The 72,089-nt window shown below is 43.2% G+C and overlaps 1 protein-coding gene across 2 annotated transcripts; it reads left to right on the forward strand.

Moving 5' to 3' along the window:
- The first annotated feature begins 8,829 nt into the window (after window positions 1-8,829).
- On the forward strand, window positions 8,830-51,895 carry Kcns3 (potassium voltage-gated channel modifier subfamily S member 3). 2 transcript variants are annotated; one of them, XM_076833324.2, is made up of 5 exons: window positions 8,830-8,943; window positions 9,040-9,202; window positions 25,016-25,125; window positions 31,132-31,322; window positions 49,984-51,895. In XM_076833324.2, exon 5 carries the CDS (start codon window positions 50,043-50,045, stop codon window positions 51,516-51,518), a length of 1,476 nt encoding a protein of 491 aa, XP_076689439.1. In that variant the 5' UTR covers window positions 8,830-8,943; window positions 9,040-9,202; window positions 25,016-25,125; window positions 31,132-31,322; window positions 49,984-50,042; the 3' UTR covers window positions 51,519-51,895. The 2 variants fall into 2 exon arrangements, with proteins under 2 accessions (XP_076689439.1, XP_076689441.1); XM_076833326.2 differs by lacking the exons at window positions 8,830-8,943; window positions 9,040-9,202; window positions 25,016-25,125 and adding an exon at window positions 29,233-29,308.
- Window positions 51,896-72,089: the final 20,194 nt, after the last annotated feature.

Raw genomic sequence — 72,089 nt, forward strand, 5'->3', positions numbered from 1 at the left:
AAATCTACCTGCTATTTCCAAAGAAGATAGCATTTTCTAGACTTTTTGGTCATAAAGTGACCTGAGCCCATTCACTTGTTTGGGTCTCACAAAGATATTTTGGAAAATATCTGCAGTGCTCAGCAGTACCATAGCACTTGGCATTCCAGAAGTCAAAAGTCTGGTCTTTGAAAAAAAGTCTCAGTAGATCTTTAGGAGCTAAATAAAACAGTGACTTTGTGCAATAGTTATTAATGTCGACTGTTTATTATGTCAGATGAGGCTGGGATCAGCTGCATTAATGTACTCACAGATCACAAATAAGGTAGCTGTGTGTCCCTCAGGTAAAAAGCACAGCAGCTGAGGGCTGGGGTGGTGGCTCAGTGATAGAGCGCTTGCCTAGCACGGGTGAGGCTGAGGCACTGGGTTTGATCCTCAGCACCACTTAAAAAAGTAAATGAATAAAATAAAGTTATAAAAATATATATTTTTTATAAAAGAAGTGCAGCAGTTGAGAGTATACAGCCTTGATATCATAGCTTCCAGAAGGGGGAAGGGCCTGGATTCCAGTCAGCTCACCTTCTGCCATCTCTAGGGAGCACCCTTTGTTTTCATGACCCCAAATGACCGCTGGAATGCTAGTCACCATTTCTATATTCTAGTCAGGATGGTGGAAGAAGGAGGATGTGTGTATGTGCTCTTCTTAAAGAGACAGGCAGGAAGCGTCACAGATGCATGGCTTGTGTCTGACTCTACAGGTTGGTGTGGCCACACGGGGTGCAGGAGAGGCAGGAAGGTGTAATGTGCTTAGTTGGGTACCTGATTGTCTGGTAAACACTGGAGCTCTCCTACTAAGATAGATGGGAAGAATGGAACTTGAGGAACAAGCGACACATGACAGAGTGCTTGTATTTCCCCACTCTATAATCCTTAGGTCATCTTAGCACCCTGCCTGGTAGAGAAGGCAAATGGTGTCAGCCCAGTGAATCACAGACTCTTTCAGGGAAGAACTGTTGTCAGTCCTTTGGTCTCGTCTCCTCAGCTCCCTTCTTTAGCTTGGTATCTAGACTGTTAGTAAGTTCAAAACCCCCCATTTTACAGAAGAGAAAACTGAGACAAAGGGAGGGTAAGATGCAGATTAGTGATAGAATCAAGGGGAGAGTCAGCTAGGTATCACCCAACCCTCAGCTATTTATCAGTCCACTATTGCTATGAACTCCAGAGACCTGGTATCTCTCTTAACAGAGCACACCTGGGAGTTAGGGGAGGAAAGCAGGCATTTCACTACATCCCCATGTTTAAGATCCTGGGAATGGGGTAATATAGCCTGTCTGAACAGTCTCCATTTAAATTATGAAAATGAGAAATCGTTTTTTTCTCTTTTTCCCCTATGGCAAGAAAAATATAAAATTAGTTGGCCTGAGGTAGATCTCTTCAAAATGGCTTAAGAAAGCTCCTGGTTGGTTCCCAGCCAGGTTCCATCTGTGTTCACCTTTGGGTGTCACCAATATTCTGCTTGTGACTCAGTTTGCTTTTCTGTGTTACATGAGCTTCTGCAAGACCGAGGCACAGTGCCGTTGCTCTGTGTATGATTCCACACCTCCTTGAGATATACATCTGCCCTGTGCACCTCCTACTCTCCACTGGTAAAGGAGGGCTCCCTTCCATGAACAGTGGGGGACGGCTGAACACAGGTCACTGGACCTTGGACAGAAGATACAGCAGTTTGTTAGCAGTATGCACTCACAGCCTGGGAGAGAGGATGCTGTGTGCCATGCAGGGCACCTGTGGTGGCAATCAGTGGTAGAATGAGTTAATACACACTGTGGGAATCAGGATTGGTAAGTGCCAAGAGGGCAGAGCACTCCCTGGTTCCCTTGGGAAGATATGAGTGGTTTTTCGAGTAGTTTCATGGGCTGGCAGGGAAGCAAACCCATTAGTGTGAGCACTAGTTGAGTTGCAGCTGGTGCAGCTGATAGGGACACTGGCCAGGTGGGGAGAGTTTCCTGCTGGGGTTGGGGGTGTGGATTTCGCAAGAGCAGAGGAACTCACAGCTAATCCTTTGGGACTCAAAGGTGTTAACAGAGCACACACAGCTTCAGACCTTACAGTACACTATCATTGTCCCCATTTAACATGGAAACAGAGCCAAGGGAAAGGATACCCAGCTAATGTGATGCTGAGTTTGACGTCCCAGATGGTCTTCTTTCCTCTATATTGCTCTGGATCGCATCATATTTTATTAGAACCCCTTTTGCACCCTGTGAGTGAGCATCTTACAAATGAAGAAACAAAGTCTGAGAGGGAAGGTCATGTTCAAAGTCCCCAGCTAAGGAGGGAGAGAGCCAAGTTGGAACTCAGGGTGTTGAGTCCAGAGCTCCACACCTGCTGGGACACTTGTTTGCCCTGATATCAAAGGAGGGATCACAGTCTGATGGCCCCACATCTCTGGGTAGGATGAGGTAGGACAGGCTTTGTCTAACTGGAATACCAGTGGGGTTCTGTAGCTTTGAGATTTCTTAATGGTAAGACAGGAGAATGAACCAAACTTTATAGGCTAGTTTTTGGCTTTGGTGGCTTTTTGAAAAAATAAGGACTGGGACAATATTATAAATATCCAGTAGTGATATTAAAAATATTTAACAACTGTGCTGAAAAGCTTGTTACTTCTGGCTAGTATAAGCATTAACCCTTTAGTTGCTGGACGGTTCTGGGGAAGGAGTTGTGGAAGTTGGAAGGATATGCAGAGAGTTTGGGAGCATGGCTATTTACCCACCAATGCAGAAGCATTTCAATATTTTCACATCAGCCTTCTCTGTAGTCTATAACTAGCAATCCAGCTGCTGGGTATATATCCCCCTTCAAATTCTCCTCAGGCCTATTAGGTGACATGGACAAGGATGTTCAATCCAATGTTGCTTGTGGTGGTGGCAATGTGGGGCAATGTGGAACATTCAGGGGATCCATCACTGGGGAATGGAGGGGTAGCTTCAGGGCGATGCACACAGTAATAAAGAAAATAGACCAGATGCAAAGAACAATAGGAATGGAGGTAAAAACAACACATCATGTTAAGTAGAATGCAAGAGATGTTTGAGATTAAAGACAAATACCATTTATATACATTAAAAGCATATGCATTAAAAGTAGCATAGACATTTTGCAAGGACACATGGAAACCAAAGGCTATCTTATCAAGATACGATGATGAGATGGAATTAAAGAACTTTCTAGAAGGGAAAAGTGGGCAGCAAGAGCTTTGCTGTCTACAGGCAGCAGCTGGCAGCTGATGGGGACACTACTTGAGCATTTTGAGAAAATTTATAGTACTGGGCTCTCATATTTCCTCCCCTTCCTTGCCTCTGGGTCATACCAGGCCTTCATCTGAGAGTGAGTTGGGCTGCAGACAGTGCTGTAAGAAGACCCTTCCTTTTTTTAAAAAAAATATTTTGAACTTTAATGAATTTTCAAAATAGTGCTTTCTTTTTTTTTAAATTTTTTTTTATTTTTCAGGTATTGGCAGACACAACATCTTTGTTTGTATGTGGTGTTGAGGTGAGGATCGAACCCGGGCCACACGCATGCCAGGTGAGCGCGCTACTACTTGAGCCACATCCCCAGCCCCCGAAGACCCTTCCTTAGAAGCATGTATTCAGGGAACCCAGGGACGTTTCTGAATCCAAGAGACTGTGACCCTGAGAAGGAGGGAGCTTCTGAGGGTGATGTTGACAGTCCCACAAGATGGGGTTCTGTGAATGAAAGAAAACCTTGAATAACAGTGACTTAGATAATAAGTTTATCTCCCTCAGATAGATGAAAGAATCCCAGGGATGTTAGGGTGACCCAGGTGCCTTCTATCCACTTGCTCTGCTATCCTTGTCATGTGGCTTCTACTTGTGGGTCCAGATGTCTAGTCCAGATCCAGCTGTTTTCTCTGTACTCCAAAGAGCAAGAAGGAAAAAAGGAAGTAGGTGCTCCTCCTTTCCCCTGGTGACACTCCCCAGAAGCCCAGGGAATCACTTCCACTGATGTCCCATGGGAAAGAACTCAGCCATGAGCCCTCTCCTAGTTCATGGGAGGCAAGGTCATGTAGATTTTTATCCTGGGGAGCAACATGGCTAAAAGGAAGTCAACTGTCCCAGCTTGCTCTGAAATGAGGGTGTTCTTGGTACACTGAACTTTTAGTTTTGAAAGTGAAACAGTTCTAGACAAACTGGGAAGGGTTGGTCACTGTGTTACCCAGGTAATACTTGGAGACACTACTAATGAGAAAGTAGAAAAGGTCATGAGGTTGTGTCCAGTAGCCTACCATGAAGATATCCTTTATTCTTGTAGTTGGAAATAAAGGGTAGGTCTTAAGTTCCCCTTCTGAGGGAAAACCACAAAGATGACATCTCTGTCTTTGGTGTTTTGGGTTTGCTTTTCTGCATCCTCCCATGCAGTTTCAGGAACTTAATTATCAGTCCATCTGTTTGTCCATCCAGCTATTCACCCATCCATCCAATCATTTACTTTTTCATTCTTTAGGTATTTGCTGAATATCTATACTGGATTATAAAGATACACACAGTTCCTGCCCTCCAGGACTTCCCTCTCCATGCATGAAGACTCCATTCAAATACTAGTACAGAAGCATAACTGTAATTGGAGCTTTGTACAAAGTAAAATGGGAACTAGTAAAAGCAACCAAATTTGGTTTTTGAGTCAGAGAAAGCCTTACAGAAGGAGTGACACTTGGCATTTTCTAGGTGCAGAATGGACGCATTCATTAGGGAGCGGGACACAGAAAGGGTCAAGACTCAAATAGCATATTCTGGAAAGATTGGTTAGTGCTGTGAGGCTGGAATGTAAAGGGCTTGCAGAGGGGAGGGAAAAGATGGGGTGAAACAGAAAGAGAGAGTGTAAAGAGCTTGAAGAAGTCAAGCTGTGGCCAGATTTAGTCCTCTGGAAGGCCATTTCATAGACTGACTTCTCAGACAGAGCTTTTACTAGGCTAACATGTGACGAATATCCACCAGAATGCAGTATGTGTGCTCAAAGGCTTTGAACAGGCACAGGCCGTCAGTAGAACTCATGCTGGGAAATCCCAGAGCATCCTCAGAGGGCATCTCCAAGTCCTGGAGGTAAACATTCTTTTGTGCCTGGAGATGTAGGCCCTATTCTGTCACAGGGTGCTTCTTTCTTTAATAATTTATACACTATCTCCTTTAATCTATAGAAATATAAAGCTTTTAGAGCTGGCAAGGACCTTACAGATCACATCATCCAAAACCAAAGAGGGAGCCAAAGAGGAAATACCATTGAGCTCATCAGGGCAGAGGTGAGCCCAAATTTAAACCTTTGGACTCTAAGACTATGAAGATTTAAAGGACATTTAATTATGAAAATATGAGAGGGCAGTTAAGGTAAGCATATAGAATTTTATGAAAGAATCATGTTCCTTGTTGGAATAATCTGGAATAAGATCATTCTAGCTAATTAACAATATAATTTAATTTAATATGAGTTTAGTCCTGAGCTTCCTGATATCCAAGCAGAGACAGATATGATGGTTTATATATTTTCTTCTTCCTGATAAAAGGTAGCCTGGAAATAAAGGATTGAAGAGCCCACTATGAGAAGATAGAAACCAGCAGGCCCTACAACAGAGCCTTTGGTTAATCAGTTCATAAACGTGCAGACATCCTGGAAATACAGTCTTGCAGGAGATCTCCAGTACTTAAAGGCCACCACATCAGGTGCCATGAAGGAAGGAAGCACAGGACACCAAGGCAGTGTGGAGAGGAGATATGCAACCCATGGTGGGAGAGGGACCTCCCAGAGGTCCTAATTATCAATTGGGTTATGTCAGTTTTCTGTTGAGCAAGAAAGGGATTGGTGGTTGGGAATGGTACTGTAAACAGAGGCAGCCCCACTGTGAATGCAGAGAAACCTGGAAAAAAAATCTGGTAAGTTTCAGGAATTGCAGGTTTTTCATGTGCTCAGATTGGCTGAAGCGACATTTAGTCTGCCAAGTAGGGAGGCATGAGTAAGAGACAGACTGAATGAATATTAACCATTATTACTAAAACTCCCTCGCTGTCCACTTTTCTTCTGGAGGTGAAAGCATCTTCATTTTCACCTGTAGATCTGTCCCGATTTAAGAAGCAAATTAATACTACCCTTACCTTGTGTGTTGGGGGTGGGGTGGGGGCAATATCCAGTAGATTTTCTGTCACTTAGACTTTAGTGAGAATTAAAGGTCAAAGACAGATTTGGGTGTAGAGAGAGCAAGGAGTGAGTATATGATAGGTGGGTAAGAGACAGACCGCCCAAAGCGGGCAGTATACAGAGGTATACAGAGTTCTGGAAGACAGACTGGATGCGTCTCACACTGGCTTTATATATCCCCAAAGACTTCAACTTTTTGGAGTCCTCTTTGAAACCACAGAGGAGTAAACAATATTGTCAGTGGATGAGTTACAGTTGACAAGTTAATGTGAGGTTCCCTTGATGCTTTCCCATAGGCATGATTAATGAAGAGGGGAGTAGGTATCATGTCATGCATCCTGAGGACATTTTGATGGGTTAGGAAGTAGATCTGTGGGGGAAAGAAGGCAATTACGTCAAAGCATGCACCATTGTGGTGGGGATAGATTGGGGGAAGGGGATCCACACACAGAGGTGCTTTCTCTCTCTCTCTCTCTCTCTCTCTCTCTCTCTCTCTCTGTGTTTTGAAATAAATTAACCACGTTTCCTGGCTCAACTGTGGTCAATGTTCAAGGGTAAATATTCTGGGAACAGACATGCTTTTTGGTCCCTATAACATATTCCTGTTTATTATTTCATTTGTTTCACATAGTCATCCTATGAGTGAGGATGACCTTACAGATGACAGTAGCAGGACTGAAAGACTAGATGACTGCCCACATCCTTCTGCAGGCAGAGAACCAAGACATCTGACTCAAACCTGTGCTCCTCTGCATATGCATTCTACAGGCCCACAATGGAGGCTTACCCCTTTCCATCCCCAGCTCCTGCAGATGCTATGGGGCCCTTCCTGACCACCCCTACCAGTGTCTTCCCTCTTGCTGACATGCAGTGCTGCAACCCAACTAGACTCTCCTGCAGCACAGTTGCCTTCTGCAGGGTTTAGAGATGTAGAACATGATTCTTTGCAAGCAAACAAGCATGGGCTTTTGGGATAAACTTAGTGATTTTGGAATGATTAAGTAGCTAACTGCTGGGGGAGACCTGGGATCATTCTTCTTAAGGTGCTGATAAAATGTAAACATTTTAGGTCTAAACGTAGACCTTAGATGAAAGATGAGGAATTGTGTATAAAAATTACCTTTTCCCGCCTCTTGCTAACAGCAATGTAGACAAAAGCTTTGGATCCTCCCTTTACTGGACAGGAGGCAGGCTTGGGGGAACCAAAGAACCATGGGATCAGGGACAGAGGAACCAAAGCATGGGCTCTGCAGCTACCTTGCCTTCCATGAGCCAAATGAAAATGCTGGAGACCAGTGGTCCCCAGTCCTTCAAGAGAAGATCATCTTATGCTTTGGTGGCTACCTCTCCTCTGGGCCACTCCCTTTAAGGTTCAGGTTTCACCTCGTTGAAGCCTACAAGATACTGTAAGCTTTGCTCCTTTTCCTCTGAGTGGGTTTTGATTGAACAAAGTATAATTAGAAAACCCACATATCACCATAGGGTACTTCCATGAGGTCAAGAAATTGTCTTTCACTCATTCCACAGATTCCTTTGAATATGTGTGGTTTCCCTAAGCACTTCTCTGAGGTGGTGGTCAGCAGATGGTGGGTTGGGGGTGCCGGGTTGAGGGCAGCTGGCAGAGCTAGTGATGTCGAGTGGGAACTTAGGGAACACTGGGCGCCTACAGCTTGGAGCAGCTGACTCTGAGGAATTACTGCATGTCTGCACAATTTAAAAATCTGCAGTCTGGGGGTGGGAGGGGGAAGGCGGGGGTGGGTCCCCCAGCGTCCCATTTCTCCTCCAGTCTGTTGGCTGAGCGTTCTCGATTGGTGGAGAGAGGCCAGGAATGCCTTTTGAACCACACGTGGCCCTTTCTGGGGTCCTGTTTGTTCCCCAATCTGAGCGAAAGGCATCTCTTTCTGACTCTCTTCCATTCGTCCTTCTGAAAGGTGACCGGATTGGGTCCCCCTCTGCACATGAGGTGCATATGCTTGGTGCATATGTCCAGCCCTCTCTTCTGACTTGGTAAGTCGAGGAATGGAACAAACCATCTTGTGACTCTTCACGCAGCGGGAGGTGGCAAACAGCAGAACTGGGGCTGTTTCCTCCTTCGCACTTTGTTTTAAAACAAGTTGGGGCCTCGCGACTTCCCAAGAAAATCCCGGCAAATTTGCTACGAGTTGCTTGGGCCGCGACTTTTGAGAAGTATTTTTTTACCCTAGCCGCTGAAGTCGCTGGGGAGTTCGTTTTCTTCGCGGGGCCGCGGTGCTCTCGGTCCGGGTGAGGCTGGCGCGCGGGTGGGAGGCCCGGGACGCGCTCTGGCGTTCACTGGGGCAGAGCAAGTTGCTCCAGGGGGACTGCACTGGCCTGGGCGCGGGAGAGGGGGGCACTTGTCCTGCAAAGCTGCGTTTCAATCCAATCATCTGTCCTCTCGTCTCGCGGTCTGACCCCGCAGTCTGCAACTGCCCGCGCTGGAGCACCGCGCCCTTGGCCAGGGGAGCCCAAGTAAACCGCTAGATTCGAGGCAGCGGGCGGAGCTGGGACCAACGGGGCGGTGACTGAGCGGCGGGCCCCGCCCGGCCCCGCCCGCCGCACTCGGGCGCCTCTCTCAAGCCCGGCGGGACCAAGGGACTGACCGACCGACGCGGGCCACCCCGCTCTCCTCGCCGCCAAGGCGGCGGGCGCGGGGCGGCGCGGAGAGGCCTGATCCCTGCAGCACTGGCGCGCAGCGTTGCAGAGCGGAGCAAGCCAGACGCACCAGGACTCCTGCAGGTACCTGCTTGCGTCCCCACCTCGCTGCACCCTCAGGGGACTTCTGCGTGAGCCCCCTCAACTTTATTGCATCTTTCCCCACCTTTGATGCTCCAGGCTTCGGCGGTTCGTGTTGCGGGTGCAGGTCTACTCCCGCAAAGGGCTTTGCATCCTACTGGGCGCCTGTCTGGCGGCGCCCCCCATCTTCCAGTCCCCGGAGCGTGCCGTCGCTGGAGTCCTAAGTCTCTGCCTGTTGCGCGAGCTGCGAACAGCCGAAACGGTGTGTGAGTCCCTTTGAAAGCCGCGGGGAAGGTATCTAGGATCAGCTTTCGGGGCTTTGGGTGGGTTGGAAAACAGACTGGAGGCGGGAGAATAGATGAGCCGCGGAAAGGCGGCACCTCGCGTAGGGGCATCCCCGGGGCGTTTCCTTAGTCGGGAAGCCCTTCCTTCCCTTTCTCGAGAGGAGGCGCTTTCCTGGCAAATGTAAGTGCTTCCCAGGCCGCCTGCTCCGCCTTCTTCCCTGTCATTTTTCCCCTCCCCTTTGCCCTGCAGCGGAGCAAGGTGCCCCGCGACAGTTACAGGGAAGAGCGCACCCGTGGCCCTTGTCCTGGTGCATCGTTGCGCCCATTGACTGCGGGCACGTTCTGGGTGGGGGCGGCTTGGGGCTTGCAGAGCGGGCGTGGAGTCACCGGTAGAGTCTCAGCATATAGATAAGTGGTAGTGGTGCGGGTCGGTGCCTCGGGGTCAGGAGCTCTTTTTTTTTTTTTTTTTTTTTCCCTTCCTCGCGCCCCTCTAGATAGCTGGGTGCCTGACCTCCGGAGGCTCATCAGCCTGCGAGAGATCCAGACCTGCCGGCAGGGGCCGTGGCGAGCCGGGCTAGGCGCCTGCCTTTCGCATTGCAGAGCTTGTCCCCCCTTCCTGCCCCCCCCTCCCCGCCCCGTGTCCCTTCTCTTCGGATTTGGGAAACATCTTTTGTCCTCTTGTTATTTTCCTCTGTCTGGGCTGGGGAGACCGAGGGGATAGTTTAACTCGGGTAGCCTCTTCTTCAGCTGGTGAGAATGACCCCAGGGGCTCTGGTTTGGTGCCGAGGTGCAAAGAGCCAGGGGAGGTTTCCTATGGTCTTCCTGGAGAGTATTTATGGTTCTCCCAAGGATTTTGTCTTTCACCTTAACCTCTGAAGAGTGTGAGGCAGCCGAGGGAAACCAGACCAGAAACCTTTCCCTTTGCTTTTCATATATTTGCTTAAGCGATTTGCATAATCGTGCGTTTAGAACTGTGTAAGTTACTCCTAGATGCTCCCCTTCTTACACCACTTGCAAATACCTGCCCACGCACACAGGAAACGAGTATTTTCCTGAGCACCTGCCTCTTTGCTAAAGGTATGAACTCCCGTGATTTGTTCTCCCCACACTCAAACTCTTCACCTGGGCATCGAACTCTTTGAGGACATTGATTCATTCACTGTGCATTTATAACGAGCCCACCATGGGTAAGGCCCCTGGCTGCGCTATGGGGATGGATTAGTGGAAGAGTTTCTGTTCCTTCTATTACTGTTCTTTCTCACCAGATTCCTTCCTTCTCCTTGTTCCTCATTTCAGAACTAGATTGTCAGTATTAGGAGAGGAAGGAGAAGGATGAGGAAGTGCATTGGAACTCCTAGTCCAAAGCATGTTGTGAACATTCTAAGGAGTCTGGTGGGATCTGATTTAACTGAATCTGTGTCTGAGTCATCATTATTGCCTAAATACAGTCATTGATGAATGCAGCCAAGACAAACGTTTGCAGAAGAGAGCAAGTTGGGAGGTCAGAAGTAGTCTTTGCGTTGTTCCTATTATTACATTATTAAAAATCCAATGTTCTGACGTTTGGATTTGTCAGCAAAGTTCCAGCTAAGGTGCTTCTTGCTCCTTCTCCTCCTCCTCTTCTTTGGAAGGGGAAGAATGGGGATTCCAGTCTCCTCCTGTCTGTAATGAATTCACTGTAATCCTTCCCAGATTCTGCATTTCTCTGTTCTTCCCCACATCTCAATCTGCCCCCTATTTGGCATTTGGAGTTGGAATGTGTGTCAGCTTTGAGAAAGCATGCAGCAAGCGCCCCCACCCCCTTCTTTTAAAATAGATAGCATTTATTGGCTGCATACTATATATCAGATACTCTGCTAGAAATCTTTCCAGGCATTATCTCATTTAATCCTTGCAACAACCCCATGAAAAAGTGAGGCTTGGGAGTTGCCAGCAGATGGAGCCTCTCAGGTGAGTCCTGAGTTTCATGGAAACCCAACAGGATAGAGTCTCAAAAGTAGGGAAGAACAGCTATCCAGGGCAAATCCCTGCAGAAAGAAAAGTGGGTGTATTTATTTCCCCTGTTTATCAAGCATCAAGATGGTGTACTCCTCCAGAGTCTCACTCCTTCAGAGTTATCTGGAGGTAATAGATATAAGTAGAGAACAGCATATGACTTGGGGATCTGAGTTCCAGCCTTGATTTCTAATTCTTTATCTCCTTGACTTGACATCGGTCACTTTTCTTCTCTGCATCTTACCTGTTTAGCTATAAGGATAGATTTCTAATATTTATTGTCACCTTTTGCCAGGCACTACAAGCTAAAAACTTTTACATGTATTAACTCATTTCTTCTTGATGATAATATAGCAGATATTTCAAATGAGGAAAAAGACTGAAATTGAGCAAATAATTGTGTAAGGCCACCCAGCTAGGAAAACATGAAGCTGGGATTCTATCCCCAGCAGTCTGCCTGCAGGACCACTGGGAGATCAAACCCTTCTTTGTTTATTCTTAGTAGGACCTCAGTCTTAGTAGGACCTAAGACTGAGTTTATTGAGTGGTGATTGGTAGAGCTGGCTTGAAGTTTCTGGTTTTACATCTCAGCCTTAAAAAAAATTTTGAAGGTTGCACTATAAATTGAATCTCTTTCCTTTGCCAAAATAGTCTGCTTTTCAATGCAATTCTTCCCATCTGGTTAGAAAGAAAGGAAGACAGAAGTTAGAGACCATAGACTAGGAAACTTTATGATTATTCAAGAAAACACGGTGAACAATACGAGAAACTCAGAAAAATCACAGAACCGCATTGCCTCTGAGTCAAAACCATCCAGTAAGTCAACCAGTAACCAATCCACAAATGTTTATTGTGTGGGTGCCATGTGCTTGGCCTATAGGCACTGAGGGAAGGTGGGATCTGATATGTAGTCTTTGAGCTTGACTCCACAGTGGATCTCAAGACTCAAGATTAATAAGTACAAGACAATACAGATACTAATTATGTAACTCCAGGTAAGAATTACAAAAACTTTGTCATATACAAACAACCTATTGTAGTTTGCAGGAACTTTCATGGTAGTTATTTTCATAGTAACTGAGTGTGATAAGCCTGTACCAAAGGTGAGGAAAATAAGGCAAGGAGGGCCTTGAACTTTGACTTGGCCTGGCATCTTCTGACTCCAACTGCAACATCTTTCTTCTTCACTTCTGTCTGGTGTGGAAGACAGAACAGGAGGACAAGAGATAGGGAAAGTCCTGAGAGATGGCTGAGTTTGAAATTTATCCTGAAGCTGCTTTTTTGTTTGTTGACCTTGGCCACCTGGGGGCACTTAGTAGTGGTAGGGGAAGGAGAGTAAACAGGAGAGGAAGAAGAGAAAGTGTTTTGTTTTGGTTTTACTTTTTCAGGGACCTGATTCTATGTGAAGCATGGAGGGAACACCCAATTTTAAACATAGTCACAATGTTTAGAACTGCAGAAAAAAATGGAAAAGCTTTCATTCTAGTTTATAGTTTCTGTTCTTCATCTTTTGAAACTTTGTAGCGTATGTGCATTGTAAAAGAAAACTCTCTTTTATAAACTAAAAATAGTTACTAGATTAGATTGCTGGCAAAGGCGTTTCTCTATATGGAGTCCTGCAGAGCCTTAAACCATGATTTGCTTGGAGGAGATACCGTATGAATATTACCTTCATTTGCACAAATGTCCAATGATAAATGCTTAAGATCAGCTTGCTTTTAGCTCGAAATGTTACAGTGAAGCAGTTAATGTTTACATCAGCTGCTTCAGTTTCCTTGCTAAAGTTCCAAATAAAGAGTGTAGTCTCCCATCAACTGAGAACCTATTAGATTTCATCAAAATTAACTTAATGATTGCCTTATCTGGTCATAAATCTGTTATCTTTACATAGTTAAATATAAACAAGCATTCATTCAATAAGTGATATGTACTATGTCAGGAGCTGGGCAGACTGTGGTCAAGGAAACTATGAATAGGGTGTGGGTGGTGGTGGAAAGAGAAAGACATTAAACAAATAAATGCAAAATTTGAGCAGTAGTAGTGCTTAAAGGACTTCATGGAGTGACAAGAGTGGGGAGGGCACTAGTTCAGATGGGAGTATCAGAGAAGACCTTTCTTAAGAAGAGATTTCATTCTGAGGGGTAAACAGGAATTTATTAAGTGAAGAGTAGGGGAAAGAATTCCAAGCTGAGGATTCCTAGGCAGGAATGAGCATTGACCAATAGGAGAAGAAGTCTGGAGATGTTTGGGAGGAAGTTGGAGAATAAGGCAGGGGTCAGATCATGTTGCACCCTTTATATAAGTTGGGGGTCTTATGGTTTATCCAGAGGGATATGGAAACAAATTAACGGATTTGCGGTAAGGGACTACCATGAGCCTATTTGCATTTGTAGTGATCACCTCTTATCAGCAGTTTTGCTCTCTATTTGGTTTCCGTTAACCCACAGTCAGCTTCCATTCAAAAATATTAAGTGGAAATTTCAGAAATGAACAATTCCTAAGTTTTGAGCTGAAGGACACCCAGAGGAATGTGATGGAATGGCATGCCATCCCACTGCGTCCCTCCAGGGATGTGAATTATCCTCTTGTCTAGCATGTACATACTGTATTCCTACCTGCCTGATATTCAGTCAGTGACCATCTCAATTATCAGATCAGCTGTAGAGGTATTGTGGTGCTTGTGCTTAAGTGACCATTATTTTACATAATAATGATCCCAAGCTGTAAAAGGAGTGAGGTTGGCAATTTGGATCTGTCAAAGAGAAGCTTGAAAGTAGTTCTTTTACGTGAAAAGGTGAAAGTACAATAAGGCATTTTGAGTGTGTGTGTGAACCACAGTAACATAACTTTTATTGTCTGTATTGTTATAATTTATTTAGTTTATTGGTCATATTATGGTTAATATTTTATTGTGCCTCATTTAGAAATTAAACTATCATAGATGTAGCAAAAAATATAGTATATATGAGGGGTTGGGTACATTTAGGCATCCACTGGGAACATATTTCCTGAGGATGAGGGGGGACCACTTTATACAGGATGGCCTGAAGTCTGTGAAGAACAGATTAAGATGTGCAGGCATGGGACTTGGAAACCTAGTTTGGAGGTGGGATCTAAAGCCAGATTGAACTAGGTTGAAAAGTGAACGGGAGGTGAGGAATTGGAGATCAGACATGGATAGCTTGGTTATAAAAGGGAGCAGAGAGGCAGGGTGGTGTAGGAACAGGTTTGTGTCTATGTAAAAGGTGACCTTGGCTGAGGTTAGGGAGCTGAGTTCCCTAATAAATCCACACATTCACATCTTTGCATGTAGATTTATATGGTAGTAAACACTTCTAGAAGATTAATTTGAATTCTAGTTCTAGCTTTGTCTCCAGTTGCTGGGTAACTTTGAGAATATTACTTGTCCTTCCTTATGCTATTTTTTCCCACATTAATTTGGATAGTTTATATAAATGGACTTCGGGGAACTCTCAATGGGCATGAAGGAACAGTTGTGATAGGATTTTAGGCATTTTCTCATTGATGATCATCAATAAGCTGCTTTCAAATTGACTTAAATGGAGAGATGTCAGTTACAAGTCTGGTGGTGAGGAGACATGAGCCCCTATAATATAGATAGAGGGGAGACCTGGTGGAGATCCCTGGGTATATTGTAAACTTCTTTTTATGTCCCAGTAGAATCTTTCCTATCACATGGGACACTTACTCTGTACCCATTGCTACATTGTAAAGACATGGAAGAGAAGTACCTGTGTTCTGTTTCCTGAGACTTCCCAGGGATTCATTTATAGTCATAGGGAAGGAAGGTCCATAGAACTTATTCCACAGGACAGTTAAGTCATTTGCTGCCTCTAGAAGATCTCTTCTTAGGTTCTCCAGAGAAACAGAATCAATACGGTATATATAATTTTAGAAAGGTATTTATTATAAGGCTTTGTCTTACACAATAATGGAGGCTGGCAGGTCTGAAACCTGCAGAATAGACTATCAGGGTACAGATCCAGGAGAGCCAGTACTCTGGTACAAGGCTGAAGACAGATTGCTGTAGAAGTGGAAAGAGCTGATATTCTAGTGAAATTCAAAGGCAATCTTCTGGAGAGTTCACTCTTGTTTAGAAGAGGCCAGTCTTCTTTGTTTCATTTAGGCCTTCAGCTGATTTGATGAGACCCACCCATGCAGGGATAGCAGTCCCCTTTATTTAATTTTTACCAATTTATATGTTTAGCTCATACAAAATGCCCCTACAGAAACCTCAAATAATGTTTGACTAAGCACCTGGGCACCTAGCAGCCCAGCCAAATTGGCTTATAATATTAACCATCACACCACATTTAACAGTATATGCTGAACTAAAGGTCCAAAAGAAGGAAAGAGTACTCAGCGATCAATCTGGAGTCACGGGGAGTGAGCATGAAATAGGGCCACTGGATTAAGAGTTACTTCAAAGATCTGTTAGGTCCTTTGCTGCCTCAAGAAGACTTTTGTTTTGGTAATATTGACCTAAGTTCTGGTAAATATTTAGTTTGTGTTGAGATAAAAGAATGCCAGCAGACTAAATTTGGGGGCTTGAGTATGCTTACTTTCAAAAAACTTTCCTGCTATGGGACACTTGGCTTTCCTAAGCCCTGATGGATGTATGGAGGTGAACCCAAAAGCATTTCCTATGATTTACTTGAGGTAAAAAACATAATTGGCCAAAGAGATGGGAGGACCTCGTGGTTAAAGACTGTGGTTTGTAAATTTGGATTGAGAAGAGATGCCTGGGTTCTGGCAAGGAAATCTCACTGGTTCTTGTCTTGGAGGTCAATAAATCATATGGTGTGGGCAAGGTTTTTCTTGCGGGTTTTTAAGATCCCCATTTTCTAAGTATGGTAGCCTCAGGAGGCCACTGACATTAAGTCCGCCCCCCCCCCCCATTTCCTTGGCAATTAGACGTTGTCTGGCGAAGATTCAGCTCTGATCTATGTTTCAGAGTTGAGCCTCCTTGGCAAAGCTTATTTCCTCTGGGCTGAGAGTGTAAAAGGGAAGTCTCATGTGTGACAGAATCTACCTTCCTACCTATCTACCTACCTACCTACCTACCTACCTAATCTATCTATATATCCATTCATCCATTCATTTCTATCTACCCATCTACCTCTGTTTGTCCATTCATCTATCTGTCTATCTGTCCATTTAGCTATCTTTGCCAAAGTGTGAAAAGGTACCAATGTCCCCATATCCTCTCATCATCTCTGTAAATCCTGGAAAGCAGGCTGACTTGAGATGGGAACAGGAGAATCATAGACCTTCATCCAGTGCCTAAGATGTCACCCTTTAAGCCATTTTCCCAGACTTCAGGAGGACTCAGAGTCTGTTTTCTCAAGCACGCATTCCTATTTACTGTGGGGTGAGGACTTTCTTGAAGCATGGGAGAAGGAAAGCCTGCAGCTACCTAGAGATAATGGCTAAAGCCACCTTCTGAAGCGTGGCCTTGAGCTGTCAGATGCCCCTGCTGGGCACGCTGGAGGACCTGTTTCTTCCTTCCAGTTCTAGTCTGTCTTGGTCCTCTGTATATGGAGAACTTGGAAACTCAGAGAGAGGTGGGAGTATGTAGGAAATGGGTTGAAGAAAGGAGAGGTGTGAGAATTAATTTTAATAAGTCAAATTGAAAACTTTTTTGACTTGCATTGCCTGAGGATCTCATTATTTTATAATTTTTTTTTCATATTCATGAAGTATAGAATTAGTCATAGCAGATAGTTCTGGGCAAAGCATTTAAAATATCCTCCTAGGATGGCTTCCAGGAATTGGATATGGATGTTTGTGAAGCATAAACACATTTTTTTCTACCTTCCCAATGATGGACTACCTATCTACCTACCTATCTACCTATATAAGTCATCATATTTATTTCATTATATCTTTAAAAAAGTAAAATGCGCCCCCCCCCCCAAAAAAAAGTCACTGTGAGAACTTGCTGCAGCAAAAGACACTTGGCCCTCTGAGAGTTTCATTGTAAATTTGCTGAGGATTTATGGTTTGGCAAAAGCATTCTGTTTTCTTCTAGCAGCAGGAAACACTTTTCTGAAATCCGTTTTGGAAATGCCAGAACATGTCGGGTGCTCAGGCGGGGTACAGAGAAACAATAGCTTATGTTATGCTTTGCAAGTGTCTCCCAAAATTTCATGTGTTGAAATTTGGCTGTAACTTTGATGATATTAAGAGGGTGGGAGATTTGACTAAAATTCATGTGTTGGTATTTGGATGTGAGGGCTTTGGGAGGTCTTTTGGATGGCATGAGGCATGAGGATGAACTCCCAGGATGGCACTAGTGACTGTGTAAGAGGAGGAACAGACCTGAGCTGGCATGCTTGCTCTGCCTCACTGCGTGACGCCCTCCCCCAGGTCGTCATGCAGCAGGAGGGCCCTCACAGATTCTGGCACCATGCTCTTGGACTCCCAATCTCCAGAACTGTGAGCTAAATAAACTCCTATATAAATAACCAGTCTCAGGTGTTTTGTTCCAGAAGCAGAAAATAGACTAAAGTGGTAGATCTCATCACAGTGTCCTGAGCCCCCAGGAAAGCAATACGGCGGGAAGGCACCTCCCAGGCAACCCTTTCCACTCCATTTTGAGCAGGAAAACCCTTGTTTTGTAAGTGGAACATTGATGTAGTCATGTTTCCACCAGACATCTCCCACTTATCTACTATGAATCAGCCACTGATATCACTCTATGTCAGGGATATTGCTAAGAAATGGCATTCTGCAAGTGCAAAGGAGAGGTCCCTATTAAGTATTAGATTTTTTTTTTTTTTTTTGTGTGTGTATGTGTTGGTAGGATAAAGGAGTGCACTGAAAGCGTTCTGAGAGAGGTGACATTTGAGCTGATTTCTTGAAGACAGAACTTGACTTAACTGGAAAAGAAGGGGAAAGAAGATGCCCTCCAGAGGGAACAGCCTCAGTGAGGTTTGGCAGGGAAAGTGCATGGTGTGGTTGGGGATGACAGTCAATCAATGGGACTGAGGCAGCCGAGTGAGGAGCAGGTGGGTGCTGAGGACAGAGAGGCAGGAGGGCATGCTCTTGCTTAATGTCTAAGGAGTTTAGACTCTGCCCTTGAGATGCTGGGGGATACTTTGACTCGTGGTTTAGAAAGTTCTACTGGCTCCTGTGAAAAGGGAATCGGCATTAATGGTGAGAAAGGAGATAAGTCAATGCCACTGCTTAACTGCTGGTGTGATTTTTGTGGGTACAGGAGAGGGTCCTCTGCTCCTCAGTGTCTGAATTTCTCTAGACTTCTATTTCCCTCCCTCCCTCCCTTCCTTTCTTCCTTTTGAATGGAATTTTTGATCCCATGTGTGTTTTCTCTTCCTAAAGTCTCCAAATTTCCTTGGGGTAATTGTCCCTGGCCCTATTTGAATATAGTCTTGGCAGGATAGTAGCTGCTAAGGATGTCCCTGGAGGTTCTATTCTTTCTGCCAGCTTCTTTTCCATGCCCCAATATAGCCATTAGGTGGACGGGTGGCACGGGCTTAGCCAGTCATGAGCTTTGTTAATTGAGTGACTTCTAGACCCTTCAGAAGGACCTTGGGTCTTCCTTATTTCAGGTATGGTTCTTTGGCCTTCTTTTAGATTCTAGGAGCTTCATGTAGCCTTCTGAAAAAAATTTCATTTGTGTTAGCCACAGCAGTTGTTGCTTGTGTTCCAAGAACCCCAATAGATGTAGGGAATGTCCGAAGGCCTTACTTCATACCAGAATCTAAAGTAGCTTTTCCTGCTGTGTTCAAAGGGGGAACAGGGAGAGAGCACAAGGGTGTTATCTGCAGAAATGGAGCCGGGGATGTCCTGAAAGGACAGAGGGAAAGTATGTCTCTGCAGACCAACTTTGTTACTTCCCAGTATTACTGTAGGGTCCTGCTTCTGTGTCTACCTGGAGTGGGTCAAATTAGCATCAAATAATTGGAGACACTTCTTAAATACTTAGGATTCTAGTTCTTATTCACTTAGGACTAGTCCTAACTCAGGACTCTTGCAGTATTAGTGATAAAAATAGTTAAGTGTTGATGGAGCACTTACATAATGCACCAGACACTGTTATAAATGTGATGTATATATTAACCCATTTAATATTCACAGAGACAGATGGAGATTCTTCACAACTTTTATGGATGAAAATTCTATTGTCATCTTGTCTTGTATGCAATGGTTATTTTATTACATCTATCTATCTATCTATCTATCATCTGTTTTTCTATCAACAGACAGATGAGGAAAGCTCAGGGAAGACTTTTAATAACTTAGCGAGGAAGGGGAAGATTGGCTGGGTACTGAGCCTGTGCCTTTATCTATGGGTCTGAATCTCTTTCTGACTGTGGCCTCAGTTTCCTTGTTTGCAGAATGAGAGTAATAATAGCATTTATCCAGTACTGTACAGCACCAAGTAAACACCATACAATGTTTTCTTGGAATAATCACTTTGGGAGAGACACTATCACAATGCCAGAATGCACATGTTTATACAATTGAGCTCAGGACTCTTCTGTCTGTCCCTAATGCTTTGCAGAGTCTGATAGCTCCTAACAGAAAAGATGGGAGGTGATAAAAAGCCATTGATGTTGTTCCCACACTCATTTAGGAGGATAAGACTGAAGGAGAGTTTATTTCAGGGGCATGAGCCTGAAATAAAAGCGTGACTCCTCCACCTGCAGCGAACCCCTTGGTGAGCTCTGGCCTCATCAACTCTGCTCTGTATTCAACCATCTTGAACCTCACTTTTCTCATCCATCAGTGGTAAATCATGAGGATGTCTGCCTCTCCAGGTTGATCTGGAGATTCAAGAAACCATTCATTCATTCACACCTTCATTATTTCTTGCAGGATATTAAAGACACAAAGATTGAGAGAACAAAGCCCTACCCTTACAGAGTTCCCAGTGTAGTGTGGAGAGAGTGAGGAAATTGTTCTGTTGTAGTGGAACAAGTTAAAAACTGTGGCAAGGCAGGCACAGTGGGTAGGACCCTAGGAGGGGGCCTGAATTCAGGGATTGGTCCTAGAAAATATCGTAGAGCTGAGTCTGAGGGCATTCTGAACAGACAAAGCAAGTATAGGGACCTGGAACCATGGGAAATTGGGGTCCTTGAGGAATTTCAATTAAGTTGTCTTAGTTTTAGAACTTGAGTTGAGTTGTGCCAGGCAAGCATAATGGATGAAGAGTAATAGTAAGAGCTGACACTTAATCGATCATCTACTGTGTCTGTAGCACAGACAGTTTTATTTGTATCATCTCATTTTTAATCTTCATAACTACCCCAAATGGTAGGTGATGTTTAGTATCCATGCTTTAAAGAGGAACTGAGGGGCAGAGAACTTCAGCAACTTGCCCAAGATCAGATAGAGGTGAGGCTGGGATTCTGACTCATGCTTCCTTAATCCAAAGTTTATGCTGAAGGCCAAGGGGGCCATCAGAGGACTTTCAGCTGGTGCATGTGCAGTAGAGCATAATCCAGCCTGCTTGGTATGAAGGAGAACGTGGGAGTAGGAAATGCAGATAGGCCTAAGCAAGGGAGACAGTCAGGAGTCTACTGTGGAGAATGAGTGCAAAAACACCGAGTATCTGGTCTGAAGTGGGGGAGGAGGAGGAGCAGAGAAAAGAAGAGGCGGGAGAGGTCTTGGGGATGTGTCTTTGCCCATCCTTGCTGCTGGTTGGGTGTCAGCTGACCTGGGAGGACTCTGACATGATCTCCAGGTGTTTGGCTTGGGAGGCAGGTGCAGTGGGAATAGAGGACAAAGGGAAGCTTTGGATATGTTTATTTTAAAGTCCTAATGGGACATTCAAATGGACATGTTCGGCAGGCAGTTGTAGGAGTCCAGAATGTAAGAGGGAGGTCTGGGTTGGAGACAGACACCTGGGCTCCATAATTACACGGGGTTACATGGCATTGGCCAAGGAGAAGAGCAGAGGGACAGGAGGAAACGTGGGGTGAGGTGGCGGGTGAAGACCACAATCTGGAGGCCAGCAGATTGTATCCAGGCTGTGGGTTTCTTTGGTTTGGCCTACAGTATTAGCACATGCGAAACAATAGTGCCAACATTTAAAAAGACTGGGAAAGCTCCCATAAAAATAGGATTTGTGGGTGTTCTTGACAAATTGGGTGATCTGACCACCTGATGCCCATAAATGAGGGATGGCAGTCAGCCGCCAGGTCCTGTCAGCCAGCTGGTACTCCCCAGCATGTTTCAGTAGCCAGGTGTCTTCCTCCTTCTCTCATTTTGGGCAGCTCCTTGGCCCCTGAAGATATTTAATTTGTAGACTCAGATTTAAGACTTGGGCAGAGGAAGTAGAGTTTCACAGGGAACTAAAAATGAGTAATCAGACAAGTGGGAGAAGCAAGAGCGAGTGGTGAATTGCAGGGGTGGGGAGATGGGGGGACAAGTGCTGTGGACAGTTAAGTCAGATGTAGATTGGGAAGTGTGCCTTTTAGGATGCCCTTCGCGAAAACACTTGGTGGGGTGCTAGGAGAAACTCATCTTGAGAAGCTGTGCTGCAATGAAGAATTTGTGTTGGGAAACTTTGTTTTCTAACATTTTACATGTGTGAGTGATGAGTATATATATATATATATATATATATATATATATATATATATATGCTCTCTCTATATACACACACATACATGTATATGTATGTATGTATATATGTGCCTATATATATATATACACACATCAGGTTGACATATATATCAATATATACATACACACACATATATGTGGGTGTATATATATGTATGTATATATATGTGTGTGTGTGTGTGTGTGTATCAGGATGTTTGTGACATAAAATAGTATTTATTTATTTGTGCTTGACTTACATTTTGTAAGAGTGACAAAAAAATCCAGTCTTAGCCTTGGTTGGTAGATTATCCCCAAAGAAGAGGCTGTTCTTATTAAAACAAAACCCTTCAGGTTTTAAAATGAAATTAGGTGCTTTTTATTCCTTGCTGCCAAGACAGCCCTGCTGATTTTAAATGTGTTGGGCCAATAAATGTGACTTTACTACAGCAAGCAGCAGTCCCTTAAATGGGAGTAATTTTGCATTTTAGCATCGGCAGGTGAAGTGGAGCAGTGGCCAAGCGGTGATTTGTCACCTCATTTGCTCGTGAGTTCCTTTGCTCTCCCTTCCTTCTGTCACTTGCCTGGTGGGGTCTGTGGGGTGGTCTCATTACCTGGCACCACTTCTGTTGTAGTCTAGGTCAGGGTGCTTTTCTTGGATTTAAACCATATCCCCAATTTTTCCAATTTTTTTTTTTTTTAGTATTTGTTTTACGATATACTTGGATTTAATAGTGTGTGTGTGTGTGTGTGTGTGTGTGTGTGTGTGTGTGTGTGTGAACTATTCCATCTTTGATACAGCTCTCTTTGTTAAAGAAAAAAATATATATCTCCCATCTGGTGGTGGTTGATAATTAAGCTACTTTTCTTGGGTGATCACAATTTCAAAAGCACATTTGTTATGATTTTTCTTTTCTCTCAATTACTGCAATGGGTCAGAGAGACTTTAAGATTTAACATGAATGGAAGGAGCCAGGAGCTGAGTGTCATGACAGATGTCAATCAACTCATTAATTGATCCAACAGATAACGTTTAAGGTCTTACCGTGTGTAGCTAGATGAGGTTCTAGGCACTTGGAATACAGTGGTGTATAAAGCAGAAAAATCTCTGCCTCACAGAGTTCATGTGGAGAAAGGAAAAAAAAAACAACTATATAAAAAAATGAAAATACATATTTCTATGTATTTAAGGAGTGATAAAGGCTCAGGATTAAAAATCAAATGGGGAAAGGAATAGGAGTTTGGAGAGGTAGTGACATCTTCATCTTTTTTTGTGTGTATGCTTCAGGGGATTGAACCCAGAGCCTTGTGCATGGAAGGCAAGCACCCTACCAACTGTGCTATGTCCCCAGCTCAGAGGATATGTCTTTCAAGTAAAGCTTGGAGGAAGTGAGAAAGGAAGCCATGCAGTCACCAAGATACAGCCATCAGGCAGAGGGACCAGTTGGAGCGGAGGCTCTGAGGCAGGGATGGGCCTCACTGGCAGGACTGAGGATTGGCCTGGAGTCCAGTGCTGGTCAGAGGAGGGCAAGAGGAGCAGGAGATGAGACCCCACAAGTGACATCGGGAGGGGAGGGGAGCTTGGCCTCTGAGGTGGAAGTTGCTAGAGGGTTGTCACAGGAGTGACACGATGTGACTTACATATTAATAGGACTCTTGGTGAGGGATTAACTTCCCCTTTAGTGTCATGGGACCCCTTTGACAGTCCTATGGACCATTTTTCAGATAGTGTTTTTAAATGCAAAACACGAAAGCCACAGAATATAAAGCAATCTGATTGTATTGAGATGCATTGTCAAAATAGTAAATCCAGTTTATGACTTAGCAGTGTGCATGCTTCTTTATTATTTCATTAAATAAGATCCAGCCGTAGGTCAGTAGAGGAGGCTAGGGCTTGGTCTTGGGCCTCCGAGGGTGCCCATTTGCCTGCCTGTTTCCCGCCTACAGCTCCAACCAGGACAGTTCCTTCCTGGGGCCAGTGGAATGGTGGGTCATTTGGACCAGCAGAGCCCTCTCAACAATCAGGGGTGACCAGACTGGGGTCAGTGACTGTGTGGTGTACTCACATCTTTGAACACCTTGGACTCCTTACTGTGGGTCCAAAGTCACATCACTTATAAGTGGTGTAACTTTGAGATTGCAGTAATGAATGACAGGACATAGAATTATCTTGAAACGTCTACTGCTGCAAATTTGTGGTTACTACTAAAACTACCCTGGACCAGACCCACATTTTTAAAAAAAATGTTTATTTTATTTATTTATATGTGATGCTGAGACTCGAACCCAGTGCCTCACACATGCTAGGCAAGCACTCTGCCACTGAGCCACAACCCCAGCCCGCAGGCCCACTTTTGTAATGGAAGGAATGTTCAGTTTCAGTTAGAGATTAGTGAAAATAAAGATATTTCCCCCCATGTACTTTCTAGGGCCTCCTGAATTCTCTCTACAGACCACTGCTCTATAAAGTAGAGAGCAAATTCAGTGGGATCCAAAAGTGAAGTGGGATGTTTCTGTTCTTGTCTGCATTTTCCCTCAAACCACTGGGATTCCCTGCCAGCTGTTTCAGATCCTGGAATTCCTGGTGGACTGGTGCCTACAATGGTGGCTTCTCATGTTTCAGACACCCTAGGGACCCGAGGTAACTCCAAGACGTCTTTGTTTATCTGGTTCCTGTGGCTAAATATTTCAGGAGACTTGGGGGGTGGCAACTTGGCTCAGGCAGTCAAGACCCTTCTCCCAGAAGTACCTCTCATCCTGGCTCACAAAGGTGTGGCCAGTATAGGCAGAGCCCTCTGTAGTCTAAGAAGCAAGAGTCTAAACATCTCTAGGTCACAGGTCTCCATCGGAGCCAAGCTCACCTCCCTTCTGCCTCCTGTACATCCCACAGGCTTTCTGGTCTGGCATCTTGCATGTGTTCCTTCCCCTCCTTGGAGAGAACCTTCTTACTCTTACCTGTCCCCTTTACCTGATCACACCCAACCTTTTCACGCAGGGACCTACTCTTATGCCTTTGTTCTAAGGGACAGTTTACTGCCTCTGAACTATGGTGGCTCCTTCTCTGTACCTTCCTCACGGAGATGACACACTCCACTTCATATCGCAGTTATGTATTTGCCTGTTTACCCTCCTGTCAGCCCTTCTGAGCTCCCATGAGCTCTGAGGGCAAGACCCATGTTGTCTTTTGGTCTCCATCTTCCCAGGATAGTGCCTGCTGTAGAGTATCTCTGGGTGAATGAAAAAGAAAGAAGCTCATGATTTCTACACATGACCCAGGAGCACCTTGGCTGAGGATTCTGCGTCTCGCCAATCTGTAAGTTCACCTGATATCTGTCTTTCCCCACTCTCCTCTGGCTCAAATACTACCAAGGCTGCTTATGCCCTTTTACCTTTCTAAATGGAATTAACTATTTCCAAGATATTTTATGCCACCTACTCATTTGAAGAAACTCACATGATGTTGAGAAGGTGCACAGTAGAAGGCAAAAACCCCTCCAAATTCCATCATCCAGAGAGAATGCATCTGTATGACTTCATGGTATAACCCTATAGATATTTTTTTTTTACTATAAAATTTCAGGCACATTTGACAATGATAGGATCATACCATCTATTGCATCATCATTATTATTACTTTTGACTTGGTATATTGTGACTGTTTCCCCCAGGTCTGCAGCCAGGGAGCATAGTGGGTAAGAGAATGGCTTCAAAGCATTGTTTGGATTCAGTCATGAAGCCATCACTTCATAGCTATTGACCCTGGAGAGTCAGTTAACTTCTCTACTTTCCATTTACTGCATCTTTGAAGTGAGTGCAGTCAAAACAGTACTTTGTAGGAGTGTGGTGGGACTTGCATGGGTTCAGAGCAGGGAGAGGTGCTGTGCTTTTGTGTACCCCATTGCGTGGCTGCCTCAAACCTACTTAACCATTCCCTTTTTGATGGACGTTTAGTTTGCCTCTGACTTTTTACTCTTATGAATAATTAATGATGCACTGAATATCCTTGTACATACATCTTTGAACATTTGTCTGATTCGTTATCCTAAGGATACATTTGGAAATGTGAAGCAGTGGGATTTCTAGACTCACATTGCTGTAGTGTCCTCGGGGCGGGGGCGGGAAGGTTTCCCCGAAGTGGTTGACACTGCTATTATCACTGCATGATGGCGATTTTTCTTGTACCCTCCAAAGCTGCTGGCTTTCTATCAGTGCATCAGTGTAGTTATTTGATACATCCTTGTTCACGACATAGGGGTGTAAGAGGCTAGGGCTGGGATACAGGCCCCCAAGTACGCCTGTTTTCTGCCTTCAGCCCAATCAAGACTGCTCCTTCCAGGGGCTGGTGAAATGGTGGCAGTCATTTGGCTACTAGGGTGACCTCAGAGCCCTGCCAGCCCTCAGGGGTGACCAGACTGGGGTAAAGGGCTGTGTTATGGCATTCCTCTTCCGTGGGACACACCTCCCCAGAGCAGCTCCTGGCCTGATTGTAGATTGTCTTGGTGAGGTGACTCAGCAGGATGCACGCTGTTCCCCACTGTCCCCCCAGGGAGGTTGTCTAGAAACACAGAACCCTGGGGAGGGTGGTGTTTTGTTACCCAAGCTACAAGCCTTTGGGCTTTCTGGAGATGGTATTGCAGTCACATTCTGAATAGTTGAGAGAAATGTCATTTATATTAACTTTCAAATGCAATCTATAGACTTTGCTCTAGAAAGCACTTACTAGCTTTCTCACTGAAAATCAGAACCTCTATAAATTTATTTTTAATCCCTGAATATATTAGACTCTGAGAAGTTTTCATTTTTTCCCCATGGGATAGATAAGAAAATCATGTTAATTTAAGGATATTAACTTAAGGTACTTCTTGAAATTTGATAGTTTTGAAAAAGTATGTAGTTCAGGGATATTCTTAGTAATCCACTGTCTGAATCAACTGGAAGGTGTTGCTTTAATCTGATTGCTTTGGATTATAGGATTTAAATGTCAGTATAATTTTTCTAGCACAGTAAACCCAATTGTGGCAGTCTGACTGAGATATTTTAATATTATTTAAGCAAAACTCTGGATGGCAATTCTCATTTAGCTAAGCAAGACTGAAGTAGGGTGGAATTTCACCTTCCATTATTATTCCTCTAATTCCATTACTCTCAGGTTTTATTGAAAATTGGTCTGTGATTGATGAATAGTGGCAAGACTACCAAACTGATATGTATTTGCCTTTTCCCTGGGACATTAATGAGTTTCCACAAGACTGGAGCTCTGTCCAAGGGCTGGTGTATTCAGTAGGATCAGCACTATTGCAGAATGCTGCAGCAGGCTGCAGAGCTAAAACTATTAGTGCATCACTGTATATCATTCTGGGATTGAAAATGTTAGGAAACAATTCAGACAGCCCCTCTGGGAGAAAATCAACCATAGCCTTTTCACTCTTGTGAAACATGTTTTGAGTTTCTACAAAAGGTTAAACTTGCTTTTTATCTCTCCTCATTCTAAAAGTTTTGTTTGATACCATGACATGAAATGTCAAGACCAAATTCTAAAGGAGCAAGTGTTGGGGGACCTTCTCCAGCCCTGATCAGCAGAAGTACTAATATGATCTGGTATTCTGAGCTTTCTGACCTTCGGGCTCCCAAGAAGCTACCTGAAGTCCTTTTATTTTACTTACCGAGTGTTGATTCTCAACTGGGGATGATTTTGCTTCCCAAGGGACACTGGGTAATATCTGGAGACATTTTTGGTTGTTGTTATCTTGGCACCTAGTGGGTTGAGGCTAGGGATGCTGCCAACCACCCTACCTTGCCTAGGACTGCCTTCAGCAGAAGGAATCATCTGGCCCCACAAGGTCAATAGTGCTGAGGTTGAGAAGCCTCGCTGTAGAGGTATGGAAGGTCAGGAGGTATCCAGGAGGTTCTTAAAGGTGCCATTTACCTGGTGGCCTTGTCATAGGTCAGGGTCAGCTCTCTAATAGGCTTTCAACTTCAGAAACTCACTTTCAGGTGTCCTAGAGTTGACCAAACTCTAGGAGATTGACTTTCATCAAAACTCACAGAAACTGTGTAAACAGACCTCTTCCCACTCTGTGAAGCTCCACTCACAGATGCAACTAGTGGACTGAGTGGATGTTTATGTTGGTGACATAGCTCACCTGCTCCCGTTGACAGAGTGCGTGAGGACTCGCACCACCAGCAGGTGCCTCCTAGAGCCTCCGGGAGTCAGAGCGAAAAGGAGGTGTTTGGGTATTTACGGATACCTGAAACTCGAGTATTGACCTTAAACTTCACTCTTGACATGCCCCCACCCCTCAGGGTGGGAGGCGTGGAATCTTCAGGATAAGATTTTTTTCTCCTTTATCTGGTGCTGGGATAGGTATTGACAACCAACATGTCTTTTTCACTTTCTTCCTGTTTCCACTCCTGCCTTTCATTGTCCATATTAGTTCTTTTTATTAATTACGTTTAGTCTTATTGGCTTAGGGGAGAAGGCTGTTTTCTTAAAGTGTGTCAAGCACCACCGTATGAGAGGGGTAGTTAAGATGAGGATGAATATTAGGACAGGCTTCTCGACTGGAGGCTTTCCCTGTCTACTGGATGGCACTGACATGACACAACTCAGCAAATGACAGGGGGCATAAGAGGATTCTGTGCCAGTACAGAGGACACAGGCCTATGCCGCAATGTCACATGGAGTGTCTGCTTTGATCTATCAGGCACAGATTTCCTCATTTCTGGAGGACAACCTTATACCCGTGGGAACAGTGGAGGGAGTCCTTGTCACTCTTGGTGGCTGTCTGCTGTCCATTTGCTGTTCCCTGGGTACAGTTCCAAAATTGCATGTCAGGTCTCTGGGTGAGGAAAGAGTCCAACATGCCACTTGCTCCTCACCTTTTTCCTCTCAGTGATGGAGGCAGTCACTTGGGGCCTTTTGAATGCGATCGTCTACCCACCAGGAAACACGGCAGGCTGCAGGGGAAGAGTCAGCATGACGCAGAGAGCTATTGCGAAGACAGGAATTCTGCAGAAGGCAGCAGTCCTTGAGCGAGCTTGATGTATTTTGCCAGGATCCTGCTGAATCACTCAGCAAAGTCAGAAACCTGTTAAGTGCTAAATCACAACCAATATTCCCTTCTTTTGAGCAGATCAACGCTGATCGGGTTGCGAGGGACATAGAGAAATAGAAACACTGTTGGGTGGGATTGTCAAGCAGGGAGGGGGACATATGTCGCATGTAAAATTTCCTTCCCCACAGCCTGGTGGCTGGGGTCATGTCTGCCCGCTTCTGCCGCCAAACCTCCCCTGACCTTTTCCCAGCCACTACGAGGGATCTTGATGTCCATGCTAATTGTAATCAGACAGACCTGCCTGATTTTGAATCCTGGTCTATACTCTTAGGTGTGGAAGTGGCTCCAGAGCTTCCAGTGGCTTAGGACAGAGGAGATGTGCATAAAACCATCCACGTACCTGGCATGTTGTGGGGACTGAGAAAAAGTCACGTTTAGAATGTGAGTGCCCTTAGAGGGATGCGAAGTGACATAAATGCATAGTAAGAGGCATTGATTGGTGTGTTATCTTTTCTGGAAATCTGGTCTGTTTGTTTGTTTAGATAGGAATCACTCTGATAGAAAATGGGGATAAGGCATAGGAATTCTGAGTTTTGCTGGCAGGGTAGAAAAAAAGGGACAGACTGGATGTCATTCATTCATCAGGCCTTGACTGAAGGTGCCCTGAGTACCAATTTCTGTAAACAGGATACACTTGGCTACCCTCATAGTCTGTCCTTGGGCCAGGCCTGACCTTTCTGTGGTGAGCCAGAGCAATGAGCTTCTAGCTAGTGCTGGGGAGTTCTTGAAGTACCGAAAAGCCAAAGTACTCAGCTATTTTCTTCTTTTCAGTAATTAATACAGTGATATCAAAGCTGTTTGCAGTTAATTAATTATTCCTCAGATTAATCTTACCTTCCCTTAAGACACTCTACAGCTGGAAAGGCGTCTGATAGGGAAAAAACTATATGTATGTGCTATGAATTCTTTTCAAAAGGAGTGGCATTTCTGTGTTTCATTGGAATGCAGATATCTAAGGCTGACTCAAGGAGGTATTGCTAGGAGGTCAGGAGGGGTGGACTTTAGCCTCTGAATTAATTTTATGCATCCTTGTAGACATTGCTAAACCTCCTGTACCAAAAATTCCATCTCAGAAGTTCACTTGCATGGAGCTGCATTTTGCTTCTGGATCTTTCTTCATTATGTCTTTGTTGGAGGTGAAAGTTTACTCCTATGCAGAGCAGGAATGTGCTGAAGAATTGCACAGCTCCTGTTGGGACCAACTTGGAAACTGTTCAACTTGGCTCGGGCTCCATTGCCCCCGCTTGATTTGGAGCATGAGCCCTTGTGGGGTTGGGGGCAGGTGCTACAGTGTGGTTTGTGATCTTCATGCCTTAGATAATGCCCAACAGATCCTAGAACATATGAATGTTTGTTAATAACTGAGATAGCCAGAGGCATTTCTTTCATGTCTTTTGCTCAGAATCAATGTTTTTTTTTTTTTCCCCTTCTCCCTCCTTTTGGATTTGGTGTTGATTGGAAAACATGAAAATCAATGGATGGATGCTTAGATACTAGTACAAATCTATGGGGATGCTTCAACTTGAGGCAGGCTTACCTGGTGGGGAATTGGAATGTTTTTCCTTTCTTTAATTTATTCAGAGAGAAATATTGAAATTTGTCTTGTTCGTTTTGCCAAACTTTAAACACCCTCTCCACTTGTGCATTTGCTGCATTAGTTAATCAGAGGACTCCGTTAGCACCTGTAGTCATTTCTGATCTGCAAAATATAACAGTGGGAAATCTTAAGGAAAACAAATGAATTTGGTTAGTCTTTAAAATCCATTTATTTCAAATTACAGAAGCAGAGTTAATTCTATTAGAGCAGTAACCCTGAGGAGTTGGTCTCTGAATGGATGAATATGTATTCATTTAGAAGTTTGCACATGTGTCCGGGGTGAATTGGCTGGAACAGAAGAAACAGTGTGGGAGGGGGTGAGGTCCTCATTCTGGTGCCTAGTCCAGCTTGGGTGTTGGTTGGCCTGTGTCAGTGGAGGAGGCCACAAGCATTTCACTTGTCAAGTTCTGAGAGCCCTTAAACCCAGCCACGTGTCCAACTAGAGTGATGGTTCCACAGGGGAAAGACCACCCTCTCCCTGAGAGCTCAGTGAGGCTCTGAGATTTGGGTCTGATCCATGAAGTACTCAGAGCACTGAGTCCAGATCAAAGGTCCTAGTTACATTTCCTCCCTGGAATTACAACTTGGCTGATGATTTCTTCTGCAGGTGAGAGTGGTTTCCCAGCGGGTGCTTGGCTTGTACAACCAAAGAACAGGATTCTTCTCTTCTTTCTGGCCACTAAATGCCTATGTGCACTCCACGTTCCAAAGAGGGAAGAAGGGCGAAGCTTCTTGGATGACAATGGACGTTCTACTGTGCAGGATGAGGGCAGAGTGTGTGACATCACCACCACAAGGGTAAGAGTTGCCTTTCTCGGTCATTGTCTCTGACACCCATTATTATCAGGGAAAGAGGGGAATGAATCTTAGAGTATCGTGGCAAAATTGAAGGCTAGACACAGGGGGGCCATTCTGGTTGGAAATTCCACTGGATGGTTGGGATGAACAGCTAAAGGAGAAAGAGCATAGTTCCAGAAAGATTAGGGGGGAGTTGTGTTGAGAGGCACCGCAGGCCACTTTTTGGAAGGCGTCTAGTACACATTCAGCCCCCTTCCCTTCGTTTGTAGTTTATACACATAGAAGTAACACTACAGTTATTGTGAAAAGATTCCATTTGTGTCCATTTGAGTCAGTTTGGCTTAAAATAGATGCTGTGGAGCTAGAACTGGTGCAAATCTGGCTCAGGTCACAGTGGGTGGTTTATGGAAATACTGGCCCAAGGCTCAATTTGTTTGAGACATATAATGTTTAAAACATGCTGGATCGATTCTAATTAAACTTGAGATATTCCACATAAAAATTAGCATTTCTCTGCTCTCCAGGAACATGGAATGATAAGTCTACACTGGGCCTCTGTCCCCAAGAAAGACTGCAGTGCTATATAGCCTCTGCCTCTTACACAAGTAAGGACAGTCTACCCACCAGCCCCACAAGTAAGGACAGTCCACCCTCCAGCCCCTGTATTTGCTCGACTTACTCGTTTGGCCACTGAAGGTGCTGACTTTTGCAATGCCTGGATCTTTCTGCTCAGTCTTAGCTGGATTTTCCCTTTGCTTTTGTCAGTTCCTCCAGGTTAAAGTGAGTATTTTTCACTAGATTATGGGCAACAGATAGCATAAGGAACTGCAGCCGTAGAGAGGACAGTAGATGATCCCTTCTGAGAAGGAGCTTGGCGTTTAGAGTGAGCAGCTAACAGAAGTGTGCGGAGCAGGGAGGAGTGCAGAGAGCACTGTAACGGCTGTGAAAAGTGCTGGTATAGTTAGAGGCAGCGAGAGACTGAGTAAAGCAGGGGAGATGGGGAAGGAGAGCTGCTGATTTATCCCCTGTGCATCTAGGTTCTCACCTCCCTTCCCTGAGCACCAGGGCTTTGCAAACAGACCTTTGTATGTGTGTTACTCCAGGTAACACAGTTCAGTTGGAGAAGTGCTGGGGTATTTACACAGGTTAGAGGCCTCTCTTGGAGAAAAGCCCACATTTCACTGGTTGATCAAAGCTATGATCTGTGATGCTTTGCCTGTTTCAAGTAGGACAGCTCTCTGGCTATGTGGATTGCTAAGTCACTTGGCCTTCTGAGTGGCTCTCTATTTGTACTTGCAGTATGAAGTACACAGATCCCTGGAGTTTCCAGAGAGGAGCATTCACTAAATAGAGACCCAGCAGAATGAACACAACTTTTAATAGGATTGTACCAGGTAGCAGGAGGAAGAGAGTTCATTTTGTTTAACTCAGTGTTTAAAAGGTGAGTTCAGGTTAGGATTGCTGTAAAGTAGGGTGACCTTGGGGGTCAGAGACTGTGCCAACAGTGTGTTGTCAGCTGTGGCCCGTGCTGGGAGAACATGACAAATGCAGAACCGGCCTGGGGGGAGTTTCCTTGTCTGACTGACTGCTGAGATGGACATTTACATAAAGGCTAGGCTGAGCCACGTCAAAAGCTCTTGAAGGGAAGGGCTTCCTGCAGGACCTTGGAAGGCCCAGTGATGTTGACCCCTGGGCACAAAGACTTAAATTCAGAAGGTTCTCTGAAGATTCCTGTCTTCTATTTTGGCTCTGGACTTGTCCATCTAAATGCCTCACAAATATTTATTTCTCAGAATAACACTATTTAGCTGCTGTGAAGTTGCTGACTCATGAGGTAAGGATTCAGGTGTCTCCATTTCTAGATCCACAGCCAGGATGCCCAGTGCCACTGCATTTAGTCACACTCTTTGCTCTTCCTGATCCATCACTGATTTCTGATCTTTTATTTTTAATTTTTTTGTAGTTATTTTGATTGTTTATTTTTATGTTATTTTTGTTTGTTTATTTTTATGTTGTGCTGAGGATCGAACCCAGGGCCTCACACATGCTAAGCAAGCACTCTATCACTGAGCTACAGCCCCAGCCCCTGATTTTCTGTTTTTTATGTATTACCCAAACTGGGATATGGGGAACCTGCTGCAAAAGAAGACTATCAGTGGGTGAGGCCCCCTGGTGTGAGGTCCTGAGGAGGAGACACTGGTGTGAATCAGACTGAGTTTAGATTTCCAGTTGATTAGACTTTCTTGGTTTTCTATGGTATATTCTCACATGGTGTTGTTAATCTCTTTTCTATTACTGTAATAAAATATATGAGGCTTAGTAATTTGTAAAGAAAAGAGGTTTATTTAATTCAGTTTTGAAGTTGAAAGTTCAAACAGCATGGTTGGCCCTGCTGGCTGCATTGCACCATGGAGGTGAGGAGACATCATGTAGTGAAATCAGGAAGACAGAAAGAACAATGCAAGGGTCAGGCTTTCTCTTTGCAACAACTTTCTTTCTTGAAAATCTATTCAGGGTCCCACAAGAACAACCTTAATCCCTTCCCAGGTCAGTTCCTTCAGTGACCTGAACAATTCCCAGTAGGCCCCACCTCTTAAGGGTCCCACCATCTCTCAGCATTGCCACACTAGGGACAGAGCTTCTAACACTTGAACCCTTAGGGGACAAAGCCCTTCCACACCATAGCACACGGAGTAGTCAGGAATTGAAGTTAGCAAGGCCGACTTTTAAAAATCAAGATGATTTCTTTTTTGCACTTAATATAATGAAATGACACTCTTAAAAGAATGTCCTAAAAAGATGGCAGTATTAATGCTGAAAATGGCCTGGTTTTGCCTTTGATGAAATGATTAATATAGATTTTTTTTTTGAACAAGTGAAAGGAAAAAGGTATTTAGGATTTTATTCATTTTTATGGAATTGATTTTAAAAAATGTTTCTGTCCAATAAGCAAAACTGGCATGTATTATTATACTTTTTTTTGCTGAACAAAGCAAGCATTATGAAAGACAATCATGCATGTGTGTATATGTATATGTGTCAGCTTTGAAAACACAATATCTAGAGTATTTTCTAAGTGAATTTGAGCGTATAAAGCAAAGATAGCAGAAAGTTGACTAAGAAGAGAAAAATAAGGATTAATGTTTTTGAAGATTTCATGGGGCAGATAGAAGTGAATCAATGTAGGGTTTTTTTTTTCCCCTTCTTTTCAATCTAACAGACACAAGGAGAGAGAAAGTGACCAAATATTGTATACAGTATTATCACCCTGAGTGATTTGGGTTGATGGTAGATAGGAAAATCAATAGTGCGTCTAAGCTTTTCCTTTGGAAGAACATGAAAATAATGATTTGTCCTTCTACATTGTGGCTAAATGTCCACAGATAGACCTAATTTGAGAAGGCACGGGTCCTCAGCATGCTAGTACCCACACACCTACAGAAGGGATAACATTCTTTATTGAGGATGGCAAATTAGAACATAAGATGGTGAACTTCTTCCCACTTACAAAAAAGTTAAGTACTCCTATTTGGGGCAGAGTAATAACAGTCTTGGTCATAGAAACTGGATAATGTTGGCCAGACTGAGCCTCAGATTTCTTCATTTGCAATATGGGGTCAATGATCTACTTGTCAGGGTGGATGCATTTGGCTATTATGAGTAATGTTATTATGAACACTAGGTTCATGCTTTTTGTTTAAACACATTTTCATAAAGGAAATGATTCATTTATTCAGTTATTGCCTGAATAGTCATTGCCTCCGAGTGTCCAGGTACGGCACCAGTTGATGGGAATAAAAGGTTGGACAATAGTGTAGATGAAAGCACTTTCCATGGTATGTGGCCTGAAAAAGGTGCTTAGTAAAATTTTCTTAAATCCTTTTCAGTGGAGAATTTTAATGTGCATAGAAATAGAATAATACATTCAATTTCTGGGTACCCTTTATCCTGCTACCATGACAATTAATGCATGGCCATCTTGTCTGATCAGTGTCCTTGCTTTCTCCATGTATTATAAAAAGGGTCCCAAATGCTGCATAATGTTTTGCATAAATATTTTAGTATATATTTACAAAGAATAAGGACTCCCTTTTAAGATCATAATTGTAATACCATTAGGACACTGAAAAATTAATAACAATTCTTTTATATTATGAAGTGTCTACTTGGTGTTTGAATGCCCCTGACTTTTATATATACTCGTGCATTTGGCTTATTAGAATTGGGATCCATACAAAGCCTATATGTTGGTTCTAGTTAAGTGTCTCTTAAATAGACTTGACCCATGTCATTCACCCTTAATGGTTTCCTACAGTCTGAATTTTGCTGAATGCATCCCATTGGTGTCATGAACAGGGTCCTCTATTTTATTTCAGCTGGAAGTTAGGTCTAAAGGTTTAATAAAATTTATGTCATTTTTTTTGACTGCCATATTGCAGACTTATATGTGTATTTCTATTGGGGGACATGCAGTCTTATCTCCTTTTGTTACATAGGTCGTGCAGGAGGTCAGATATTGTAAATCTGATTTGTTTATTAGGAAATTACTCATCAGCTTTTACGTTGGATTTTAGCAGCCACTGATGACCATTGCCTAGATCTGTTATTTCATGATGAGTTGCAAAATAGTGAGATTTTAATTCTATTATTATTTTATTCAACAGCTGAAACTCTTTTTTTAATTACAATTTTTATTGAGATGTACTTCCTACCACAGTAAAGTCTACTTTTAAAAACATGTATAATTTGATGGTTCTTAGTATATTCACAAGGTTGTGCAACCATTTTCATACAGAATATTTTTGAAATTTCCCAAAGAAGTATATACCCGTTAGCAATCCCCATTTTTTCTTCCCCCAACCTCTAGTAATCACCAATATGCTTCCCATCTCTACAGTTTTGCTTATCGTGAGTATTTCATGTAGTTATGTTCCTCAAAATGATATTTCAGTCATTGATGCACCACATATACAACAGTGGTCCCATTAGATTGTGTCTCATAACTGTCTTACTTGGTATAAGCAGACACTATGATGTTTGCACAATGACAAAGCAGCCTAATGACATGTTTCTCAGAATTATCCCCATTGTTAAGCAACATGTGGCAGTAAATGGAATCATACAACATGTGACTTTTATTCATCTAGCTTCTTTCATTAGCTTAATATTTTCAGGTTGATTCATGTTGATACCTATAGTATGTATCAGAACTTCATTTTTTTATGGCCAATAATAGTCCACTGTGTCGATACATCACATTTATTTATGTACTAATCAACTGATGGGCCTTTGGATTATCTCCCCCTTTTGGCTATTATGAATAATGTTATTATGAACATTAGTTTTGTGCACTTGTTTTTTTTTTTTGTTGTTGTTTGTTTGTTTTGTACTAGGGATTGAACTCAGGGCCACATCCCTTGTCCTCATTTATATTTTATTTAAAGACAGAGTCTCCCTGAGTTGCTAAGCTCCTTACCATTGCTGAGGCTGGCTTTGAACTCTTGATCCACCTGACTTAGCCTTCTGAGCCACTGGGCTTATAGGTGTGTGCCACCACGCCTGACGTGCATTTGTTTAAACACAGATTTTCACCTATCTTAGTAACTATCACAGATTTTCAACTATCTAGGAGTGGAATTCCTGGGTCACATCATAGCCCTACGTTTAACTTTTTGAGGAGTGGTTCTAGATTCTTTCCCCAAATGGCTACACCATTTTACACTACCACCCGTAACACACAAAGGTTGAAATTGTTCACATTCTCATCAACACCTGCATTATAATATAACACTTGTATTACTTTTTGACTAGCCATCACAGTGGTGTGATGTGGTGTCTCCCTGTGATTTTTTTTCCTTTTTCCTGGGTGATTTTGATTGCATTTCTCTAAGGACTAGTAATGTTGAACATCTTCTCTTGTACTTTTTGGCCATTTATGCATTTTGTGACAAGTGTTTATAATTTGCTTATTTTTAAGTAGATTATTTCTTTGACTGTTGAGCTCTTTACTTATGGATATTAGAGCTTCTTAGATATATTATTTGTAATTTTTTCTTCCCATTTAGTTTTTCATTTTCTTTGTAGTTGCCCTTGATTTGATAGGGTCCTTCAAAGCACAATTTTAACTTTGGTGAAGTCAATTTATGTAAGAAAAATGAATTACGGTAGTAGTTAGTGGCTCTTTTCTGTACTCTGAATTGTTCTAATCCTCTTTCTGTCTTCCTGTGTCAAGATCACCCTTAATTACTGGAGTTATGTAAAATATTTTGACAGTCACAACATAAGAGTCCTTCAACCTTGTTCTGCTTTTCCAAGTTTGTTTTGGCTATCTTGGATCATTTGCTTTTCGTACAAATTTTAGAATCAAATTGTCAATTTCTGAAAAAAGAAAACAGCTGGAATTTTGATAGGGATTAGATTGGATTCATAGATTAATTTCTGGAGTATTGCCGTTTTAACAACAGTAAATCTTCCAATTCATAAATGTGGAATGCCTTTCCCTTTATTTATGACTTCTTTAATTTGTTTCAGCAGCATTTTACAGTTTTCATCATATAAGTTTACACCACTTTTGTTAAATTTATTCCTTTATTGCTATGAGTTTTATTATTTTTGAATCTATTATAAATATAATTGTTTTATTTTTTTATTTTTTTATTTTTTAGTTATATATGACAGTAGAATGTATTTTGGCATATCATACATACATGGAGTATAACTTCCCATTTTTGTGGTTGTACATGATGTGGAGTTCTACTGGTTGTGTATTCATATAAGAACATAGGAAAGTTATTCATTCTACTGTCTTTCCTATTTTGGGGATTGGCTTGTTTCACTTAGCATGATCGTCTACAGTTCCATCCATTTACCAGAAAATGGCACAATTTCATTCTTCTTTATGGCTGAGTAATATACCATGTATATATGTACCACATTTTCTTTATCCATTCATCTGTTGAAGAGCATCTAGGTTGGTTTCATAGCTTAGCTATTGTGAATTGAGCTGCTATAAACATTGATGTGACTTTGTCACTATAGTATGCTGATTTAAGGTCCTTTGGTTATATTCTGAGGAGTGGTATAACTGGGTCAAATGGTGGTTCCATTGCAGGTTTTCTGAGGAATCTCCATACTGCTTTCCATAGGGGTTGCATCAATTTATAGTCCCTCCAGCAATGTATGAGTGCACCTTTGTCCCCACATCCTTGCCAACTTTTATTGTTACTTGTATTCTTGATAATTGCCATTCTGACAGGAGTGAGATGAAATCTCAGTGTAGTTTTAATTTGCATTTCTTTAATTGCTAGAGATGTTGAACATTTTTCATATATTTGTTGACTGGTCATATTTCTTCTGTGAAGTGTCTTTCAGTTCCTTTGCCCATTTATTGATTGGTTTATTTGTTTGTTTGTTTTTTGGTGTTATGTTTTTTAGTTATTTATATATCCTGAAGATTAGTGCTCTATCTGAGGTGGAAATGGCCAAGATTTTCTCCCATTCGGTAGGCTCTCTCTTCACATTCTTGATTGTTTCCTTTGATATGAAGAAGCTTTGTAATTTGATACCATTCCATTTATTGATTCTTGATTTTACTTCTTGCACTTTAGGAGTCTTGTTGAGGAATTTGGTTCCTAAGCCAACATGAGAGAGAATTGGGCTTGCTTTTTCTTCTATTAGGCATAGGGCCTCTGGTCTAATGCCTAGGTCCTTGATCCATTTTGAGTTGAATTTTGTGCAGGGTGAGAGATAGGGGTCTATTTTCATTTTCCTACCTAAGGATTTCCATTGTTTCCAGCACCATTTGAGGAAGTGGCTAATTTTTCTCCATTGTATGTTTATGACATCTTTGTATATTATGAGATAACTGTATTCATGTGAGTTTTTCTCTGTGTTTTCTATTCTGTTGGGTTGGTCTTTGTGTCTGTTTTGGTGCCAATATCATGCCGTTTTGTTACTATAGCTCTGTAGTATAATTAAAGGTCTGGTGTTGTTATGCCTCCTCCTTTACTTTTCTCACTGATGATTGCTTTGGCTATTCTGGGCCTCTTATTTTTTGAAATGAATTTCATGACTGCCTTTTCTATTTCTATGAAGAATATCATTGAAATTTTAATAGGAATCACATTAAATCTGTATAGCAATTTTGGTAATATGGCCATTTTGACAATATTAACTCTGCCTATCTAAGAACATGGGAGATCTTTCCATCTTCTAAGGTATTCTTCAATTTCTTTCTTTAATGTTCTATAGTTTTCATTGTAGAGGTCTTTCAGATCTTTTGTTATATTGATTCCCAGATATTTTATTTTCTTTGAGGCTATTGTGAATGGGATAGGTTTCCTAATTTCTCTTTCAGTTGATTCATCACTGATGTATAGGAATGCAATTGATTTATGGGTGTTAATTTTATATCCTGCTACTTTGCTGATAAATTACAATAGATGTAATTATTTTCTTAATTTCATACATATTTTCTTATTATTGGTATATAAAAATAGTATTGATTTTTGCATATTAATCTTACTTCCTGAAACACTGCTGAGCCTACTAGTTTTTATAATTTGAAAGTGTGTGTGTGTGTATTATGAAGTATTTTCCATGCACATGATCACATTACCTATAAATAGGGATAGTTCAACTTTTTTCTTTTCAATCTGAATGCATATTATTTCTTTTTCTAGTCTAATTCCCCCCCACCCCCAAACTTCCAGTTTATTGAATAAATGTGACAAGAGTCAGCAACCATGTTATATTACTGAGCAAAGCTTTCAGTCTTGCAGCTTTAAGTATGGTTTTAGCCATGGTTTTTCAGCTTGGGAAAGTTCCCTTATATTCCTAATTTGTTGAATGTTTTTTTTCATAGTTTTTTAAAAAAATGTTTATTTTTTCAGAGAAAAATGGCAATAGCCGATTGGAACCTATTTATTCTTCAACTCTAATTTTGTTTTCTTTAAATTTAGAAGTGACTTACTGATTTACTATTTTAAACACCCCCCCTTCCCCTTTAAATGTTTAACATCTACTTGTGCTGAATTCTTCCAAGAAGATTGCTCCACGTATATCTCTAGGTCCTTACTTTGCTCATTTTACCAAAAAATGCAAAACAATTCCATCTTGCATCTAAGGACTCCAATTGTCAAAAATAGGAAAAAAAAATCTTTGGACTAGCCAATTAAGTAGTGAATGTTTGACTTTTGTGATCATGAAAATGTGCTGGATTTTTATCAAATGCTTCTTCTGCATTTACTGCGTTGGTGATGCAATTTCCCCCCTTTATTCCATTACTTGGTTTGTTTATATATGTTAAATCAACTTTGCATTCCTGAAATAAATTGCAGTAGTCAAGGTATGTAATCCTTTCCGTATGTTGTTAGATTTGGTTTGCTAGTGTTTTATTGAGGGGTTTTGCATGTATGTTCATAAGGTATATTGATCGGTAGTCTTTTTGTCCTGTCTTTTTCTAGTTTTGGTTATTAGGGTAATACTGGCTTCATAGAATGAGTTAGGAAGGGTGTCTTCCTTTTTTAGTTTTTGGGAGAGTTTTTAAAGAACTGGTGTTTGTTCTTTAAGTATGTGTTAGAATTCACCAGTAGAGCTATCTATCTCTATCTGAATCTTCCATGTGGAAAAATTTTTATTACCAAGTCAGAATCTTGTTATAAAATTAAGATTTTCTTTTTCTTCTGTCAGTTTCTGTAGGTTGTGTCTTTCTAGAAATTTGTCCACTTTTTCTAGGTTATCTAATCTGTGAGTACACAATTATTTATTGTATTCCCTTTAAATTCTTTTCCATTTCAGTAAAGGTCAATAATGATATACCCTCTTTCACTGTTGCTTTTGCTAATTTGGTTCTTCTCTTATTTTTTCTTGGCTAGTTTGACTAAAGAGGTATCAATTTTGTTGATGTTTAAAAACAACCAGCTTTTGGCTTTGTTGATGATTTTTATTCATACTCTTCATTTACGTCTTTCTATTTTAATCCTTACTATTTCATTCTTCAGTTTACTTTGGGTTTAGCTTCCTCTTCTCTTTCTAGTTCCTTAAAATGGAAGCTTGTCAGATTGTGATCGTTCATTTCCCATAGGTGTGCAGAGGTTTAAATTTTGTTCTAAACACTGTTTTAGCAGCAACCTGTAATTTTGTTGCATTGAATGTTTGTCTTTGTTCATCTCAAAGTATTCTTTAAATTTCCCTTGTCATTTCTCCTTTGACTTAATGTTGTTTTCCATTTAAAAAATACTCGTGAATTTTCTTTTGTTACTGACATATAAGAGCATTACTTTGTAGTTGGTGTATATATTTGTTCTATGTCAATACTTTTGGCTATAGTTTGGATTTTGAAGTCCGCCAAAGCCCAAGTATTGTGGCTTGGTGCTGCAGTCTCTGCCTGGGCACAAATCACGAGCCACTCACAGCTTTGTAGATTCAAACAGCAATTCTTTATTCCCGATCTCACACCGGCCTTCTACAAACACGTTCTGGGGAAATCCACGTTCTTCGCCCAAATCCACACACCACTGGGCTTCTGTCTCCCAAATATATTCTGAATTCCGTGAGAACTCAAGGGGAACTCAGGCAGCAGGATACGCCCTATTCCCAGCAGGAATAACCTTAAACCAGGAACACCCTAAACTCGGATTATCCTAAACCGGGAACACCCTAAACACGGATCCGCCCTGGTCCTTGAGCAAGGCCTTCCACTAAGCAACATGGGGGTATGCTGGCAAGGAAATTGTCATACCTACTTGGCTAATGGATCCCAGCACTTGGTCCTCAGCCTATGGTGCTATTGGGAGGTGATGAAACCCTTAGGATGTGGGGCCTAGTAGAAAGAGGTTAGGTCTTTGTGAACATGCCTTTCAAAGGGTTATTAAGAACCTTGTCCTTCATTTTCCTTTGCTTCTCTTTGCTTCTTGATTGCTATGAGGTGAACAGGGCTCCTATACCAGATACTCCCATCATGATGTATTGTGGCTCCACAGGCCCAACATGACAGGACTAAGTGATGATGGACTGCAACCTCTGAAACCATGAGCCAACCAAACAAACCTTTCCTCCTTTCAAGTTGATTATCTCAGGTATTCTGTCACAGTGATGAAAAGCTGACTAGCACATATTAATATTTATTGAGGCATGTTTTATAATTTAATGTGGTCTAACTGGAGAATTTTTCATGTACATTTGAGAAGAATATATGTTCTGCCGTTATTAGGCAATGTGCATTATCGTTTTCTGTGAGATTTTGTTGTTTTATAATGTTCAGATCTTTTTTTTTCTTGTGGATCTTATGTCTAATTTTTGGAATATTTTTGAATTACGTATTTTTCCCTTCAATACTGTCAGTTTTTTCATCGTGTACTTTTGGGTGGGGGTTCTATTGCTATACACGTACATATATATTATGCTTTCTTGATGGATTGACTCTTTTATTACTATAAAATGCCTTTTGCCTCTAGTAACAATTTTTGTCTTAAATTTTATTTTTTTCACAAAATAATGAGTTAGTACTCTAGTGCTATCCAGAGATAGCCAATGCATTTTTTTCCCTTTTCATAAATTATTATACTGAACTTAGGAATTTTTGTATACTCGGTGTGTTTCAGTCCGTTACAGACCTTTTCCCCTTTTTGAGGGACAAATTTTCTGTCTTTGACCAGTAGGAGTCTCCTTAAGTTGGCCTTGAGTCCTTTCGACTCTTCCCCTGTCATTTTGATAGTTTTGGACTTTCTGGTACAGCAAGATAGTGCAGGGTCATTTTGTCCATTTACCCCACACTGGGGATTGGCCATTCCTCCAAGGACCTCCAGCTGTTTTTAGTGAGAAATTATATTTAGAGGTGTCAGTCTGATCTAACTCAGGATGCTCCTTGCTTCTCTGTTGCTGTCTTCCATTTGGTTCTCCAAGGGATAGAGTGACTGATGTGCAGTAAGTTTGTCGATATGTGTCCTTGGGATCTGTACTTATGGAGAAGTGAAGGGCAAAAGGAGGAGTTTTCAACAACGGCATCAGCTGACTCCGGGAAAGCTCTGGAGCTGGGTTGAGCACCGCAGGAAAAAGATGTGGGATCTTTATACTCCTCTCGTGGACGAGTCACTGGATGTAGGCTGGCCTGAGGGATGAGTGTGACCCTGGGCAAGACAGTTATCTTTGGCTGAGGGTGATTCCCAAAGAGGGGCTTTTCTGACAGCCTTCAGCTATTAACACTCCCGCAGGTACAAGAGTGAGTGCCTCAGTTCTGAAGCGGAGATAGGAGCGATGCCCAAGTAGCTCCCACTGTGTGGTCATTTGTTCCAGCCCTTTTCCAGTGGACAGAGCAAGGAAAAGAAAATAAATTTTTTTCCCCTTATCAAAAAATAAACCATGAATTTATTCTAATATCTCCATTTGAAATCCAGAGCAGTGGGTTTTTACTTAATTTATATGAGTTTTGTATTTGTGTTTCTTTTATTCTGTATCAGAATCTTGGGGTGATTAATAATAGTAACCTAACAGATTATTTGCTTATCCTATGTGCATGTATCAGAGTTTCAGAATAATCATATCAATGTGATTATTAAAAGTATTTTAAGATCTCTATAATTTTTTTTTTCCTAGAATATATACCAGTAGGGATGCCCACATTCTTGTTTTAAAAATGCCTTGAGGTAATTAATCTCTCTGAGGTTAAGCCACCAATGATACACATAGTAGGATTTACTTTTTTAAGAAATGCCTGTTTCATTTGTATTTGACTTTGTTTTAGAATTATGTGAGACATTTATGCTATCCTCAACTTCAGCTTTCAACACTGTCCCTTATACACTGTTCCCTTTCTCTCTAGATGAGAAAGCATTTTATTAATTTTTTAGTTGTAGGTGGATACAATACCTTTATTTCATTTATTTATAAGTGGTGCTAGGAATGAACCCAGTGCTTCACACACGCTAGACGGGGGCTTTACCGCTGAGTCGCAACCCCAGTTCCTGCGTTTTATTAATTTTTGATTGATGTTTCCACTGTTTCCTTTTCTTCATATAAGTGTGCACCCCGCCAACACAGTGGATGTGTGTGTGTGTGTGTGTGTGTGTGTGTGTGTGTGTGTAGTCATAATTGCCCCTTGCTGGGTAAATTGTAGCATGTATTGACACTTTTCTATAACTTGTAATTTTCCTCTCACTTAACTAAAGCATCTTAGAAATCACTCTATCACATGTATTGGGAGGTAGACCATATTTTTTTTTTTCAGCCAGTCTTCTATTGATGGACATTTGGGCTATTTTCAATTATTTAAGTGTTTTCAATTTGTGCCTATCTTTGGAAAAGATTTCTAGAAGCGAGATTGCTGGGTTAAAGGGTAAATGCCTACACATTTTTACTAAATTTTGCCAAATCCTCCTCCCTAGGGGTTCTCTTTCCTTTCGCATTCCCACTACAGTATGAAGAGTGCCTGTTTCTCTGAAGAATTATCAACAGAATATGTAGCCCTATTTTTGGATTTTTTCCCCCAAATTGATACATTATATGTGATATTTCAGCATAGTCTTAATGTGCATTTCTTTTCATGCTTTTTTCCCTGTGAACTGTCTGTTCCTTTTCTCCTATTTTTTTGTATCTCTAGTATTCTTTCTTCTCTGCTTTAAAATTCTTTATATGTCAGGCATATTAAATTCTTGTCTGTGATACATAAGGCAAATAAATTTTTTCGCATTCCTTTTTATGTTGCTCTGGTATGTTTTTTTTTTTTTCCTATACCAAAACAAACAACAACGAACCAATACCAAAAAAAAAAAAAAAAAAGCAAAAATACTTAAATGTAATCAAATTTTCTTTCTTTCTTGTTTTTCTGTGTTTCTGAGTCAGAATAGTTTATTCTGGTTTATTTTAAATGAACTGATCCATGTTTTCATTTAGTAGATGTATGGTTTACTATGTCTATATCATCAATAGCTATATGTACAACTCTATCAATATCTTCACACATACATTATATAAATAGTCATCCCTTGGTATCCATAGGGCGTTGGTTTCAGAACACCTGTAGGTATCAAAACCCGCAGTTGCTCAAGTTCCTTACATAAAGTGGTGTAGTATTTACATAAAACCTATGCATATTCTCCCAGGAACTTTCAGTCATCTCGACGTTAGTTGTAGTAACTAATACAATGTAAATTCTATGCAAATAGTATTAGACTGTTTTGTTTAGGGAATAATGACAAGAGAAAACAGTCTGTACACGTTTAAGATAGATGCAATTTTTTTTAAAAAAATGATCTATGGTTGGTTGAATCCTTGGATGAGGAACTCATGGATAGGGAGGGTATTTTAATTAGCTTTGTCATCACTGTGACCAAAAAACCTGACAAGAACAACAACTTAGAGGAGGAAAAGTTTATTTGGGGGCTCAACATTTCCGAGGTCTAAGTCCAGACATGGCTGATTCTATTGCTCTGGGCCTGTGGTGCAGCACCTCATGGTGGAGGGGAAGGGAGGAGAAAAGCAGCTCAGAACATGACAACCAGGAAGCAGAGCAGGGCTCTGCTCACCAGGGGCAAATATATACCCCCAAAGCACAACCCCCAGTGACCTACCTCCTCCAAACACACCCTCCCTGCCTACAGTCACCACCCAGTCAATCCAGTCTGATGGATTAATGCACTGATTAGGGGAAGGCTCTCATAGCCCAGTCATTTCACCTGTAAACTTTCACACTTGAGCTTCTGGGAGACACCTTGTCTGTAAATCATAACAGAGGGCTGATTATAAACACATATACCTTTAAATACTTATATAAAGATATAAAAAAATGTAGAGATAGGCCTTTGATTCAATAAATAGTTCCTGAAAGGAGCAAATGAATGTCTATTAAGTAAGTTCTTTTGTGAATTTAGGAATCTTGAAAGCAATGATGGGCAGCATCCCATGTCTTTAGCGTGACCTCCAGTGTGTGAGCTGTCCTGCTGTAGAATGGCGAGTCCTGGGTCAGGCATGGCCCCCTGGCTTGGGCCTCCTTCTTTGACACTTAATAGCTCTACAATGCCCACTCATCAGTTCTGGTCCTGCTTCCTGGCCTGCCAGGTCCCTAGCTGAGCAGCAAATGAATAAAGACCGCCTGCATGAGGCGACTGCAGTTTGCAAAGGTGGGAACTCTGTCTTTCCTACCCCTAGTTGGCTGCTGCGGGCCAGACTCAGCCAAGGAAACTGACACCCGATTTGGCCTCTCAGCTTGCCTTCTGAGCTGGAGCGTTTGATTTGACCCAGAAAGAGGCGCTTTCCCTTTTCTCTCTTCTGAAAGCTGCGTAACAAGAGATCCCTGGTTTTATGATGTGTGTTGCTTTTATGACTAGACTTTGTAGAATGGATGGATCACATTATGGACTCTCCTTCACTCGTGCGGAGTAAATAAAGCACCAAGAGGACAGAGCAGGGAGACTGATATTATGGGTGATAACCAGGTGCTTTAGAGAAGTGATGTGGAGAGGATGGGAGATGGAGCACACACCCTCTGATGAGGAGACTGACACAGGCTGCTGCCTTTCTACTGTGGACTTCCAGGACAGCCAAGCCGATGAAAAATAATCCGCCAGAAGATAACTTCCATTAAAGTCTTAACATCCGCTTAGCTAAACCAGCTTCTTGGAACGTTTTACTACCATATTTGCCATGAGCGTGAGCTGGCTTTCAGAGATCTGAAGTTACATAAATATTTGGACCAAGTCAGGAATTCTGATTTGAGCCTTTCAAAGAAGATATCTAATTAAAAATAGAAAGCAGAGGGGGAAATTTTGAGTTGTTTGACGAGGTCAGCAAATCTATTAAGAGGTACATTAAGCCATGCCATGGTCTCTGGTTTCATGGGGCATAGTATTGGCGTCCTGGGAGCCATCGCTGATGTATCCTTTGGGACTGTAGACTTCTTCCTGGTGTGGATGGCTGTATTTTAAAGCTGTGACTTTTGGTGTGACCCTTTCAGAGGAATCTGCCTCTATGACGACCTTGGCTTTGCATAGCACAAGGGGGAAAGAAATTCCTTTCTGACCTTCCTGCTTCCTTTTATGGTATTACTGTCCACCCGCTTAGGCAGTTTGGAAAAACACATCCTCTTTTACCCCTCTGTGTCCTTGTCGCTTCTTTCCAATCAATAAGCCAAGTTTTTCTTTTTTTTCAATTCTGCTTTGTAGACTTCTCCTGAACTTGTCTGTGTCTCCTGAGACCCACGCCCCTGTGTGGACTCGGGTCCTGGCCCACTCACTTGTTCTATCATAGCCTGGTGTCCTTGGCTCCAGCCTTTCCCTGAGGCCTCTCTACCCTGCTGCCTGTAGGGTCTTTATCATTATTATTAAAAGAAAGAGGTTGATTTTGTTTATGGTTCCGGAGGCTGGGAAGTCTAGTAGTAAGGACAGAAGGGTGAGCCTCGGAGGGGTCTTTCTAAATCACAGACAAATGTAGCCACTCCCGCTTGTTGATTAAGACCCTTTAGTGGTGCTGCCACCAGGGTCAAATCCAGATTCTTCAGACCAATGTGCCTTCTGCCCACTCTGATAACCTCTGTTGAGACACCCTTTACCCTTCTGATTGGTCAACTCTGCCTGAACTGTCAACATTCAGGCTACTTGTAATCTCAGCCATTGAGTCTCTGCAGCCTGGAATCTCTGCTCTTTTCTCAGTGATTCCAAGGAAACTTGAGTCACTTCTGGTATAACCCTTCTGATACTGGATTATTGGATCATAATAAGGGAGAAATGGGGCAGAGGAATCTATGTAGTAGAGACAACATGGGCTCTGAAGTTAATTCAACCTGGGCTTAAATCTTGGGTTTAATATTTACCCATTGTATAATCTTGCACTCAAACTTGGACCCAAATCTTGAACTCTGCATAATCATTTTTTTATACACTCTGTTACAGTGTTGGAGGGATTAAGTGACACATGTGAGCCAGGCATCTAAGTACCTGGTGGGACTGAGTACGGTAAAGTCTCCTATCTTTTTATCTGTACCCTCTGTTCTGAGGAACTATCAGTATATTGAGTGATGGCCGAAACCTATTATTTTCTCTTGGAGAAATGGATCTGGTACATCCTGGTTAGTGTCAGAACTGAAAACAGTCTGTGCATTCAGCCAATGTAGACTATCTGTGGAGAGGTAATCATAGATTAGGGCTGTGTGGGAGACTGTGAGGGGAGGGAGATGGGGGAAGAGTGTGTTTGTGTCAGGAAACTGATAGTGCAATTAAATTAAAAAGGTTTTCCTAAGTCAGCTTCCTTCTATGTGGAGGTACCTGAAATACCATCCTACGAAGTGTAATAGTATCTGCAAGATATATGGTACTTAAAGATAGGGAGATAATTATATCCTCTTGATTGTCCATCCCCAAACATAGGGAATGGGGCTCTCTTAAAGGAATGACATGGTGCATAAAGGGAAACCCACATCCGTTGTAAGAGCTGAGCTTAGCAGAGCCCTCCTGGGTGGGCTGGGGGCACGGTGTGGAGAAGAGCAGAGTGCTGTTACTGTGGGTGCATGACTGAGCCCTGGGGACCAGGAGGTATGAGCTGTAAGCCTGGCAGCAGCTAGCCTATGGTGTCGGATGGGTTGAGACCATGAAGATGCTTATACTATGTAAGTGATCTAAAGTGCATTTTTGGGGGGGTGAGGACAAGAGGAGGAGGTGAAGTATGAATGCTTAAAAAATAGAAAAATAGGAATTATCCTTCATAAAAATTATTTTGCATATGATGGTTCCATTGCTAGCTTTTTGAGGAATCTCTATACTGTTTTCCAGAGTGGTTGTGCTGACTTGCAGTCCCACCAACAATATATGAGTATATTTTTAAAAGAAAATATGATAAACACATACACACAATGGAGTTTTACTCATCCATAAAGAAGAATAAAATTATGGCATTTGCTGGTGAATGGATAGAACTGGAGAACATCAGTCAAATGAAATAAGCCAGACTCACAAAGTCAAGGGTTGAATGTTTTTTCTCATATGCTGAAGCTAGACCAAAAAAAAAAAAAAAAAAAAGAAGAAGAAAGAAATGAAAAAGAAAAGTGTGTGTGTGGAATCTCATAAAAACAGAAGAGAGATCAAAGGAGTAGAGGAAAGGGATTGAGGGGAAGGAGGAGGGTTGGGAAAAGGGAGTAATGGAGGAATAAAATTGGCCAAAATATTCTGTGTGCATATATGAATATACCAAGTGAATCTCACTTTTATGTATATCTGTAAAGCACTAATCAAAAAAAACAACCTATAAATAAACAGAAGAAAGACCAGTAGAGCAAAGGAAAAGGAATAGAGGGAGGGAGGAGGGGAGGGAAAGGGGGAGTACTAGGGACTGAATTGGAACAAAGTGTATTTCATGCTTGTGTGATTATGTCAAAATAAACCCCAATGTTATGTATAACTATAATCCACTAAAACTCAATATTATATATAACTATAATGCACTAATAAAATTTTTTGTTGCAGTCTTTCCTAAAAAGCAGATTTATAAATGCCAGGGTTTTTTTTTTTTTTCGTCTTGATTTTCTTTTCATCAGAGTGTGTGATCGTGTGTTCCTCTTTGCTGCATTTCCTGCTGTGCTTTTGGTGTAGCCCGTCACCCTGGAAAGGGCAGATTAAAAATAAGCCTGGCAAGCACAGGGGGACTCCTTGCTAATGCCATCCTGTGCTCCTTCCAGGTGCCTCGTGATCGTCCTGGTCCCCCTTCCCAGCCAGCTCTCAACTTCCTGGATCCATAATGGTGTTTGGTGAGTTTTTCCATCGCCCTGGACAAGACGAGGAACTTGTCAACTTGAACGTGGGGGGCTTTAAGCAGTCTGTTGACCAGAGCACGCTCCTGAGGTTCCCTCACACCAGACTGGGGAAGCTGCTCACCTGCCACTCCGAGGAGGCCATCCTGGAACTGTGTGATGATTACAGCGTGGCCGACAAAGAGTACTATTTTGACCGGAACCCCTCCTTGTTCAGATATGTCTTGAATTTTTACTACACGGGGAAGCTGCACGTCATGGAGGAGCTGTGTGTGTTCTCCTTCTGCCAGGAGATCGAGTACTGGGGCATCAACGAGCTCTTCATTGACTCCTGTTGCAGTGGTCGCTACCAGGAACGCAAGGAGGAAAACCACGAGAAGGACTGGGACCAGAAAAGCAACGACGTGAGCACCGACTCCTCATTTGAAGAGTCCTCTCTGTTTGAGAAAGAGCTGGAGAAGTTTGACCAGCTGCGGTTCGGTCAGCTCCGGAAGAAAATCTGGATTCGAATGGAAAACCCTGGGTACTGCCTGTCTGCCAAGCTGATTGCCATCTCCTCTTTGAGCGTGGTGCTGGCCTCCATAGTGGCCATGTGTGTCCACAGCATGTCGGAGTTCCAGAATGAGGACGGGGAGGTGGACGACCCTGTGCTGGAGGGTGTGGAGATCGCCTGTATTGCTTGGTTCACTGGGGAGCTTGCCATCCGGCTGGTTGCTGCTCCCTGTCAAAAGAAATTCTGGAAGAATCCTCTGAACATAATTGACTTTGTCTCAATTATTCCTTTCTATGCCACATTGGCGGTAGACACCAAGGAAGAAGAGAGCGAGGACATTGAAAACATGGGCAAGGTGGTCCAGATCCTTCGCCTTATGAGGATTTTCCGAATTCTGAAGCTGGCCCGGCACTCCGTAGGACTTCGGTCTCTGGGGGCCACGCTGAGACACAGCTACCATGAAGTCGGGCTGCTGCTTCTCTTCCTGTCTGTCGGCATCTCCATCTTCTCTGTGCTTATCTACTCTGTGGAGAAAGATGACCACACATCTAGCCTCACCAGCATCCCTATCTGCTGGTGGTGGGCCACCATCAGCATGACCACGGTGGGCTATGGAGACACCCATCCTGTCACCTTGGCCGGGAAGATTATCGCCAGCACGTGCATCATCTGTGGCATATTGGTGGTGGCCCTTCCTATCACCATCATCTTCAACAAGTTTTCCAAGTACTACCAGAAGCAAAAGGACATTGATGTGGAGCAGTGCGGTGAGGACCCACCAGAGAAGTGTCATGAGCTACCTTACTTTAACATTAGGGACATTTATGCACAGCGGGTGCATGCCTTCATTACCAGTCTCTCCTCCGTGGGCATCGTGGTGAGCGATCCCGATTCCACAGACGCTTCGAGCATCGAAGACAATGAGGATGTTTATAACACCGCATCCTTGGAGAATTGCACAGCAAAATGAGCAGGGACATTTGTGCCTGTATCTTGTGCCCCTTCCTGACATTAGGTTAACACAGCTTTATAAACCTTAATGGGTTTGTTAAATTCATTTAATTCTCAGGGCGTACCTTTTAGCCATAGTTGGACATTCATTGCTGAATTCTGAAATGATAGAATTATCTTTATTTTTCTCAGTGAGGTCAATGAAATGCCTCGTTCTGAAATTTATTTTTTACAAGAGAGAGTTGTGATATGGTTTTGGAAAAAAAAAAACAAAAACAAAGTAAATGATATTGGGTAGGAGTTTTGTTCTGGCTTATGCATCATCCTGTATTTGCCATTTACTCACATTGAGCTAACTGTAAATTACTGACAAGTAGACTCCGAGGTCCAGCTGATGAAGACTACATGCATGTAAGATCCACAAAATGAGACAATGCATGTAAATCCATGTTTATGTCCTAGACATGGAGATTAGGAGCCTAATAAACTTCCTAATTCAGTATGGAGAATGTCTTGTTTGCATGTTTTTATGTCAAGTAAGTACATTTCAGTATGTCTAAAATTAGTTTGGAAGAGAAAAGTTTTTTTTGTTTTTTTTTTTTCAAATATCAAGAGTGCTTTCTTTATGTATTTGAATTTTGGACACCCACCAATGATATGCTAGTTTTTGTTCAATTGACTCTTGGCAGGTAGAAGAACAGGTTCAAGATTAAGCCATACTGTAGGCCAAGTAAACATGCAGGTATTCAGGACATAGGAATGAATTAGGTACCCCTACAGGTACACTTCCAGTATATATTTTGAATTTTACAATAATGTCTACTGCTAGGATGAACCCTCATTACCTGAAAATTATGTGGAGAAGAGTAAACCTACACAGTCACAGGCAGAGACACATTCAGAGAGTGGAAGGAAGGGGAAGTGTTGTACAAAGACGCAGATGTGATTCATTATGGCCACAAGAACAAAACCTAAATCACTGAAAGGATCTAGCTATCCCAATGGCTGGCCGACATTTACAAATAGTGGCAGAGAAGGCAATCACTGCTTCTACCTAGGAGTCCCTCACTGTGAAAGAAGAAACACGTGATAATCGTCAGAGAAGGGACAGAGCAATGCTATCTTGCATGGAGAGAATTTAGCTCAAGTCCTGATTCTGGAGATGAACGGCGACACCGTTCTTTCCCTGAGCTCTTGCAAATGGAGGAGCCATATGGACTCATTATCCAACTTTTATGTTTGTAGATGCCTGTCTCTGAGAAAGGGGTGTTGTTTGCAGGTTCCTAGTACCTCTTCAACTCATCCCTCCTCTTGTGTGTCTGTAACTCCTGAGATGGATATAACGAAACAGGGTTCATGGTCACTTCAGATCTGCAGGTTATTTACACACTGTGTGTGTGTCATTCCCTGCCCATAAAAAAAAAAAAAAAAAAAAAAAAAAAACCAAACCTGGGCTGGGGGTTGTGGCTCAATGGCAGAGCACTTGCCTAGCATGTATGAGGCACTGGGTTCGATCCTCAGCACTACAGATAAATAAATAAAAAATACAGATACATCAACAACTAAAAAATATTTTTTTAAAAATTCCTCTTATCACCCCAAATGCCTTCTTGATAGTGACACAGATGTAGTTTTGAGGCCTTGCAGTAAAATGTGGGATCCTGTTATTTTAAGGATTACCTGATGAGTCGTGTAGCAACTAATACCGCTTGCTTGGTAACAGCAGTAGTAGCAGTAACAGCAGCAGCAATATACTAATCATAATAATAGACTATTTAAGCAAGTGCTTTATGTACCCTTATAATCTCATTTATTCCTTACAGCATCCCTAGCAGCAAGTGTTTATTACTGTCTTCATTTCATGATGAAGAAACGGAGGTTGACAAGGAAAGAAAGCAGCTTGTGGAAGCTCACACAGTGAGTGTTGCAGTGGGGTCCTGAAACCAGTCAGAGCCCAGAGCCCAGGCTTGGAACTGCTCTTGCCCTGTGTGTCAGGGAGCAGAGTCAAGCAAACGGCAGATTAAAGGAACAGGTCTCCTCTGTAAAGACCTGGACCTGCAAGCACTGTCATGGCTTGATTTTTCCAATATGTGAATCAAAAGAATAGAAATGCTGGCTTGTCTACCTTTCCTTTCCTGATCTAGAGATCAGACACTTTATTTACAGAGACAGAGGTTTTTTTTTTTTTTTTTTCATTCTTCAAAAAGTTCAATAAACTTGATGAGAGCAAGACCAAGTAAGAGAGAAAAGCACAATAAGCAATACCAAATACAAAAGACATCTCACCAGGTCCTAAGGGATTACAATAACGAAGTACTGTGTATCTTCTTGTAAGGATTTATATTTTTTATATGTTATATAAAAAAACATTTAGCTCAATGACAACATAGATGAAAAACAAATACTCAAAACTCATAAAAGTGAAAAATCTGAATAGCTGTATACATGTGATAGTAGCAGAGTTTTCTAGAATGCTAAGCAGACTGAGTGAAGGCCCTTCATTGAGAACTCTGAGTGAGAAACCTGTGGTGGTCCTCTAAGAATTCAGGTGTCTCGGCTGCTGGGCCCTGATTGGAGCGGCCGCAGCTGGCCCGGTACAGCAGGTGTGTTTCTGCCTGTGGGATGTTAGTTTCCAGAGCAGCTTGCCAGGTGGCAAGAGTAATGGATGTGGCTTCCCTCTGGGCGTGGCCAGCTTCTGTCTCTCTCCCAGCGCCTTCTTGACCCAGTGCCTCCTGTGCTCTTCAGATGAAATCCATGCAGAACCGCGAGGCTCTGGAAACAAATCCAGAGTACTCCTGTTTTCTGGGCCTCTCTTGGCTTTTCCGCAATCCAATCCACGCAGCCCTCCTCTTGTTTACTCCCACCTGGAGACAGGGTGGGTCCCTTCTTTTGGGAAGGGCCAAGTCAGTGACTCATTGCCTTCTCTGCAGGGATGCTGGTGAGGGCCTGGGGCTCAAGTGGGCAGGGAGGAAGCCAGGCACCCTGGAGCAACCTCGGGCACTGCCTGTTTCTGCATTGCAGGGTCCGGGGCATTGGGTTCATTTGAGTAGGACAACATCGAGGAGATTTATCTTACAGCTCTTTCAAATTCTTTCTTCCTACCCTGCGAATTCTTTCTGTCCTTCCAGTTCCTGAGACTTGTTTTACCATTGTCAGCTGCTGTTCTGTAGGGTTCGGAGGGCCATGGAATCAAGGACCCATTCCAAAGTGTAGATCTTCTCCTTCCCTGTCCTTCACAGGGGCCATCGTTTTAGCTTCCTCTTGTTTTTTGTCTGTATTTCCCGAGGGTTCACTCTAAGGTAAGTTCACGGTGGGCATTGGGAATACAATGAGATCATTCTTGCCTTCAGGGAGCTTCAGGCTAACAGGAAACAGACAAGTCAATGGTGTGTGTGTGTGTGTGTGTGTATGAGGCTGAGGAAGGCTTCCTGGAGAAAGTGACCCAGTGCTTGGGGGCCAGGTGAGTTCACCTCATCACTGGGGGGAAGGCTCCACTGATCCTGGGCAGGTGGCCTCTGTTGCCTCGAAGACTCCACCTCCCAGCCAGATGCACTGCTGATCTTTGCCTCTGCGGCATCTCTTTTCTCCCCCTTTGCTGATCATTCTGCTTTTAGGGAAAGGATCCTTTATAAATGCTGACTCCCTGTTTTACCTGTGGAGATGTAGATGTGTGGATCGATAGTGTTTGTGATTTTGTTTGCTCTTCCTATTTTTTTTTTTTTAACCAGAAATATTTGGCCTCTGTTATGGTTAGGATCTGGAATGTCCCTCAGGTCTGATGTGTTCAGAGGTGGGGCTTTGGGGGAAGTGATTGGTTCCTGTGGGCTCTGACCTTACCAGTGGGTTACTCCACTGACGGCTGGATGGGCCACCTGAGGTGGAACTGAGAGAGAGGAAGTGGGTGGGGGGGTGCACCCCAAGGTTTATCCACTCCCTGCCCCTCCTCACTGCCTCCCCCCACACACCTCCTCCACTTCCTGGCTGCCATGAACTGAGTTGCTTTCCTCCACTACACCTTCTGCCATGTTTCTGCCCTGGACAAAATATCGGAAACTATACACCAAAGCAAAACTTTCCTCCTCCAAGCTGTTTTCCTTAGATATTTGTCACAGCAACAAGAGGCTAGCACAGACCCTCAGTGGCATCTCTACATGCCTGAGTTCTTCCCTGTGGGTTAATCTGCTCTTCTCCCTGCCTCAAGGGTCTCGAGGCCTCTACACTGTGAGACCCCTGTTCTATTTTACAGAGGGTGATTTCCATTACTGGAGAAGCTTTTACTAACATTCAGAAATGAGTGTTTTGCCAATATCTATCATTCTTGATCTAGACTAACAGCAGTTTCAATATGGTTCAATTTAAGTGTTTGCCTCATGTTAGCAAAAAAGTGCTTCTCAAGTTCTTAGACAAATTTGTGAAGTCTGGTTTAAGGACCACATGGGTCTGGAGTGATGGCGCACGCCTGTAGTCCCAGTGGCTATGGAGGCTGAGGCAGGAGGATCATGAGTTCAAGGCCAGCTTCTGCATAAGTGAGGTGCTAAGCAACTCAGTGAGACCCTGTCTCTAAATAAAATACAAAACAGGGCTGGGGGTGCGGCTCAGTGGTTGAGTGCCCCTGAGTTCAATCCCTGGTACCCACCCCCTCCCCAAATAAAAGGGTGACCTGGGCCCAGGGAGCTTGGATGAAGGGTGCAGCTCCCTAGCTGTATGAGCCGGAGGCCAGCAGCCCCTCTCAGAGGTTGTGTCCTCAGACTGAAGGTGAGGGGAATAACTGCTGGGAGCCTTTCTGTCCCTCACACACGGGTCATTTTCACTGTTTCTGTAAGTTGACTAGTTCCCATCTAAATTTGTTTACATTGTAAATTTGTGTAGCTAGAGTTTTAACCTGCTATTTATTCTTTCTTACACTCTCTGCTAAGAAGAGTCCCAGCCAATGATGTTTCATTTCTTTTTAGGGGGCCTGGAGAGTTGACGACCTTAAAACTTAAGGTTTTGGAAAACATTCGTAAAGGGTCATTTATTTCCCTTCAGTGGCCGGGAGTGGAGGACTCTGAGTGCTGGAAGCCTGTGGGGGTAAAGGCCTCTTGAACATCAGTGGATGCATATTTCTGTTTGCTTTAAAATCACCATTAACCTTTGGCCATTTTCAGCGTGTTGCTTTGTCCTTCCCAGGAAGAACGCCAAAGCATTTAGGAACACTGGAGAAAGGAGCAGAGAGGTCCTTGATGGCTAAGCCCTGCTCAGAACCATGGAATGCAAAAGCTCAGCGGGATCCCAGAGCTCATCTGGTTCCCTCCCCATTTTACGGATGAGAAAGCAATGAATTGCCCAAGACCATGCAGCAACATACAGATTAAATGCAAACTGGATTTAATCCAGAACATGGTCACAGCTCCTGGTTCCCTCCCTCCCTCCCTCCTTCCTCTCTCCCCTCCCTTGACCCCTCCCCTACTTCCTTTTTTTTCCTTTGTTCCTTCCTTCCTTCTCTTATCAAAAATTTCAAGTGTAAATTGTGTATACAAGTGGCAAGAATGTCATCATGTACCTCCTTGTGCCCAACACACAGCTTCAGCAACTATCAACTCACGAGAAACTTATTTCATTGTTTCCATGACTCGCTTCCTTCCCTCCCCAGTTTATTTTGAAGCAAATGTCATCATATCATTTAATCCATAAATATTTCAGTGAGCATCTCTAAAAGAGCAATCTTTCAGAACATGATTGCAGTGCCATTAATAAAACAAAAACCGAATGATGATTCCTTAATACTATGAAATATCCTGTCTTAGAGGATAGCACCTAACCATTGCTTTCTAGTTATTTGACATTTGTGAACACCTGGTTCAGGTAAGGATTTCTAGAAATCCCGTGTGAAGGAGCCACAGGAACATAGTGACCTCAAAGCATAATTTGAAGTGGATTTTGCTTAGATACTCAAGGTTTATCTGGGACAGATACCTCTTTTCTCCATTTTTAAAGATCTCCAGAGACTGAGAGAACAAATCTCATGGTTACATTTAACCTAAATGTTGCTGAGGATAGTTTCAAGTTCATTTATCTTTCCACACTCACTGAGGGTAAAACGGATGACTAAGGACCCCTGGAATCCTTCAAGTGCTCTTGAATTCCTTCAGTTTTCATTTGGAGCACTCTTCTATAAAGAACCCAAATTTAGTCAGCAACTCTAGAGGTTGAGACAGGAGGATCGAGAGTTCAGAGCCAGCCTCAGCAATTTAGCAAGGCCCTACGCAACTTAGTGAGACCCTGTCTCAAATATATGGGCTGGAGATGTGGCTCAGTGGTTAAGTGCTCTTGGATTTAATCTGCGCTACTAAAAAGCAAAAAATCAAAAACAAGCAAAACAAAACAAAAACACCAAATCCTCCCAGATTTAAAAACCTTTGCTTACTTTATAATTTTCCAGGAAATTAGAAGAAGAAAAAGAGAATATTTATTAAGTTCATTCAATTCAATCAACATCCAAGTGAGATCAGAATTGCTGTAGAGAGCTTAAACAACTTTCCCAGGAGTGATATTTTCCTATAGCTGCTATAACAAGCTATCACACACAGTGGCTTAAAATGGTGTGAATTTATTTTTTCTAAGTTCTGGGATCCAGAAATTTGAATTAAGTTTTAGGGTCTAAAATTAAGGCAGCGCAGGGCTGATTTCTGCTGGAGGCACGGGGGATGGGGGGGCGGGATCTGTTCCTTGCTTCTTCCAGCTTCCAATGGCTGTGGGCATTCCTTGGCTGGTGGCCACATCATTCTAAGCTCTGCCTCTGGTCACATTGCCTTTTCCTCTTCTGTGTCATATCTGCCTCTGTCTCTTCTCTTGTAAGGACATTTGTATTTACATCCAAGACCCAGACTAATTCAGGCTGTTCTCCCCACATCGCGGTCCCCAGTGATCCCCAATGTAATTACATCTATGGAGTTTTTTTGTGATGTGAGGTGGCATTTATAGGCTCCAGGGATAAAGACCTGGATATCTTTGAAGGCTGTTATTTGGTCTCTTACATTGGTAGACAAGGATGACCCCAAGTGTGTGTTACTAAGCTTTAATTTCAATGGTGTAATATAAATACCGCTTATTGGCTGGGAAAGAGGAACAGTGGGTAAGAGTTTTTAAAGTTTGAGTTTTTGTGTTAGACAAATTGAGTTCTCATTCTAGTTTGTCTTTGATCACGGGCACTTTCTTTAACCTCTTTGAACCTCATTCTTATGATCTGTTATTGGGGATAAAACCAACTGTCTCATAGGAAAAGTGTAATAATACAATGGGGCTAATAAAAGTGTAATAATACAATCCCAGACTCGGGGCTGGGATTGTGACTCAGTGGTGGAGTCCTTGCCTAGCATGGGCGGGGTCTGAGTTCGATCCTCAGCACCACATACAAAATAAAGGTATCTTGTTGTGTCCATCTACACCTAAAAAAATAATAATGAATATTAAAAAAAATACAGTGGACTATTCTGTAGCCAGTCCCTGGTGCAGTGCTTGGAGTATATGCACTTCATTATGGTCTTTGTCTTAGGCGACCTTTTTTTTTTTTTTTTGCCATAACCAAAATATTGGACAAAAACAACTTAAAGGAGTGAAGGTTTATTTTGCTTCCTGGTTTCAGAGATCCTAGTCCATGGTCAGCTGAGCTCATGGCTCTGAAGTGAGGCAGGATGTCAAGTTGGAGAATAGTGGCAGAGGAAAGCTGCCCATTCCTGGCTAGTTGGGAAGCTGCGGGAGAGAAGGGTCCAGGGAGAAGATGAAAGCCTTCCAGGGCATGCCCCCAGCGACCTGCTTCCTCCAAGGAGGTCCCACTTCCCAGTAGTCCATGCAACTATCCGTGGATTAATCCTTCAAGTGAATTAATTCACTGATGGGATCAGAGTCTCCGTAATCCAATCATTGCCTAACAGCTCCATCTCTGAATCTTGCTGCATTGAGGATCATGGGGCTTTTGGGAGGACTTTCCAGATATGTATCATAACACTTGTCTATGTCATTATAACACAAGGCTCCTTTTAGTTTATCTCAGGTAGTACCTACGCAGAATCTCGGATTCTCTGCAAGATTATAGTACATTGATGAAATCAAACACAATTTGATGGTCAAGACATTCACAGGTGTTAATAGGTAATTTATGAGATATTATTGAGTGAAATGGTTGTATGAACCATTAACAAATCAAGAAATATAAATTTAAGGGCTGGGGTATAATTCATTGGTAGTGGATTGCTTTATGAGGACGTGCAAGGCCCTGGGTTCAATATGAATTGAAATTGGGGGGAAAAAAAAGAACTGCAAATTTAAAATAGCAGAACCACAAATAATATTGGAGAAACTTTTAAGTAGATTTGTCAGGATTTTTGTACATCAGAAAATGTCAGTGAGATGCCGAGGATTTAAAGATGGGAAGGAGCCCCAGACCTGGGGCTAGAATACCTTTGGTTTGTGTTCCAGATCTGTTTATTCCTCTCTCAGTGGGCTTGGGGAAGCCACCTCTCCTCTCTAACTTCCCCTGAATGTATGAAAGTGGGGGTGAGGTCATGGTCCTGAGGACATCAAAGTGCTTGGAGTGTGTTCTATAAACCCTTCACAGTCAAAGCCACTGGTGACCCTTTTCCCTGACAAGAAAGACAAAGTGGAGAAGCAACTACATGTGGATCCGCGATGGACTTTATTGCATTATTTAAAAAAAGAAATCAATGAACAGAACATTTGGTTCCCGAAGCCTTGTTCAGCATTTGAACACAGCTTACTTTCCAAATGAATCCTGCCAGCCACTGGAGTGAATGTACATTTTATTGAAAAGTTCCACGGTACTGTAGGGCCAGATGTCGGAAACATACAGAGCTCCTTTTCCAGTAGCAATTATCTGATGAAATTGTGCCTTGTCTGCAGTAGGCGAACCAGCTACACTCCCATTGGAGTAGGGATCACGTGCTGGGGTATTTATAAACTGTAAAAGATGTTTGTCAGCATGCGCAGCCCATGCATTCATCCCTAAGTGCCAGCAAGAAATAGCTTCGCTGTTTCTGAAGAGCTAATGATGGATTCATAAATTCTGTCAGCAGATCTATTGCTGCAAGGGATTCGCTGTGTAGACAAGGACGGCTCCAGTCTGTGCAATTTTACTTGTGGCCTGAACAGAGTGTATGGCCCTGAATCAGACACTTGGCCCATCCTCCCCTGAGCCGACCTCAACAGACTTCAGAAGCAAAGCAAGAGTCCTGGTGCATGGAGATGGGGTCACAAGAAAGTGAGCCTTCGGGGTCAGTGTGCTCAGAATCTCATCTCCTCTCTCCTCCCTCTGAGCAATAGATGCTTTCTAAGATGGTGCACACACTGTCTCACCTCGCTGCCAGGGGCTGCCGAGGCCAGGACTTCTGGAATCTTTTCCAGGCTCTCAAGGGGCAGTTGTGTTGGGAATGGGCATGGGAATGGCTCCCGTTTGCCTAGACTCTTTGTTTTGGGGTCACCTCGACAGCCCAGCACAGCATCGAAGTGCTGGGGGCCCACCCTGGTGTTCACAGGGCCTTTTCACCCGTCCCTTCCTGCTTCCACTGAGTCTGGGGATGGTCTGGCTCCTGACTTGGCCTTGACTTTTGTTCACCATCTGCCCGTGGGTCTTGGAAAATCATCTCACTCCAGCTCTGCCTCATATCCTCAGTTAGTGTGTCAGTTTAGGCCATCTTCAGAGTGAACTTACCGCATCCCCCCAGGTCAGCCCCAGTCCCCCTTCCCAGCTGGGGTTCAGTCCCCTCTACCGGGAGTCCTGCAGAGAGACACCTGGGTATTCCATTTGTTCAGTAAACATATGTTAAAGCCTACTATCTGGTATGTTCTACTGAACTGTATATAAACTGTGAGACAGTGGTGAAGAGGGTACTGCTCATGAGAAGCTGTTAATCTGATTGGAGCTGTCATGGCAGAGTCAAGGAGGAAAAGAGCCTGATCCTTGGAAGTCAGACTGTGGGTTGGGACCTGACTTCACCACTTGCTTGCTTTGTGACCAAGTTCAGGTTGCCTAACCTCTCTGAAATCTCCAAGTTCCCAAGTATACCAAGGTGGTTAATAAGTCTCACTTCACAAGGCTGAGATAATGTACACTAAGGATACATAATAGCTGCTCAATAGTGTTACTTTCTTTATACTTTTATTGACTAATTTTATACTCTTGACTATGTTTTCAATACATAAGCTGATCTTGATTCTTAATATCTGTTTAGTGAATCTGAGTTAGTGTAGACAGTAAATTAGATGATTCAGATTCACAGTCCCTTTTTTTCCCCTTTACTCTTTGCCTGACAAACTTGTGCTCCTTCTTAGTATGATGTGATATTAAGTGTCAATCCTTCTTTGAGGCCAAAAGCATCCTCTTCTACCTCTAACTGATTGCTGGTAGAGACCTTTCATCTCTTTCCTCATGGTCATGTGCATCATGACTCAGGAAATCTTTGATCCTTGGGAACTTCCATGAGCCTCTACAGATCTGTGCACACTTGTGAATACGTTATTACCTTATGAAACAAGGAGGCATTCTAAAAACAACACTGTTTTAGTCTGTTTTTTGTTGTTGTTGCTGTGACCAAAAGACCTGACCCCCCCCCCAAAAAAAATGTAGAGGAGGAAAAGCTTATTTGGGGCTCACAGTTTCAGAGGTTGCTGTCTGTAGATGGCTGACTCCATTCCTCTGGAACTGACATGAGGCAGAACATCTTGGTAGGAGGACTTGGAGGAGGAAAGCAGCTCAGGACAGGGCACCAGGAAGCAGAGAGAACTCCACTCATCAGGGACAAAACATAAACCCCAAAGGCATATCCACAGTGACCTACCTATTTGCTTGCAGTTATAACCCAATAATCTCTCTCAGTGGATTAGTTCATCCGATGCAATGATCATGAGGGTTACATGAAATAACATGTGGAGGACACTTGGTGCAGTACCTAGCAAACAGCAGGTGCTCCATGTATGGCATCAGTTGTTACTACAGAGACGAACTGTATTCATTTGTTTTGTTTTTACTTACTACCAATTTACCTCACTAAAAAATAAATAAATAAATAAGTAAATGTTAGGGGTGGTTTACAGAAAATTAAAAGAGATTGGTTCCCCAGTCCTGTTCCAGCTCCAGCTATCCTTTGATCAGGATTATAATGAGTAGAGATCAAAGAAACAAGAAGATAAGAGTGAATTAGATGAGAAAAAAATGTAGCAAATGTAAAATAAATGGGAGAATATGCATAGCTAAATATTTAAAAGCATATAATTAAGCTACTTGGTCTCTGGCTTGTTTTAGGGAGGACTTAAGTGGCTTATGAAGATATGTACACATCACAATGCAAAATTAAAAGAACCAACACATGCACTTATGTTCTGAGTGCTTCTCCAAAGGAAATTGTTAAACTCATGAATTTAAAACAAATAAATGTCAAAAAATTAATAGTAAAAATAAAAGTGTGAGCTCAAAAAAAGAAAATCAAATAGATTGGAGCTTCTACTTGTGTGCTCCCTGTGCACAGGAATGGCCCTGATAACCTGTCAAGGGCATAAAAACTAATGAAGGTGAATTGAAATAGTTGAGTATGGCTGTCTGGCTTTGTGCTTAACTTGTGCAGATCCTCTTCTGCTTCTGACTTCCCCTCTTTCTAGCTCTGCTCCTGCCCTCTGGTTTGTGCATTACTGTCCTTCCACCTTGACCTCAGAAGCATCTCTCAGGGCTTTGGCTCAGGACCTCTCCAGCATTGTTTCTGGCTGCCCCAGCTTGGGTTCCTGGAATCCGAATCCCCACTTGCACAGCCATGATGGACTCCTTTATGCAAGTGTCCGTTTTACCACCCAGCTGCCTGTCAGTGTGAAATCTGGGCTCTGTCCTGCAGGTCTCTTCTGACTGCATATCAGGCCCTGGGCTACTTGGTGCACATTTGGTGGTTTCACTAAGTCACCAGCTGGTTTGTCAATCTGCACATGGGACATTGTGAGGCGTTACTCAAGGGAAACCACTTTATAAAACATTCTCAGGTTTCTGTTAAATAGCAGTTAGATGTAGGAAGGTTTCCTTCTTCATTGCAAAACAATTACCACCCCAACAGCACAAGCGGCAGTAACAGTATTATCTTCAATTTTTGAGCACTTCTGTGCCGGGCATTGTGGTAGACATTTTTATGTTTTCAAAAAAATCCTGTGAGTCAAGGACAGTTTTTAACATCATTCTACAGACAGCAGATTTAGGTTCAGACACTCAGATTAGGAGCTTTTCCCCAGGTCACCTAAGTAGTAAAGTTTAAGTGGTATTAACATCTAAGTCTTCCTGACTCTGAAGGCCGTATCTCCACACGACCCCCCTTTCTGGCTCACTCAGCGGCATCCACAGCAGCCAAGAGAGATGGGAAGGGACTGGATTCCCACTGTCTCCTTTGAAGTCATGTCCCCAGTGTCCTAACATCTCCCCTGAGGCCCCATCTTTTCAGAGTCCCACCAGTTCCTAGAGGCGCCAAGCTGGGGACGGAGACATTGACACGGGTCCAAAGTACAGCCGTCAGTATTTCCCAAAGCTTGCTCTTCCCGTGTCTGTGCACTCTTCACTCATGTAGAACTTGCCCATTTAATATCTACTGCCCATGCCCTGGTGCCAAGCGCTCTGCCAGGCGCTGGGGAATAGCATTTGCTTGTTTGCGGCCAGTCCCTCCACCTTCCTCAGGCCTTCCTCCCATCCATCTGCCATCCCCCTGCCTGTCAACCATCCCCCCTCTTTCTACTGCTGCTTCATTGCTACTCAGTCTACAAGAAAGTGCCCAACTCATTTCCACCTCTCCCCTCCCTTTCTTTCTATCACCTTGTTCCCTTCTGCTCAAAAGAGCTTCCTACAATTACAGCCTCCTGTCTGCACATTCACTTCCAGTCCCCACGGTCTGGCTCCGGCCCCTCACTCTCTCAGACCTGCACAGCAAACTGCCCAGTCCCTCCAGCGAACCTTCTGGGTCTCCTGTCCCAGGCCTCCAGCCACCTTGGGCAGCTTCAGTCCCTCTCCCTTCCTTTGAAATCTTCTGGAAGGGCTTTCCACGTCTTCCTTAAAGACTGCCCCTCTCTACCCTGTACGTAAATGAGGCCCGTCTGCAAGCTCCCCTCTGCCCTCTGCTCTTGATTCCTGAAGGTTCTTGCCCGTGCACTTGAACCCTCGTGGGTGGCGGTGCACCTCTACATTCCAGTCATGCCTCCCTTCCCTCCTTTCATATTTCCCATGTCTGGTGCTGATCAGTGGGAAAACAAGTGGGCGACAAACAAGTCCCAGCCTCTGCTCTCAGGAACTTTACTCTGGTGGGAAAGACTGAGAACTGTAATATAAAAAAGATTTTTCATTTATGAACAATAATGGTATGAGGACATGCAATAAGGATTTTTCCCGTAGGAAATGAGATTCAGATTGAGACTGAAGGAAGAATGTGAGGTAAGGAGGCAAAGAGTAGAGGATGGAGGTGTGGAGGTGTTCTCAGCAGAAGGAAAAGCCTGTGCAAAGGCCCTGGGGAGAGGAAGCCCTGGCATTACTGGGGGAGGCGGGAGTGGCTTCCACAGGGAACAGTGAGGCACTAGTGAGGCACTAGTGAGGCAGGAATGGCCAGGCGGGGCCTGCTGGGTCAGACAAAGGTTCTGGTATTTCTCCAATGAGTACCTGGGAAATTGGTTGAGGATTTAAGTGGAGAGGAGACATGATCTGGTTTTAATTTTGTCTTAGAATGTGAAGAATGGGGAAGAGAAGAATATATAGATGTACACTCAGAGGCTTGAGGTGATGTAGCTTGTTAGTAAAGGCAAGAACAGAGACCATAGGTCACTTTACAGACAGTCTATCAATGTGCTTGAAATAACTCAATTTGTCTGCGTAAGGGGAGCCATTATATGAGCTGTGTTCCTTCCTCTGAAGAAGGGACTTTGTCATATGGCACCACTCCTGAGGCAGCATTTTTGCTGCATATGGGCTGTTCTCTATCGTTCCTCTGTCAGTGTTGAATCACAAGCCAGTGGATTGCACAGGTCATGAGGCTGAATCCACGGGACAGCCGCACCCCAGATCTCTGTCCAGCTGTGCTCACTGTGCCCCCTCCAGGGGGCCAAAGTTGGTACCCAGACAGCAGGTGGCACGAGCTCCTGGGGAAGTGTGGCAGTCCTCCCTCCCTCTTCAGCCTCATAAGATGAGTAGTGACTCTTTGCACTGAGCCTGTGATACCAGAGGCCCCTCTGGGTCACAGGCAGTCTGGGTCACATGAGCCACTTTTAACTGCTAGCAGAAGTGCTGCATGGATGTGTCTTTACTCATTTCACTTTACCTCCAAAATGTGGCATGGAGCTGGAATCGGAATGTGAAATGCATCTTTCATTTTTCCTATGACACTCCTCCCCCTCAGTTATGTGGATAGATGAGGAGCTCAGCAACTGCTGGGTGAATGAATGTGCAGTCTATTTCAGGAAGCTTTACCTTGCAAAGAAACCACAGCGGCGAGACAATGAGCAAGGGACTCAGAGCAGGCTGGAGAAATCCTAACCTCATGAAAGGAATGGAGGGCACTGTTGGGATACAGCACAGAGAAGGGAAGGGGATCAGAGGGCATCTGCAGTGAGGGTATCACATGGAGTGTGAGAGGGGAGTAGCTGCCTGGTGTTATCAGATATGGAGGAAGAAAGGCATGTTCAAAAAAGACTTTAAAGAAATCTTGCAGCATGTCCTGTGGGGGTAATTCCTCTTTTAAGTTCTTTCAAAAGCCTCATGTTCTTCAAGGTCTTTGTGCCTTTATTACATGGTGGAGAGACAGGGGCATGTCTCGAGGAAGCCCAGATGTTCTGGTTTACAAACTCATGGAAGTGTGTGGACTGCCTCTCTGCTCTCCGCGGTGTGGTGGGGTCTTAGGTTGGCACAGAGCTTCCTCCGTGTGGCAGGCTAGGGGCGGAAGCTCAGCACACGTCCGGCAGTTTATTCTGAGCTTCCCCAGATTTATCGGTGAGACTTCAGAATTGGCGGGCCTCTTGGAGATCATTTTACAAGTGAGGAAATTGAGACTCACCAGGAGTGATCGCATGCCAGCACACAAGCCCTCAAGTAAAGGCAACAACTCGAACTTGATCTTCTTAATCCCTGGGACAAAGAGCTCTTCCTTTTCTGGTGTCTTCTTCCCAGTGCTGCTCATGTCCTTAGGTTTAGTAGCTTTAATGGACTTGAATAAGAAACTCCTTTTGTCTGTTAAGACTCTTTTGATCATAAACAACAAAAACAGCTTAGCTAACGTAAGCAACAAGAGGAATGCTGGGGCGACTCACGGATAGAGGAGGGGCAGATCCCCAGACTGTGAGTGTCAGGCCTGGCAGCTGCCGGACAGCCAAGCTGCTGTATGGTTTGCACACTGATGGCCTCCATCTGTGAGGTTTGGGGCCTGTATTGGTTCTTGTGTGTGTGTGTGTGTGTGTGTGTGTGTGTGTGGTGCTGGGGGATTGAACCCAGAACCTTGTGCATGTGAGACAAGCACTCTACCAACTGAGCTATATCCCCAGCCCTCAGGTGATCCTTAAAAAATATTTCCCTCTTCTAAAATCTTCATCTAAGGGTATCTGAAGAATCAAAAATGCCACAATGATTCTCTTTTTGTTTCAAATAATCAGAACTTTTGTGGATGACAAAGAAATTTTGGCCACTTTGTGGATTAGATTGATTCAGTACTTTTATGAACTGAATGTGTCATATCACTCCCTCACTCCCAAGCTATAGCGTTCAGAGAGGGGGCGCTGAGAAGTCACGGGGTTCGAGGAGGTCGTGAGGGTGGGGTCCTCATTGCTAGGGTTAATGGGAGACATCAGGCAGCTCTTTCTCCCTCTGTGCCATGAGAGGCCGCCGTGAGAAGGCGCCACCACCAGGAACTGGCATCTCCATCTTAGACGCTGGCCCTCAGCACTCTGTGGAATAAAGGTCTGAAACTGGTCATGGGAAAGCATCCCTGCCAGGTCACCCGCCCGTTAGATCACAGCGCCAAGACAGTTAGGAACCCCAGCCCTGGGCCCTTGTCTGGGTGCCCAAGGGCACTGCAGGTTCTGAGACTGAACTGTGGCCACCCCTTGCTGGCCAGCAGGGCCAGTTTGCAGGCAGGCACTACAGCAGTTTCTCTGTCACTCTGGACCAGCGTGTGTGATCACAAGTGCGTCCGCCTGCCCTGCCATGTCGGTACTTGAGAAGGGCAAAGCTTCGCAGCTGGGCGAACCCTCCCTGCGGCTTCTGGCAGAGGTGGGAAGCAGGGCAGTGGCCAGGAGGACCCTTCCCTCTGCTGTCTTGGGGGCTGTGCCTGTGCTCTTAGCCTCATAGCCTCTGCGTCTACAGCCACCTTCTCCCCACTTAATGCACTTTGTTCATAATGTCATGCCCTTAATATCTTCATGATCAGGTCATTTTAAAAAAAATATTGAAAATAAAAAGTAACTGTAAAATATAGATAACAAAATTTGTCATCTTAGATGTTTTAGGTATATAGTTCAGTCATGTTGAGGATGTTCACTACGTTGTGTAACAATCTCCAGAAGTCATCTTGTAAAACTGAAACTCCATTCCCACTGAAGAGAGCATCCCAATCCCCCTGCCCCAGTCCCTGACCACCATTCTACTTCTCCCTGGTTTTGACTACCCCAGGTACCTCCTAGGAAGGGGATGATACACTATTTGTCTTTTTATTACGAATGGCTTTCACTTAGCACAATGTCTTCAAGGATCATGCCAGACCATATGGCCACCCCACATTTTGTTTATCCATCTGTTGGTCAGGGGACACCTGGGTTGCTTCCATCTTTGGGCTATTGTGAATAAGGCTGCTCTCCATCTGGGTGTGCAAATCAACTGTGTCATTCTTTGAAGGAAGGCCCAGCTCCTGGGGCCTCCTGCCTTTCTCCCATCTAGACAGCAACAACATGACAGGAAAGAAGGTTTTTTAAAGGTGACTCTGAATATTTTCTCAGAAGTGTTGCCCCTCAGTTTCTTCTTCGTTGCTTGGCTCCAGGGAGAGGAGGAAATCAAGCAGAAGCATGAGTGTGGGAAAGAGAAGGAGAAGCTCCCAGAGTCTCTTGTAAAGAGAACAATCAGAGCCAAAGACTTCACCACAAAGGAGGCCCCAGAAACCCCGGTCAGGGCGGGAGGCAAGGCAGACTAGCAGGTGTGAAGCTTCTGGCTCCTTCAGCTCCCTTTGCCAGAGGAGCAGGACGAGCTGTCAGGAACAGTGGCCCAGGAGGCTGCATGGCTGGGCACAAGGCAGCTTCTCATGCACAGATGGAGGAAGAAGGGCCAGGAGAGGGGAGCAGAGTGCAGTGGCACCTGCAGGCCTGGGGAGTGGAAGGGAAAGCAAACAATATCTGAGGATATTTCTGGGGAGCTTTTTGGGCACCGAGATGTGTTAAGACCCTCATGCTCATCTCCCTTTTTAATTACTTACACTTTTCTTTAGTGCTACTATGAGTGATTTATGTTTCCCTTGATTGCAACTCCTTGCAGATGCCGAACCATATGGGGCTCCCCAGGATTTATTAAATGCTGTGTTGAGATAACATGAGATGGGATTTCACTCAGTTCTTCCTCTGTTAAACCTCATAAACACACTGATACTCTTCTAGTTACAAAACATAATATTTCCTCCATTTTCTCTTTGTGAGAAGTTAGCTTAGGGAATGTTTCTTAGCTCCTGGTCTGATATTTGAGGTCTCATATTCAAAACACTATTAAAGAAACTGTTTTCAATGGTGGAGAAGTCGTGGAGGACTTGGGAGGAGGGTTTAGGAAGCAGAGCAGGGAGAGCCTGGGAGTTCCCCTGCCAGCTCTGCACTTCCTCTCCCCCTTTGTACCATGCACCCACCGACTTTTACAGCGCTCTCTGCAGAAGAGCCACCACGCACTTCCCTGCTCTTTTGAGAGACACATCTGCAGATCAGACTTTAGTATCTACATATCTGGGTCCTATCATGAATTCCAATTAATATTTCCTTTGAGATATAAGATATTCCCCCACTGCTTCATAGCCTCCATCTCTAGCAATCATTTTGAGCTATTTGTTTGATTTCAGGGATGACTGGTCTTCAGAAACGTTGTTTCCATTAAAGCCAGTAATTTCAAGCTTGCAGCATTTAATAATTATCAAAGTCTTCCATTCAGAAAAATCTCCCCAGGACACGACTATCAGATTAGGAGAAAATAGCTCTAGAAAAGCCGACATGATAGCGCTCTGTGTTTGTGGGCATGAGGGCATCCTACAGAAGAGTTCAGGCTGGCATAGAAATACTTTCTTACTTGGTGTTTTAAATCTGGTTTCAGTTCCCTCCTTCTATTTGACAGTAATACCTTTTTAGTTCCAGTTAGCAGCATTGATAGAATCATGTGATTACTTTGTTTTCTATCAGTGCCCAATAATATATAAATTTTTTTCCAGTGTGAATTTCACCCTTATTTCAGGTAGACTATAAGGGGGGGAAATCTTTACTTTCATTATGTCCTTATTCCCTCACCCTTTTACTAGTTCTACCTGCTTTATTTAGAAGATGGCAGGTCAATTATTTTTCATCCATTATTGTATGAGTCAGGGTTCTCTAGAGGAACAGAATCAACAGGAAGCGTAATGAGAAAAAGGGGACTTATTTGGTTGGCTTATGTGACCAGAAGCTGAATAGTCCACAGTGGCCATCTGTAGGCTGGAGAGCTGGAAGAACCAGTAGCTGCACCGTCCAAGAGACGGAAGCCCCAGAACAAGAGGGATCAACAGTGCTACCCCAGTCTGAGACCTAAGCCTTCCGGAGAATCACTGTCAGAGTCGGCTTTGGAAGAGTGAAGAAGTGAGAGTCCAATATCCTCAGATGATCGCAGAAGCAATCAAGAACCCATTCAAGAAGAATCGGAATTGCATCTGCTACTGTTTCTTTGTTCTTCCAACTTTTATTCCATCCAAGTCATCATCCTGTTGGTTGGTGCTGCCCATACTTAGGGAGGGTCTCCATTTCAGTTGGCTGTCCCACATGTCAATCATTCCTAGATACATCCTCATTAACACACCCATAATTCTCTTAATCCTCAACATCTCTTTATCCAATCAAGTTGAAAATTCAAATTAACCATTACAATCATATCCCAGCTTTGTTTCCTTATTTCTACTATTTTTGAATCAATAACAATGATACTCTTCTTTGTTATTGGAGGACAACAAGCTTTGAGCAATATATTCTGAGGTTTTGGTTTCTTTTTATGTGTATTTTCCTTGTCTCAGTTCTTTGGTGGCAAAGACTATCTACCTTTCCTGTTTCTTGTGGGAGATCCATTCATGTGTTCTCTACTGGCGCTAATGCTTTCACTTTTTGATTTCACAAGTGGGCACAACCAAGCCCTGAAGAGTCCTTTACAAGAATTTTGTAGAAACAAACAGGAGAGAAGCACAGGTCCTTCCCATCCTAGGATCATTAGTTGTAAAAATGATATAAACTGAAACTTCTGGTTATCACCACATGGGGAAAACTTGCCTGAGGATGAAGCCGAGACAGAAAAGCAGAGCTGAAAGATTAAGAAAAGTAGATGTTCTTGAGGATGTCCTGGAGCCTCTTCATCTTGACCCATCTAAGTCTGCTCTCTCCCTAGCACTTACAGCCGCATGGGGCAATACCATCCCATCTTCTGTGTCCTCTAGCTTGAGTTGATTCCCTGTCATTTGCAGCTGAAAGTGTCCTAAGTGGTACAGCTGTCAGGCATGTCATCCATGGAAACTGTGTTAGTCAGCTTTTTGTTTCTGTGACCAAAATACCTGACAGGGAGGACTTAGAGGACGAAAAGTTTATTTGGCTCACAGTTTCAGAGATTCAGTACTCGGAGGGATGACTAAATTGCTCTGGGCCCGAGATAAGAGAGAACATCATGGTGGAGGAGCATGGCTCTATTCATGACAGCCAGGAAACAGAGAAAGAGAGGGGAAGTGGTCCCAGGGCAGATGAGCCCTGCCAGGGCATTCCTCTAGGGACCCACTTCTGGAGCCACACCTCCTCTACCTTGAGTTACTACCCAGTCAGTCCATTCAAACTACGATAGACTGAGTAGATCACAGCTCCCATAATCTAATCATGTCACCTTTGAATATTCCTGCATGAACACAGGAGCTTTTGTGGATGGTACCTCATATCCAGACCATAAAAGAAGCTTTTCTATATTTGATTTGGTCACTTATATAATTTACTTCTCTTAGATCCTTCAATGCTAGCTAGTCCAGTGGTCTGCATGGAGTAGACAATGGCTGAGACATCCACCTTATATATAGGGGAGGAGGAAAGAGATTTTTAGTGAGTTGGAAAGCTCTAATGGGTTGCCAGTTAAATTTGAATTTCAGGCAACTAAACAATTTTTAACATAAGTTTGTACCACCCAGTATGTGGTACATATTTATGACCCCAACATTATTGTTTATCTGAGATTCAAATTTGAGTGTCCTGAATTTTACCTGAAAAACTTAGTCTCATCAAAAAAACTACATTTTAAGAATGCACTTGAAAAAAATATTACGAGGCTACTTAAGTTAGGAGAGCATTTTATACGAGTATCTTTCAT

This window comes from Callospermophilus lateralis, chromosome 14 (genome assembly GCF_048772815.1).
Source record: "Callospermophilus lateralis isolate mCalLat2 chromosome 14, mCalLat2.hap1, whole genome shotgun sequence".
NCBI lineage: Eukaryota > Metazoa > Chordata > Mammalia > Rodentia > Sciuridae > Callospermophilus > Callospermophilus lateralis.

Bases quoted from the DNA above. Each gene is read 5' to 3' on its own strand.
- Kcns3 (XM_076833324.2), top strand. From the start codon at position 50,043: ATGGTGTTTGGTGAGTTTTTCCATCGCCCTGGACAAGACGAGGAACTT.